The sequence below is a fragment of the Thalassophryne amazonica genome, chromosome 21 (assembly GCF_902500255.1).
Source record: "Thalassophryne amazonica chromosome 21, fThaAma1.1, whole genome shotgun sequence".
In the NCBI taxonomy this organism is placed as follows: Eukaryota; Metazoa; Chordata; class Actinopteri; order Batrachoidiformes; family Batrachoididae; genus Thalassophryne; species Thalassophryne amazonica.
In genome coordinates, this window is record NC_047123.1 from 9,583,027 (window position 1) to 9,655,115 (window position 72,089).

General features: G+C 39.6%; 1 protein-coding gene across 1 annotated transcript; it reads right to left on the reverse strand.

Moving 5' to 3' along the window:
* Positions 1-20,254: 20,254 nt before the first annotated feature.
* On the reverse strand, positions 20,255-52,953 carry tfap2d (transcription factor AP-2 delta (activating enhancer binding protein 2 delta)). Its single transcript, XM_034162255.1, has 7 exons — positions 52,449-52,953; positions 50,057-50,117; positions 37,748-37,913; positions 30,453-30,571; positions 30,084-30,225; positions 24,630-24,743; positions 20,255-20,543 (listed from the first exon to the last, which is right to left on the reverse strand). Exons 1-7 carry the CDS (start codon positions 52,932-52,934, stop codon positions 20,327-20,329), a joined length of 1,305 nt encoding a protein of 434 aa, XP_034018146.1. The 5' UTR covers positions 52,935-52,953; the 3' UTR covers positions 20,255-20,326.
* Between the last annotated feature and the right edge of the window lie 19,136 nt (positions 52,954-72,089).

The following is a 72,089-nucleotide window of genomic DNA, read 5'->3' on the forward strand; positions in this document are numbered from 1 at the left end:
TCCTTGTGGGAGGAGTCGTCCAGCCCCTCGTCGGAATTCCTTTGTCTGAGAAGTTGCTGAGAGACTGGCGCTTTGTTTGATCAAAATTTTTTCTAAACCTGTGAGACACATCGAAGTGGACACGGTTCGAAAAATTAAGCTGGTCTTCAGTGAAAATTTTAACGGCTGATGAGAAATTTTGAGGTGATTCTGTCGCTTTAAGGACTTTTCACGGTGCAAGATGTCGTGCAGCGCTCTCAGGCAGCGTCATCAGCCTGTTTCAAGCTTAAAACCTCCACATTTCAGGCTCTATTGATCCAGGACATCGTGAGAGAACAGAGAAGTTTCAGAAGAAGTCGGTTTCAGCATTTTATCCGGATATTCCACTGTTAAAGGAGATTTTTTTAATGAAAGACGTGCGGGCGGATTGCAGCGTCGGCTCGCAGCCGCCGCAACGCTCCGTCACAGGAAAAACACCTCTGTTGGAAGCCTTAAGGACAAGTTGGAACATCTCCAGCTGATAAACAATTTCTCATATACTCACTCCACTGAAAGCCATCAAAAGCCAACTGGATTTTAACAAATGGTTATCAACACGGAGGTGTTTTTCCTGTGCTGCCGCGTCGGCTGCGTCCCGACGCGCGGACCCGTCCGCACGTCTTTCATTAAAAAAATCTCCTTTAACAGTGGAATATCCGGATAAAATGCTGAAACCGACTTCTTCTGAAACTTCTCTGTTCTCTCACAACGTCCTGGATCAATAGAGCCTGAAATGTGGAGGTTTTAAGCTTGAAACAGGCTGATGACGGCGCCTGAGAGCGCTGCGCGACGTCTCGCTCCGTGGGAAGTCCTTAAAGCGACAGAATCACCTCAAAATCTCTCATCAGCCATTAAAATTTTCACCGAAAACCAGCTTAATTTTTCGAACCGTGTCCACTTCGATGTGCCTCACAGGTTTAGAAAAAATTTTGATCAAACAAAGCGCCAGTCTCTCAGCAACTTCTCAGACAAAGGAATTCCGACGAGGGGCTGGACGACTCCTCCCACAAGGAGTGCTCACAGGCGAATGACGTCACCGACAGGCGTGGAAAAACTCACGCATGCGCACGAGGGTTCAAGCATGTCTGACGTAAAAACATATGAATGAAATCCATATAGTTTTTGAAAAAAATAAAAAGGACCTATACTTTACGGACAGCCCTCGTGTATATATATATATATATAAATTTATATATATATATATATATATATATATATATATATATATATATATATATATATATATATATATATATATATATATATATATATATATATATATATATATATATCTGCAGCCGCCTCTGGATCACTGCCATATTGCTGTGCTGCACATTACACACACAGATATATATAATTTTTTTCTTTTTAAAAGGGAAATTAAATAATACATTTATTTTTTATAAGAAATAAAAAGTAAACACTGACATTTTTTGTTGAAATGAGAATATATGCACATTTTGAATTTTATTTTTCATTCATTTATCGATACTACTAAGAAATTCTACCAATTAAACGCCTCACAGACAAGATGATTAATTGCTATGTGATTAACAGATTTCTCTCTGTTAATTGATGTCTTTGATGGCTCAGGAGCAGCTGCTCCACCTCTTCACAAAATCTCCACAAAATAAATAATATTTGTGGTTTTTAAACGCCCTCAAATTATTACTGTGTGGTTGTGATAAAGGAAACACCCCATTCTAGCAAAACCTGCACATGAAAAAGGCTCGTTTCAGATTTTTGAAACCGATGTCATGTTGAAAGCTTAGACTCCGCCTTTCTGTGTGAGCCACGCCCACTGAGCTGTCTGCATATTCACAGAATGTCAGATGACTGCAGGGACTTGTGGGAATGTACATTACAACCACTGACACAGAAAGTGAGCATAAAGTCTTCCTCAAATCCAACATATATTTATGTCAACATATAATGAAAACATATTCAGAAGTAGTCAAATTACTGGTCGTCCCAGAAACTCAAATAGTTATTATTATTAATAATAATTATGATAATGATATTATTATTTTTATTTATTTATTTATTGTGAAGTACTTTGTTGTACTAAAGAGCTATATAAATAAAACTATTATTATTACTATTATTATTATTAGGAATAATAATAATAATAATGATCATAATAATAAAAGCTATTAGAAGTGAATATTAAAAACATAATAATGCAATAAACAAAATAATATTGACTCATGCATGTAATGTCATGACAAAAGCACCAGCCCGATGGGCCTCAGGCCCTATAAAGACTGGGAAGATATACATACATATATATATATATATATATATATATATGTGTGTGTGTGTGTGTGTGTGTGTGTGTTGGTGTGTTGTACAATAATGTTCATGTTAACAATTTTGCTTTGGCGAGAGGATATCTAAATATGTGTAAGCTGCTCCCCCTAGTGTCCACTCAGCACATACGCATGCATCATGGTACCAACACAGTAAACCTGCTTGACATCTTGTTGCTGCAAACTCAGTTTGGTCCATAATTCAGGTAAAAGGTAATTCAGTGGCTTTGTATATATTGCAGTAAGAAACAGCAATACGGCCTGAAAAAAAATCTCTGAAACACATTCAACTGATTAAGTTGGATAAACCAAATGAAATGGCTAAAAGTTTAACAGTTAATTTTATCTTAAACTTACATTTATTATTTAAGTTAATTTCATTGAAATAAATTAGCATTTGGTTGACAACTTATATTTCTGAAATATCCTTAATTTGTTTGGTAAATTTCATTCAGTATATTTGGAAATAATTACTTATACTGATCATTTTTACTTAGATTTACCAAGATCATCAAGTATGTTTAAATTATTTCACAGCGTTTTACTTTACTCAATATTTGTAGTTTAAAAATATTTCACCAAAAAAAAAGAAAAAAAAAAAGAAAAAAAATTGAGGAGAGCACAATTAAGGTTTTTAGAGTGTAGAAAACCATCACGTTTGTACTCCTTAAAGGTTCATGTCACTGAGGCCTGACTTATAGTCAGACTTGGGGAAGGTTGACGTAACCATCCCCCAACTTGCCCAAAGGCAACTGGGCAAGTTTGAGAAGTTTTCTTACATTTGACATCTGTTGTGGTGATGCACAGACCCAAAATTCCAGTGGTACAAATAGTCAAGGACCTGATTGTACCAATCTGCCTCCTGCTGGACATGACTGTGATTTCTGCAGATAATAATATAATCATCACATGCATGATGGAAATTAGGAGGAGGTGTATTTGAATTTACAAACAAACACACAAACAAACAAACAAAAAAACACCTGCGTATGGTAAAGTTACGCTATAGAGGAAGCAGTGTTTAAACAAATCAGTAATCACACCTTTGACAACTTTTTTGTTAACGAGTAATCTAACACATTAATCTTTCCAAATCAGTAATCAGATTAAAGTTACTTCTCCAACTCACTGTGCATTAGTATTATTTTTGTATTTTCATACAGTATACACCTCTGACAACTTTTTTCAGTCACAAGTAATCTAACACATTAATCTTTCCAAATCAGTAATCAGATTAAAGTTACTTCTCCAACTCACTGTGCATTAGTATTATTTTTGTATTTTCATACAGTATACACCTCTGACAACTTTTTTCAGTCACAAGTAATCTAACACATTAATCTTTCCAAATCAGTAATCAGATTAAAGTTACTTCTCCAACTCACTGTGCATTAGTGTTATTTTTGTATTTTCATACAGTATACACCTCTGACAACTTTTTTCAGTCACAAGTAATCTAACACATTAATCTTTCCAAATCAGTAATCAGATTAAAGTTACTTCTCCAACTCACTGTGCATTAGTGTTATTTTTGTATTTTCATACAGTATACACCTCTGACAACTTTTTTCAGTCACAAGTAATCTAACACATTAATCTTTCCAAATCAGTAATCAGATTAAAGTTACTTCTCCAACTCACTGTGCATTAGTATTATTTTTGTATTTTCATACAGTATACACCTCTGACAACTTTTTTCAGTCACAAGTAATCTAACACATTAATCTTTCCAAATCAGTAATCAGATTAAAGTTACTTCTCCAAATCACTGTTCCTTACTATGATTTTTGTATTTTCATACAGTATATACCTCTGGCCACTTTTTTTGTTAACGAGCAATCCAACGCATTATTCTTTCCAAATCAGTAATCAGGTTAAAGTTACTTCTCCAAATCACTGTGCATTACTATTTTTGTATTTTTATACAGTACACATCTCTGACCACTTTTTTTCAGTAACGATAATCTAATGCATCTTTCCAAATCTGTAATCAGATTAAAGTTACTTCTCCAAATCACTGTGATTTAATATGTTTGTATTTTTATACAGTATAAATCTCTGACCACAGCTGCTAAAAGTAACTAATAAAGTAATTAGTAATCTATCTGAGTTCCTTTTCAAATTGCATAATCAGTAAAGTAACTGTTATTTTTTTCAAGGTGTACTCAGTAATTGCATTAGTTTTTAAAAGTAACTGTTGCAACACTGGTTGTTGCATGCAGAACTAGAGCAACATGCTCATAGAGTGCAAACCTCCACCAGCACTAGTTTCCAATTCCACAAATTTTTACCATGGAAAAAATGTTCAAGGCCAAAGTTCTGCTAGAAGTGGCTTTTCATAACCTAAATTAGATGTGATCAGATGTCAGGAGGATGTGTTCATGCACTTGAATCAAAGTTGTTTTTTTTTTTTGTTTTGTTTTTTACTTTTTCAGTTTCTTAATTCTTTTTCATATGGTTTTCACAGAACTTTTTATCTCTGCTGTGCACAATTTGTCATTGATTTTTGGCACTTGTTTCAGATTGGAAGACAAACAAGTACAAAATTGGAACCTCCATCCAATTTTGGTGGTGTAGGTAAATCCATAAGAGAAAAATGAAAGTGATTGAGGCACTTTTGATTCAGATATAATGCAAAATGTACACCAAATGGGCTTTTCAATACTAAATTCAAATGGCCACAAATCCCACAATCTGGATCACATCTGGATCAAACTTTGTCAGGCGATAGTGAGTGTCAGTCTGCACCTCACTTTCAAATATGAGAGTGATCGGGGCACGTTTGAATAAGATATAATGTAAAATATACATTTCAATGTTAAATTTAAATGGTCACAAAATCTGTCTTCTAGATCAGATCCAGATCAAACTCTGTCAGTCGATAAAGGATACCATCCTTCATAATGGTCTGAAATATGAAAGAAGTTAGGTTTTTTTTGACAGAGTTATGAATTTTTGAAAATTCATTCAATGTTAACGATAGGGATTTTTCCAATTTTCCAAGATTTGTCCTGACTTTGACCATTGACCTATGGCCTTAAAAATTGAATCAGTTCTTGCTTATCAGGATATGAATCCTCTGTAAAACTTTCATAATGAAACATGAAAAATTGTGGGCTCCAGGATGTTCAAAAACAGACAAGCAAACAAACAGGGGTGAGAACATAACCTCCACCCACCTTTATTGGTGGAGTTCATTAGAAGATTTCTTGTGTTTAAAATAAAAGTTGTGTATTAAAAGTGATGACGGCATCAGCATTTATCTTTTAGATCACCTCAGAATGCAGGAAAATGCCATACATTTTTTAAAAAATTCTTGGAAGAGGGGGGTCCAGGGGCATATATATGAATTATTATTTTTTTGTTCCCAGCTTGTTGTGGTTCAGATCTGTTGATGTTTGTCCTCCCTTCCAAAAAAAAAAAAAAAAAAAAAATCCACTGAGGATGGCAAACATCATGAATGTTTAAGAAACAAGGCTGTTCTGTGGTATGACCCGCAGCCAAACGCTCTCTGTCTGACACACACATGCACGGTGGGGCATATGACAGATGTCCTGACAGTCTGGACTTCTGCAGGCGATGGTGCTCGTTGTCCTGCAGCGCTTTGACTCATGATGTATCAGCATACATTACGTATATGTCACATCGTCGCCTCCCTGCTTTTCATTTGCAACCATCAAAAATCATTCACACTTGTGTTTATTTTCAGGTTTTTTTTTTTTTTTCAATTTTGGGGGATGCTGGTTGTCAGGCTGGTTCATTTGGTGCAGATTCTGTAAAGGTCATGTCTCTGGGCAGGCTGTGTGCTGATCCTGCACATTTTTAACGTTTTACTTCACATTCATGCTCCTTTCCCTTAAAGCCGCAGTGTGTAGGATTTAGGGGTGTTTATTAGCAAAAATGTAACACAGCATTCGTATCCATCTGTTCGCAAGTGTGTACCATATTTTCTCGAGTAGAAGCTGCACACCTTTATTCTGTATGTGGAATTCACCTTTCAACACAGCATTTTCCTGGGGGTGACTTCAACAATGAGCTGAAACTCAGTAGCACATGTGCACACCACAGCCTGCGTTGTTATTTAACAAGGACGTCTAAACTCCAAAAATAAGCAAGACGGAGAAATAAATGTGCAATGTTTGCACAAAGTAATGGACATGGGTGGATATATGCAGGAAACCCTCAGCATGTTGTGTGGGCTATAAGGACTGTGTTCCGCTGAAAATTTGATGTACACTCCAAAAAAATAAATAAATGAATAGATAAATAAATCAATTTATATATATATATATATATATATATATATATATATATATATATATATATATATATATATATATATAAGTAAATCCTACTCAAAATTGAATTGAGTTTGTCCAATGTTATTTTTGAGTGTAGCGATTAAAAAGTGAAATTACTCTATTGTCACACAGATGGATAAACTGGACCACAATATACAGACAACCACAAACTGGCAAGGTGAAATAAATGATATAATTTACGAAAAGAGTCCAAAAGCTAGTGATCAGTCCAAAAAGTCCAAATTGTACCACAAGTGTCGGCAGAACATATGGTGAGGCATGGCTGGCACCTGTGGTCCATCAACAAATTAGAAAGGAGTGGAAGAATGAGCTGGTCTTTTAAACTCCATTGGAGTAGATGATTGATTGCAGGTGTGAGACAGGTTAGTAACACTACGAAGTCAAAAGACAAACAGAAAATGGTCAAATCTTCACAGTGGTTGCCATCTAGGACCCAGCTCACAGCACAGCACACACCTGATAGAACTAACAATACCATCCATCCATCCATCCATCCATCCATCTTCTACCGCTTAGTCCAATTAAGGGTCGCGGGGGCTGGAGCCTATCCCAGCAGTCATAGAGCGTGAGGCGGGGTACACCCAGGACCAAGCGTTTAAAAATGTTATTCCTGACAGTTCTGACAGGACAGAAATGAACACTTGCCAAAACTTGTTAAGACTAGAAGGAAAACTACACAGCTAAAAAACAAACAGCAGTCAGAATAGAAGTTGCTGTCCTTTAGGTGGTGCTATTTTCCTTTATTACTTTTGTCATCCTCCTGGTTTTCCTGGCAGCAAGTTCTGGAATGATTTTTAATCATGCTAATATGCTGAAACAAATAAAAAAGTAAATAAATACTCAAGAATTGTTTTCTGTGTGGCATGTACTTGCTCATTTGATCAGTGAGGTGCATACACTGTATATCATGGGTGCTGTGGAAACTGGGGGGCGCTATAGGACAAGATCTGTCAAGAGAATGGTGGCGTGAAATACTGAAGGCAAAAGCAAGATTTTGAATGACAAATGTCAAATTTGTAGCAAGTTAGGGTGGGGCTGTTAAAATTCTTGGGGGGGAGGGGGGTCTGCAACCCATCAAGCCTCACGCTAGAGCCATCTATATTGCAATGGTAGCAAAATATTTTAAACAATATGATGATAAGAAGCCCAGCATGTACTACTACTGTACTGTGCAACAACAGCTGTATAAAGATGGCTGCAGCTCCCCTGTTGACCACTAGGTGGCAATAGAAAACCATAAAAATATGGGGATGACACCATAGATACCTCAAGTTCATGTGTGATATTGACACAGAAGATCAAGTTTATTGTTGCATTTGTTCAAATAATTAAATCAGTCAATCAACCAGTCATGAAAATAATAATAATAATCATCATCAGATTGTAATGAATTAATACTGAAATTATTGACAGATTTTTAAAAAAAAAAATGTTTTTTAATCAAATTAATTGCTTTCATTGATGCACAAGTGGTTACTAAGCTTGACAACCTACTACTACAAAAAAGTGATATATACGTAATTACAGAGTGACCATGTCTATTAGAGGGGGAAAAAACATGATAATCCCTTGCTTTGGTTTTGTCTGCAAAATATAAAAGCACATGGCATTAGTAATATAATGTTTTTTTTCTCAAGCTGTCTGTGTCAGGATTTGGAATTCTGCAGAAATATGAGCAGCTAAACACGCAAACACATCACCCCGACTCCATTACGCTGCATTATTAAATTAATCGTAGCTTCCCTCAGCAGTAACAAAGATCTGCAGCCGGTCGTTCCTGTTATCTTTACTGTGACAGCTCTGAGTGCACACGTCAAGTGTGAGTGACTCACTGTAACCTGTGTGTGTGTGTGTGTGTGTGTGTGTGTGTGTGTGTGTGTGTGTGTGTGTGTGTGTGTGTGTGTGTGTGTGTGTGTGTGTGTGTGTGTGTGTGTGTGTGTGTGTGTGTGTGTGTGTGTGTGTGTGTGTGTGTGTGTGTGTGTGACTGAGTGACAGGGACAGTCAGGATGGCAGCTGAGGAGGCAAGTCGTTGGGACTGTACGGACTGAGAGTGAGAAGGTTTTAGGAGCGATGCCGGGGATGATGGAGTGAAGGAGGCTGGAGAGTTTCTGGGTTTCATTGTCATGACGATGGCCCTGTTTCAGCATGAACTCTGTGACCTCGGACTGTTCAGGAGTGACAGTTTTATTTGCTCAGTCTGTTGAGTTTGACGCCGGAAGGCTCATCGCTGCAGTGACTGCGTTGTCAACTCTGGAGCTAAATATATAGCGCTACAACAGATTATAAATTCACATTTATAATAAAATCACCGATTGCCTCAGTGAAAATATATTAGCAATGTTAAGATTTTTTATTTGTGGTGAGTGATCTCAAAAAGAATTGGACAGGAAACGGACTTCAAAGTTTAGATGCTGTATTGAAAGGTGACAACACTGATAACAGAGTCATCTAACCAGCACTGGGGTCTTCGAACAAACCACATGCACCGTTTGAACAAAGAGCCACGATTTCTCCGTGCGCTAACTTTTAATCCTGAGTCAAGGCCGGCCCCCATGTGGGTGGTCCTTAACCTGTCGTGAATCAGCGGTTATATGATTGGATGCAAAGTGAAGTAGGCAAGTACAAGCAGGTGTCGTGCTCACGTTGCGTTCAAGGCGGTATGTAAAAATTTTATGGTGCATTTGTATGTCTGTGTGCCAAGCAACAAATCAGTGTTCCATCATGCCGTTCCCATTGTGTTCCAAATAGATGTGAATACTTTGGTTTTATCAGTTAGACAGCTATAAAAAGCAGTTAGGATAAGATCAGATAATAGTACCAAATACAAGGACATTTTGGATGTGCATCTGCCATTTTGTGGTGTGCATCATGGAACACTGACAGTAAAATGCCTTATTTGCTCTTAACACACTTAACAGGCTATTCTTAGCCAAATAAATACTAACTTACTAAACCAGCCTGAGGAGTAGTTGCGGTAGTAGTATCATGGTACCTAGCTAACCAATATCACTGCTACACAGATAACAAGTTACTGTTTACATGAAGGAAGTAAATTTGTACAGTATTGTCTTCCAAATGGCTGCAAACTAAATTCATTCTATGAGTATTTTTAGAAAGGTGTTCACTTTTGCAAAGCAGAACCTTTATGATTGCTATCGTTTAGGTATGGCTAGCAAAGCCACTAGCCAGTGAAACAAAATTACATGAAGGGTGTGAATTTGTACTATCCAGTGTTGCCTTCCATTTGGCTGTAAACAGTTGTTGTTGTTGTTGTTGTTTAGAACAGTTTATACTTTAGCAGAGCAGCATTTCAATAATAAATTATATGACATGGAATTACAAGCTAATGTAGCTCCTATCGTCAAAGCAAGGCTAGTCAATCACAAATGATTACATGATGTATGTAGTGTACATCTATGGTCCTGTGTTGTCTTTCAATTGAGCATAAACTTGTTTTTGTCAAATTATTATCCTGGTTAGCTAATAGGAAAGCCACCAGTAATATGGCAAAGCTAGCGCAGTTGCTAGCTATTGAAAAATTATTACATACATGGGTGTAGTTATATAATCCAGGATACACCTGTTTGCAAACTATAGTTGATCTGTTTGTTGAACAGTTATTACTTTGGTTGGATGGAGAAATTGTTCTTCTGCCCATCCGTACAGCTGATCCGTCCACATCCTAAAACTTAGGAACTGCAAAACGCTCAAAATCTAAATTTTTATACCTTAATACTTGGAGGTCAAAGATCTGCCATGCAAAAATCTTGTATTTTTGGCATTTATAAATGTCTTTTTTTTTTTTTTACTGAATTTTGGGTTTCAAGTAGGAAATGTACAGAAGCCCTGAAATGTTCACATCATCCACTAGGTGGCGACAAATGCTGCTCAAATGTGTGGCAAGGTCTCAACTGTTGATTCTTTTTTAGAGGTTCACTTTTGGTGAAAATAAGATGGGCTGACAAAAATCAGCTTACAGTTGTGTTTTGTGTTTGTTTTTTGATAGCACATTATGTCACCAAATTAACAAAACTGAACACTGAGTTTAAAGACAAACTCTGACACAGAAGACTCCGTAACATGTGTCCTCTGATGCCTAATGTGGTGATAACCAACATTACATTCTAATAGGATCAATAACGTGTTTGAATAACCCATCAGCTGCTCCGTCACATTATGCACAGCTGGTGTCAAACTACTGATTCTTGTCTGTTTGTCAATTTACAGAAAGTCTGGCAGAGGCGAGGCATCGATTTCATTTTCCAGCTCATTTTGATCAAGCTGCTTATTATTCCGGTGCTGGTCAGGAGGGACGTCTTTCACTGGAATTGCTTGATTATCACACAAGTAAAAAAGTACGTGTGTGTAATGACGTCCTTGTGAGTGTGTGCGTGCACGTGTGTGTCTTTTCTATTGCTTCAATTAATGTTTGTGCTCATTTTTGTTGCTTTTGCTCCCAAGTGAGATAAATTCACAGGACCAGCTTAGAAAGCTGTTTTATTCACACACTTCATCTTTTATAAAGTAACAGATTGTTGTAAGAGCTTTATTGTTTTAAAATGTTCAGTCACTGATTTGAGAGAAACAATAAATAATGATTTAAAAGTTGTTCCCATATGATTTCAACCTACACTTTGAAAAACAAATGTAACAATGTGACTGAACAAAACAACCTGACTGAGTATAGCAACAATATGACGTGGCTGAGCAGAGCAACAACGTGACAGTGAAAAGCAACAATATGACTGAGCATGACAGCAATGTGACAGCGTAAAGAAACAATATTGTCACCTTCCTAAAATAATGAACTAAGTCATATTTCCCAAAACATGACTTAGGCCATTATTTTAGGAAGGTGATGATATGAGTGAGCAAAATAACATGACAGAGCATAGCAACAATGTGACTGAGCAAAGCAACAGTGAGACAGAGAAAAAGAACAATGCAACAGAGTAAAGGAACAACCTGACTAAGCATAGCAACAATGTGACAGAGAAAAAGAACAATGCAACAGAGTAAAGGAACAACCTGACTAAGCATAGCAACAATGTGACTGTGTATAACAACAATGTGACTGAGCATAGCAACAAGATGACTGAGCATAACAACAATGTGACTAAGCATAACAACAATGTGAGTAAGCATAGCAACAATGTGACTGACCATAAGAACAATGTGACTAAGCATAGCAACAATGTGACTGAGTATAACAACAACATGACTGAGCATAACAACCATGTGACTGAGCATAACAACGTGACTGAGCATAACAACCATGTGACTGAGCATAACAACAACGTGACTGAGCATAACAACAACGTGACTGAGCAAAGCAACAACGTGACTGAGCATAACAACAACGTGACTGAGCATAACAACAACGTGACTGAGCATAACAACAATGTGACTGAGCATTACAAAAATGTGACTGAGCATAACAACAATGTGACTGAGCATAACAACAATGTGACTGAGCATAACAACAACGTGACTGAGCATAACAACAACGTGACTGAGCATAACAACAATGTGACTGAGCATAACAACAACGTGACTGAGCATAACAACAATGTGACTGAGCATTACAAAAATATGACTGAGCATAACAACGTGACTGAGCATAACAACAATGTGACTGAGCATAACAACAACGTGACTGAGCATAACAACAACGTGACTGAGCATAACAACAATGTGACTGAGCATAACAACAATGTGACTGAGCAAAGCAACAATGTGACTGAGCATAACAACAATGTGACTGAGCATAACAACAATGTGACTGAGCAAAGCAACAATGTGACTGAGCATAACAACAATGTGACTGAGCATAACAACAATGTGACTGAGCATAACAACAACGTGACTGAACATAACAAAAATGTGACTGAGCATAACAACAACATGACTGAGCATAACAACAATGTGACTGAGCATAACAACAATGTGACTGAGCATGACAACAATGTGACTGAGCAAAGCAACAATGTGACTGAGCATAACAACAACGTGACTGAGCATAACAACAACATGACTGAGCATAACAACAATGTGACTGAGCATAACAACCATGTGACTGAGCATAACAACAATGTGACTGAGCATAACAACAACATGACTGAGCATAACAACAACGTGACTGAGCATAACAACCATGTGACTGAGCATAACAACAATGTGACTGAGCATAACAACAACGTGACTGAGCATAACAACAACGTGACTGAGCATAACAACAACATGACTGAGCATAACAACAACGTGACTGAGCAAAGCAACAATGTGACTGAGCATAACAACAATGTGACTGAGCATAACAACCATGTGACTGAGCATAACAACAATGTGACTGAGCATAACAACAACATGACTGAGCATAACAACAACGTGACTGAGCATAACAACAACGTGACTGAGCATAACAACAACATGACTGAGCATAACAACAACATGACTGAGCAAAGCAACAATGTGACTGAGCATAACAACAATGTGACTGAGCATAACAACCATGTGACTGAGCATAACAACAATGTGACTGAGCATAACAACAACATGACTGAGCATAACAACAACGTGACTGAGCATAACAACCATGTGACTGAGCATAACAACAATGTGACTGAGCATAACAACAACGTGACTGAGCATAACAACAACATGACTGAGCATAACAACAACGTGACTGAGCATAACAACAATGTGACTGAGCATAACAACAATGTGACTGAGCATAACAACAACGTGACTGAGCATAACAACAACATGACTGAGCATAACAACAATGTGACTGAGCATAACAACAACGTGACTGAGCATAACAACAACGTGACTGAGCATAACAACAACGTGACTGAGCATAACAACAACATGACTGAGCATAACAACAACGTGACTGAGCATAACAACAATGTGACTGAGCATAACAACAATGTGACTGAGCATAACAACAACGTGACTGAGCATAACAACAACATGACTGAGCATAACAACAATGTGACTGAGCATAACAACCATGTGACTGAGCATAACAACAACATGACTGAGCATAACAACAACATGACTGAGCATAACAACAATGTGACTGAGCATAACAACAACGTGACTGAGCATAACAACAACGTGACTGAGCATAACAACAACGTGACTGAGCATAACAACAACATGACTGAGCATAACAACAACGTGACTGAGCATAACAACAATGTGACTGAGCATAACAACAATGTGACTGAGCATAACAACAACGTGACTGAGCATAACAACAACATGACTGAGCATAACAACAATGTGACTGAGCATAACAACAACGTGACTGAGCATAACAACAACATGACTGAGCATAACAACAACATGACTGAGCATAACAACATGACTGAGCAAAGCAACAATGTGACTGAGCATAACAACAACGTGACTGAGCATAACAACAATGTGACTGAGCATAACAACAATGTGACTGAGCATAACAACAACGTGACTGAGCATAACAACAATGTGACTTGAGAAGTCCCCTTGAGAAGATTCCCTCAGGGAAACTGAGGTTCCAACAGTCCTGTATAGCAGCACAAAGAGTAAGAACATAACAGCAATGTGACTGAGCATAACAGCAATGTGACTGAGCATAACAACAATGTGACTGAGAATGACAACAATGTGACTGAGCAAAGCAACAATGTGACTGAGCAAAGCAACAATGTGACTGAGCATAACAACTGTTGAGTTGTTGAGAACACAACTGTTAACAACTGTTGTTGAGATAAATTAAACATTCCCAAACTTCTCTGTGTTTCATGGATGTTGGGAAATGTCAACCACACTGTGCTGAATTTAGTAAGGCATCACCGTGTGCATGTATGGAAGAACAAGGTGTGGACGGCTGTGTTCAGTCAGGCCCAGTCTTCTAATTTGCAGTCAGTCAGAAAAAATACTGACTTTAAAGAACATTTGAAGTAACAATAATTAATAATTTAACATGTCATTTCCGATCAGGATAATTGTTATCCAAACCCTTAATCCTAACAAATTCATAATCTACTGCAAGAGAATAGAACATATATTTGTGACATTGAGCTACAGTATGATATTTGTGATATTTGGCTCAGCCCAAGCAGCAACAAACGCCTCCCAGCAATCCAGCAAACCAAGACAAGAACATTAACTTTTGTTTCCTTCCACTAAATAAAGTAGTTGAAAAGTGCTGGTTTCCAAAACTAAACTAGAAGTTGTACATTTTCCCAGAAAAAAATCTGAATTTCTTTGAGAATTTTTTGTTTGTTAGTTTTTTGGGAATACGCCTGTGTGTGTGTGTGTGTGTGTGTGTGTGTGTGTGTGTGTGTGTGTGTGTGTGTGTGTGTGTGTGTGTGTGTGTGTGTGTGTGTGTGTGTGTGTGTGTGTGCGTGTGTGTGTTTGGGGGTGGGGCAAGGAACCACACGGCTTTACTCCACACCATGGAAGCCACCATTTCCTGATTCACATGCACAAATCATATTGAAGAGTCTCTGGTGACAAACCTTCCTCATACTCAGGAGACATCTCACACTCAGTGTGCAAACTGCACCGTGGCCTTCAGGAGAGCTGTTTTTGTTTTTGTTGTTTTAACAGGTTGGGTGGACGTTTTGCACGTACCTCAAAAAGAGGACTGGCTGAGACTGTTGCAAGGGAACGTTCATAGCTGCAAGCATGTAGGCCGACATGCCGTTTCTGATCTGCAGAATGATGCACTATATGTTTTTTAGCACAAAGAACACAAAATGAACTGCCAGAACCACCTTTAAATGCATATGAGCATTAAATCACAAAGAGATCACATCATTTTTCTATCTATTCACTCACTGCATTGTGCAGGATACCTCCTTAGGCTTTTCCAAAACCTCGGAAAAATGATCCCCCCATGCCCCAAAAAAGGGCATCTGAGGACTGATGCATACCTTGTGTACACCATAATATAAAAGTACAAGTAAATATACATATTTATGTGTGCTACCTATATTAAAAATTTAAATCATATTTCTCGTTAAAAATAAGAAGTTATTTACAAAATTATAGTTGAAGGAACTCATCTTTAAAGTTAATAGTAATTTTATTTCACAACTATAAGTTATGCTTGTCAAGAGAAATTGCTATCCTTTTGTCCATCCATCCGTCTGTTAAAACCTTCTGCATCCTAAAACTCAAGAACCACAAAACTTTCAAATCCAAACTTTTAATTTTTATCCATTAAGGTCAAAGCTCTTTCTGCGAAAAAATAAAAATAAAAATCATACATTTCTGACATTTATAAATGCCTTTTTTAAACTGAATGTCGAGTGTCAAGTAGGAAATGTAACAGAAGCCCTGAAATGCTCACATCGCCCACTAGATGGCGAGAAAAGCTGCACAAATGCGCAGCAAGGTCTTGAGAAGATAACTTTTAGTGAAGATGGGATGACAGCCAAAAAAATCAATTTATAGTTGTGCCCTTTACAGTGCAGTTTACTTGCTTAATGACTTATTTTATTTTATTTGAACAGTTTGTCTGTTTATTGTGGACCTACGACAGAGTGGCGTGCTGTCCAGGGTGAGCCCCGCCTCCTGCCCAGTGATGACAAAAAACAGGAGAATCACTTTGTGGCTGATTTCAAAAAATGATTAAAGGTCTAAAAGCCTTTAAGATGCAAGCAATAAAGAACCACAACATGGCAACAGAACAATAAGCAAAATGAAAAAGTGCATGTCTACAATCTTACAGATGCTCTGCAGCTCCCCTCAGATTCCACTGTAAGTAGATTTTTTATTGTTTGGGAATTAAATCAAAACATGGGAGAGAAAGACGTCTGTCATTTGCACATTTCTGAATATCCTGCAAAGACTTCTTTTTGTCCATGACTGTGTTTTGGGGGTAGCACCATCTGTCAAATAAAAGAACAAACCACATGTGCAAATTGGGAATAAACAGGAATTCTCCCGTGCTGCTCCTTTGTTCCACATCAGTTTTTTTCCCTCCATTATTCTTCACCCTAGCCTTCACTTCAACTGATTTATTGTGACAAATCAGCTCAGCTGTCATTCTAAATGCATCCTGTCATATTTTGGGGGTTTTGTGTTATGCAATGAAAGCTGCCCCTGGTAAACACGTGCAATATTACAAAAAATGCAGCTGTTCCTTATTAACTTATTGTATAAATAACATGAAAAAAAAGAAGTTGACTGTACACAGATATGTAGGTGGAGCCTCACAACATGAGAGAGAAGCTAATTTCAACACCATAAACCAATGTGCAGGGGCGGCTCCATATTTAGTTTTTGGGTGGGTGGATGCTGTGATTTCTGAGTGGTGGAGTGACAGAATTTGACAAAAAAAAAAAAAAATGCAAAACACATTTTAAAGTCACCATCAAGTTCTGACTACATACTGTCAGGCCCCAAAGTATCTGGACTACTGTTACTGTAAAAAAAAAAAAAAGATCCAAGTGTCCACAGGTGTTACTAGTTACAAGTACTGACCAAAAAGCCTCCATATGCTGCACATACCCCATGTTTGTTTTTCTGATCTAATATTTCTCTCATCCATAACTCTGAGCTCTCTTCTCTTCTCCAGCCTGCAGTTCTGCAGATTCAAGAATTCCAAGTTGTTGTTGTTTTAATTATTTATTTATTCCCTCACACTGTTGCTTTCAGAATCTTGATTGTACTGATAGTTTAGTTTTGGTTTAATTTAGCTCCAGAATAAAACGTTTAGCAGTTTTAATGTTAGATTTGGTTATTTTTCATATGGGAGCATTCTGCACACGATTAGTTCAAGGACCATCTGAAATTTAGATTTGATTAGATAGAGCTTTATTAATCCCTTGAGAAGATTCCCTCAGGGAAACTGAGGTTCCAGCAGCCCTGTATAGCAGCACAAAGAGTAAGAAGCACACAGAGTATCAAATGTGAAAGTGAAAAACAATTTTCCAAATATAAATACCTGAAATACCGCTCTCTTATGGTTTACTGGCTACTGCTGTTCCCTTCGCGTCCTCTGTCTTCCTGTTACTACTCCACTGATCACTGGAAAATCAAATTTCCAATTACTTCTAGTTTCTAAATTTTAAACCTTATCTATAGCTTTGATCTGTGCTGTATCACATGACTCTGTGTGAGTGTGTGTGTGTGTGTGTGTGTGTGTGTGTGTGTGTGTGTGTGTGTGTGTGTGTGTGTGTGTGTGTGTGTGTCACATCTTACAGACAGAGTAAATACCAGAACACGTAGCAACTGTCTTTATTGAACACCATCATTTCAGAAGGTCGGGATTTAACATATATATAGTTGAAAGCCTACAAGAAAAGTAATTTAAATATTTATATATACGAGTATCTTTACAAATGTTCATGAGCGAGTCCAAGAGCTTGTGTTGCCTAAACCGGCGATCTGGGGGGAGTGTACAAAGTTAGACATGCACAGGGAGGAGTTATGATGGCCTTTGTCAAAACGGCTGAGTGGGACCCTTCACACACACACACACACACACACACACGCACACACACGCACACACACACACACACACACACAGTGCAGCTCGCCCCAGGCATATTGAGAAACAGCCTGTGCTTTATTTATTTGGCTCTGCCACACGGTAAACTCACGGGTTGCGATGGTTCTGATTGTACGTCTTCAAAATGTAAAAGTCTGCTTGTTCTTGTGGAGGCGCTCTCACAGGAACGGGGGCGTTTCTTCAAACAGGTGCGCGCGCGCGTGTGTGTGTGCACGTCAGGGCGTGCATTCACTTGAAATGTGAAAATTATTGCAAAACTGGGGTTTGTGTGGCTGAAAATAAAGAACTGTTGTCAACTAGAGAGGCACTCGGCGAGCGTGCCCACCTCTGCCAAGGTCAAACAATCCCAAAAAATGAACAACATAATTATCAGTCGCAGTACGTAACTAGTTACATGTAATGGTGTAACGTATTTAAATTACAAATTTGGTGTAACATATTTAAATTACAAATTAAGTGTATTCTGTTATAGTTAGAAAAATATGTAATTAAATTAGTTACTCATTAAAATATTGTTGATTACAAACAGGGACAACCTTTGAAAAATCTAATGTATAAATTATTCATTAGGCTGGAATGTCACATTTCTGAATAATGTGGGTCACCAAAAGCTGTGAGATAAATTTGTTTTTGATATATATGTATATTTTTTTACTTAAGCCAACAAATTTGGAGGAGGTTATATTTGTACCCATTTGTTTGTTTGTCTGTTTGTAACCTACTACAACTCAAACGTCTCCTCCAATGTTGCCCCAACAGTCCATTGTGTTTGATTTTGACATTTTTATTAAATTAGCGCATAAATTTTCATTTCCCTGTGAGTTTAAAGAGCAAAGTTTTACAAATTTTAACATGGAGAAGGTGCACTTTTCTCCTCACTTTAATGGCATTAACAAATTACAAGTTGAAGAAAGACCAATGTTGCCCCAACGGTCCATTGTGTTTTGATTTTGGTGTTTTTATTAAATATATATAATAGTGCAGAAATTACATTTCCCTGTGAGTTTAAAGAACAAAATTTTAGACATTTTAACATGGAGAAGTTGCCTCTTTTTTTTCTATTTTTAATGGCAATAACAAATTACAACTTAGTGAAAAATGCCAGTGTTGCCCCAATGATTGTGTTTGATTTTGATATTTTTATTAAATTAATGTAATAGTGCAGAAATTTAATTTGTGAGTATAAAGAGCAAAATTTTAGATATCTGATGGATGACTTTTTATTTACTTTTTGTAATTTTAATAACATAAACAAATGAAACTGCACAATCTCAACAGCGTTACTGTAAATTGATGTTTTGAGTTGAATATACGTAGCTTGTTGTTACGTGTCAACGTGTACTTTGTGAGAAGTTTAATGTCCCTGTCCTTAAAAAAAAAAAAAAAAGACGACTGTTAGCATGTTTGGTTCCTGTTTTCGGGTGAGTCACAGGTGTCTCCCTGTCGTGACACAGATGGTCTCAAACACACGGACACTCCCCGGTTGTGTCAGTGGCATGACACGTGGCAGCACATGCTTGTTCTGGAAAATACAAAGAACCCCCTTTTAAGGAGATTTTCCTCAAATATACCCGATTTTTTTCACAAAATCAAGGAGATTTTGGGTCCTAAGAACACCCCGTGTTTTGGCAAACCGAGGGTGTTCACACACTTTAAATGACAAACCCCTTGCTGCTTGCAAAAAAGTACATGATGTATATACCCAACTCTATGTATTTCCGGAAGTTTGGGATCCATAGTAGAGACATTCAGCAGGACGCTGTCCCGGAATATTGGTTGAAAATTAAACACGGTTTTTATTATTTTGCGGTGCTAATTCTAGAAAATTACCCCTTTATTCTGTTTTCACTGACACGTCAAACCCCTACAAAAAGCATTCATGAAAGTCAGAACGTGGATGCGTAGCCGCGGTGGTGGCCACTGACACAAGCGGATGACGTACACAGAATGTGACGCTTTCACGAAGCCATCAGCACGTCTTTGTTCCGGACAATTTGAACATCAGAGAAATAAGTAACAATACAAGTTAGACGTCCCAAAAAAGACGTGTTAATGTACGGGAATTAACATCTCCTGTGTGCGCGCGCGCACACACACACACACGCACACGCACACACACTCATAAATGCAGCGCTTCAAGGCACAGGAATGGGAGGGCGGGGCTACTCAGTCTTTTCCGTTTTCCCGTCTTTGCTCAGGGGCTCGACTGTTTTCCGGAGCTGCGTCTTGTCTGAGCTGTTGTTGATCTGTTGCTCGTTGGGTCCGCTCGATTTGCCGCTTGAGTTTTTGTCCAAGTAGTTGAGCATCTCGCTGAGGACCGTCTGGAAGGTGCTGAGAGCTGCGCAGACTGCCGGCGTTCCAAAGCCGTGAGTGATCAAACTGTCAGGATGGAAACAGAAAGAATGAAAGTCATCAGAAAGCTAAATCCACAGTTGATCTTACCAATCAATTACAAATATATTGCTGATCAATATGAACTTTAGATCATCTCTCAAGCCCTATTGGTTGTGGAGCAAGAAATGCGTTTTGTCCACCATGTTGTTGTTGATCTTGACTTTTGTCCGATCCTGTCCAAATGTTAATCATCTTGAGTAATATTCCCACCAAGTTTGATGAGAATCTGTCCAGCTGTTCTTGTGATCTTGTTCACAGACGGACCGACACACAGGACCGATTACACCACCCCACTTCACCTCTTCACTAGTGCACACGGTAACCAGCTGGACAACGCGCTTTAACTTCGGCAAGTCAAAATTCCTGATCTGGCAGGTCCTTTCATTTTTGTTGTTTACACTGAAAAAAGAGAATATTTGAACCAACTTAAAAAAGTGCTACAATTTGTAAAAACCTGAATGAATTAAGTTGTTTGAACTTAAGTTTGTAAGTTAGAGTTGATTTAACTTTCAGACTTAAGTTCAAACAATTTAATTCATTCAGGTTTTTTACAAATTGTAGCACTTTTTTAAGTTGGTTCAAACATTCTTTTTTCAGTGTAATCCGCTCTCTAAAACCTTTCCCCCCTTTATTATAGAGACACTCTTCCTTAAACCCTTTATGACATATGTAAACTAAAGGCTTATGACCCTTAAACATATTATAAAGATGTCATTTAATTAGCAACATAAAGAAAAGTTTGTAAAGTTTCAAGCAAATGTGTTCCCATCGAGTTCAGACATTAAGACCTGGTCTCATTTTCATGGATGAGCATCACGGGAAGGTCACAGGTTGAATCCTTTTCCTCAACTTGGAAAACCTCTGATGACCCATATGCCTGTGGAGGTGTGTCCACGGAAGCGATAAATTCTGTGCTGTGATTTTGTTTTAAGCGTGGCTACATTCTCAACATATTTGAATATGAATTTTTAGTCCTTTTTGGACCAGCGTCCATCGGACTAATTCCATCAAGATTTACACAAGGTGCACAGTGTGTACAGCCCAGTCTCACACTTTTTTTTCATGCCCCTATCACGAAATTTTACTATTTAGAACCCTACCCCTTCTCCTAACTCTAACCATAATGTAAGTATCTCCCTTCCCCAAACCTCCCCATGTCACCTGAAAATAATGTCCTGAAATAATTTCATGCCCTGTCATGGAAAGTGTCCTATTTTCATGACAGTATCATGAAACATAGATTCATTTACTTTTCGTAATACCATCACGAACTACCATGAGTTGGTTTGCAGTGAGCGGTGCGCCATCTGATGACTTTCTCAAAACCCATTCACAGATATGTCCAGCAGTTTGGTATTCACAGTCCTTGGGTGACTGTCTGGTCATGGTAAGTTGGACATTCTGATTGAATCACTGTTTGCCCCCCTGTGCCCCCCACAAGTGTGAACCATTTCATGTGACTACATACAAATGATGCTACTAATGCTACTTTCTGTACATTTAATCAGAATTGTTCTTTCTTTGCCCAAAGGACTTGAACGTCTCTACCCTATTTTTTCCACTGGGATGTTTGACGTGTTTTGCGACCTCGTATTTTTGTGGAACCAGTCACACTGTCATACGTGGGAAGTTTTCCGGAAGCACCGCAGTTGCACTAAAGTTAGACTACAGATGTGCCGACAGTGCCTATGGATATTAGTCATCACACCACGTGCTAGACCCTATTCAAGATTAATCGTGATCTTTACATTTTGCGGAATGCACTGCTGTGAAAGTGAGAATGGAGTTTGACAAAGAAAGTTGAAATTATTGAATAAACTGACATATAAACATATAAGTAAGTGCTAATTTGGAGTTTTCCATATGAAAAATAAACAAGTAGTTAGAAATAGGGTGACAGGGATAAAAGCTCCTCAAACTGGTAGAACATCCTAAGACAATGACCACAAAGCCGAGCTGTTCAAGGTCCAAGATGACAACATTACGCAGATGTCTACATACAAGAAAAAGAAGATGCTGACACAAACACGATGGCTCCTTATATCCACAAAGAAGCAGAAATAGATCTTTGTGCTTGCCAAGAATTCAGTAGATGATGGTTCCTGATTGTCAACGTCAGTGACACAGATGTTCTTGTCATAGCTATCTGTGTATTTCAAGGCCTTCAAGGGATGGCCTTTGGCTAAGGACAAAACCTGTGGTGGATTCATGCACACGGGTTGTCTCTAGGACTTGAAAAAAAAATTGAGGACTTTTCTTCTTATGTGCTTTCAGCAGTTTCAATAGTATGCCAGGTTTCATCAAACTCAACCAGTACCCACCAACCATGGATGATAATCCGGAGATCCCGAAAATGTTTGTGGTGACAATTCCTTGTGCAGCACAGCTGTGTGTGTTGATACCAGGATGCTGGGCGTCCTTTCTCAAAAACAGAAGTGTTATGTAACTGTTCCTCCAACTCAAACTTTGGGACTTCAGCATACAAATCATGCTGCCTACCAGGCAGGTTGCAGATATCAGTCAACACGGTGCCACCCAGGAACACAGAGTCCTACACACTAAAAATGTGAAAAGACTAGTGAGCCGTGGCTGGTTAACGCTGGCACTTATTGCAGAAAGTTCCCAACAACAGCCGTCCAAGAGTTGGTGCCGGTGAGAATGCTGATGAAGGTGCAGATGCTTTTGGCTTTACTTGCACTGCACTTGGAGCTGCACATGTGAGGATTAGGCAAAGTGCAAAAGAATTTGGTTATTAACCATTTGATGTTAGTCCGTGTCCCCCTGTCCACCGCCCTTTGAACAGCGAGACAGAGGCTTTGCACTCTGCTTGCAGGGGACGACCCCGTATGGAGGCGACACCTAGTTGTTTTTTCTGGCTGAGCGTGAAGGTAAGACTCTTGATTTATCCGTCGATGTTACGCTCCTATCCTCACCTATGGTCATGAACTTTGGGTAATGACCTGAAAGAATAAGGTCATGGTTACAAGCAGCGGAAAGGATATTCCTACATCACATATCTTGGCTTGACTTCATGGACAGGGTAAGAAGCTCAAATAGCCGGAATGGACTTGGAGTAGACCTGCTACTTCTTGGCATCAAAAGGAGCCAGCTGAGGTGGCTTGGGCAGTTGGAGAGGACCACTACCCAGTCCACAAAAATATTATTGAAGAAATCAACTCAACCAAGTTTAGCCTGTTAGCTTTAGCATGTTCCGTAACTCTCGAGATGGGGCATGTTCTGGTTTCATTCATCCCAGCATCTTGCCCATGCTCCACTTCTTTATCCATTTTTGGTTGGCAGGAACTTAAGTGGAGTAAGTACTACCAACACTCTGACACTCAGAACTGCAGTTTTTGAGCTTCAAAGTAGCTCTTCAGAAAACCGATGGGTGATACCACGGAGAGTTTGTCCAGTATATATAAAGTCTACCTACGCTTGGACCTTTGTTTTTCTCCAGATACCTGCCTTCACTAAATACCTCTGTCCAACAACCTCACGGCTCCAAAAGCTCTTCCTGAGTCCATCTCAAAGGCAGAGGACCCAGAGACATGAAGGTCACTGCTGAGATTAGTGAATGTCTCCACAAGTTCTATATTTTCACGGCATACAGACACACTTCTGATGGCCAACTCCAGGAAGTCAGTGAAACCTGGATCCAAGGCAATCACAAACCCAAATACTCTAACCTGGGACAATGGCCGCTACCTAGGAACATTTGAGGAACCCATGGATACTTTTTTAAACAGTGATGCAGAAGGAGTACTTGTGTCACCATGTGTAAGATTGTTTCAGTTGTTTTGGCATTTCCATGTTTTTGCAGAATATCATGTCCTGTTGTGTCGACCTGGCGGAGGTTCAGTATATCTTTCTAGATTTTGTGCAAAAAAAATGGTGCCATAGATGACATTTCTGCAAACAAGCTGTTCTTCACACCGCCAGCTGCATCTTTCTAAAAATTGGAAAATTGACAGAATGAAAACGGAGCCCACGAGACCTCTATAAAAACCCTGTCTATGTCCAAGAGTCTGGAATGTGTGATGATTCTGTTGTTCATTTTGCTCCTGCACTTACCTGAAGTGTGTGAGGTGTCTCTGGATGTCCAGGTCCAAGATGGGGGTTGGTCTGGAGGAGCCCAAAGGGGAGCGATCTTGGCTCAACAAGTCCTGGAACTCCTTGCATATTTGCCTGACAGACATAAGGAGGGTTTGAGGGTTGACCATCTGTCTCTGTCATGTGTCATGATTGCTGTAATTTGCCCCGCCCTGTCCCCACAACCACCACGTTTTCCCATTTTGCACCCCCCCCCCCCCCCCCCACACACACACACACTTATCTCATAGCTGCATGTAGATTCGAGCTATGTTTAATCCAAAAAGCAATACATATCCACAGTGATGCCAAAAATTCTGCTGATGTTGCAACTCTGTCATTAGTTGCTGGTGAAGTCAGAAGCTGCAACGTAAAATATTCACATTGTGAGCTATTCGAGGTTTGGCATAACATATGACATCTACAGTGGTGTTTTGCACACACACCAGTTGCAATAGATTTTTTTTTTAATTTTGTATATATTTGACAGTCTGAGCTGCTCCAGACAGCAGAAAATGGAATATGCAAAGTCACTACTGATAACATGTTTTTCCTGAACAGGCTTCACAATAAAATCATTTTAACATCAGCGCTAGAGGCTGCACAGCAAAGAGCCTTATTGTGAAAGTTGGCATTCTGATTGTTAGCAGAACAGGACTAAGATAACATTCATCAAAAGGTCTCATAACAAGAGATTTAAACATCACCCATGTGTTTTTCTGATTCAAAGTCTTCCTCTTTAACCTGGCCTGTTTTTTTTTTTGTTTGTTTGTTTGTTTTGTTTTGTTTTTTTGTAGTTGTTTGTTTTTGGACCGTGGATGTGGTGTAGATCCAAGTGGGATTTGGCATGTTTTATTCTGAATGCCCTTCCTGACGTGACTTCAGTTTTACATGGAGAAACCTGCTCACTGCTCCCAATGTTCCCCAAAGGTCTCCCAGAGAAGCACTGATGAGGACTGACTCTACTTCAGTTCTGAGCTGTGACAGGATCAGGTCTGCACAGAGCAGCAACCGTGGCAAATTATCATTTTTTAAAAGATGACAGCATGACCCAAAATAGAAGGTTCACTGGACTTCACTTGCCGCTGTCAGAACCTCAAACTTCTGAGTCAAATATACTGTCATTTTTACAGAATTACTGACCAGAATTTCCCATCCAGCCCACTGACTGACTCCCCTGATCCTCTCCTTGTCCTACTAGTCACAGGAGATATGTAAACTTGCAAAATATGTTGGGAAAGTGTAGGAACACGGACCCACAACAGGGGGCGCAAATGAACGGACAATGGAATAGGTCAAATAACAACACTTTACTATTGCGAACGTGCACAACAAACACAACAAATTACAACAATGGACAAAGTTCAATTCACAAAGGTGTCGTGTGGGCAGGCTCGAAGATAGGAGACGCCTCTCCAAAGTAGAACCGGAACCACACGGTTTCCTCCGCCACAGGACCCCGGGAATACTGGAGCCGCCAAGTTCCGAACTCCCAGGTGGCCACTGCCTCCGCGTGTCGGACCTGGTACTGCTGGCGAGGAACAAGAACACAATTAAACGTGGGCGCGTTTGCACCCAGCAACCTGTACGGCAGGGAAGCTACCTCCACCTCTCGTTGGAGAAAAAAGTCTGCAATCACTCACAAAAATCACAAAGGTTACTGTCAAGCAGTCAGCTGAGATTATTACCTTCCAGGTAGAACGATATCTCGGCGATGAGGTGGAGATGCCGTCCTGCTGATATACCCCAGTGATAATTGCCGTCAGCTGTCTCAGGTGATGGGTGACAGCTGTTACCGAGGCTGCTCCTGTGGGGCGGCGGCGCCCTCTGGTGCCTGGAGCCCGCACTCCAGGCAGGGCGCCCTCTGGTGGTGGTGGGCCAGCAGTACCTCCTCTTCAGCGGCCCACACAACAAAATGTCAATTGCACAAACATTTAAAATGTGACACGTCATGCCCATTCAAGCTGGGAGGTGTAAACTGATATTTTTATATCTGAATTCTTAAAATACTTTTTTATTTTATTGAGTGTGTCATAAATCACAACTCAGAAATGTGTCACACAGACCCTTTCCCCTGTGGCTTCTTCCAAAAGTTACAGGATCACATTGCACTCTGTGGCACACCAGTAGTGGGCAGAGTTGCCAGGTCTGCAGTTTTCCCACAGAACTGAGATACGTTTGAAGTGATGCAGCGGGTTGAGTTTTTGTGTCTACTGATTAGGAGTTATAGTGCATTTTAAAGGCACTGTTTGTGGTTTTCTGGGTGTGTAGTTTGAGTTCTGGTATTGGGCTGGTATTCTTAGAGACCTGGCAACCCTGGTGTGGGACAGGTTACAGTGTATAGTTTAGTGACTGGTTGCTGAAGTGGTTCACTCACCACTAGCTAACTGGAGTTGTGATAGCAAATTCTATCTATCCAAATCAGTTTCTCAGGAGATTTTAAGGAAATCTGTTGGACTGTTTTTTTTTTTCAGTTATCTTGTCCAGATGCACAGACGCATGTCAGTGAAAATGCTAACGCTAGTATGTCATGGGGCTGCGACAGGAAATTTGTACAGTTCGGCACAAGATTCGCAGCTGTTCACTTTCACGAATGAGCTGCACCAACCAGATTTATTGTGCTTACCTCTTTTTATTTATTTATTTATTTTTCTGAGGACAGAAGTGGAAATAAGTTAAATGCTCCTGGTTGGTGCAGAACCGCCGCACATATGCGTGAGCATGCTGGATGACTCATGTCCGGCCACAGATGACCTGCACACACTGGATTTTGGTGGGGTTTTTTTTTCATTTTTTTTTTATTATCCCGAGGACAGCAGTGGAATAAGTTTAATGCTGTTGGCCGGCAGCCACCCACCATGCACGCATGGACAGCATGGTGGACGTCACCTGTGTGGGGAATGAGGACTACACCAGCACTATTTTTTTATTGTAATTTTATTTATTTTCCAGAGGATCATAGAGCCTGCACACACATCGCACAATGCTTCAAGTGGATCACAGTGTTTGGCCAGTGGAGGACCGTACAATCATTTGTGGGAGGAGAGGACAGTCACTAGCAGGGACAATAATACTGACATGTACCAGCTCCTGGACATCATTCTGCAAGTCCATGAGCGACCTTCCACATGTTTCATTTTATTATGTATTTTATTATTATTCTCAGTGCTTTTTCTACCTAAAGTCGTGGGAATTTTCACAGCCAGAGTTTTCACATAGTAACAATGTAATAGTCCACATCCGTCCTGAGTACTCTGTGCACAAACATGTCATCATTTCAGCCACGCCAGTGATGCTCAACATCCGTGAGAGTGCCGCATGGTATTCACCCACAAATCCTTGGGTCTGCAAAGGCAGTGCCAGTGCCGCGCACCATGTCAGTGTCTCTCATGCGGTATGTGTGCGGATTGCTCGAGATTTGTCACCGTATTTTCACCACCACTCAAGACAGAATTCAGTGGACAGTCACAAACCATGTGTGTACATGTCGGTAGCAACAGTTCAGTGAGAGTTCACATGAAAAAGTTATTGACTTTTTGCGTAAATTTGTGTCTCCGCCTCCTCTCCACCAATCGCAGCCCAGTGAGATATTACCCTAACGCCTCTTCGCAGACGCACAGGGCAATAAATATGCAACGTTTACCCAAATACAGAAAGTTAAATAGAACTGTGTGACATATTTTGTAATTTAATGTCGAAGCTTTAATAATCATGACATTGTTAGAATAATATAGGCTTTGAGTATGTAAAATTTCAGAATTTTTTTTTCATTGTTTACTCTTCTGAAGGACTCCCATGCTGTATCTGTACCCCCCCCCCCCACACACACTTTTTTGTGCACCCACCACGAAATGAGTGACATTTTCATGACGTGTTATTTTTTATTATTTTACTATTTCTAATACTCCCCCACCCCCCCCCCCCGGCACTCCCCCCATGTCACCCAGCATTTCGCAGCCCCGTCACAAAAAGCCATTTTTGTAACAGTATCACAAACCATATACTCAACAAAAATATAAACGCAACACTTTTGGTTTTGCTCCCATTTTGTATGAGATGAACTCAAAGATCTAAAACTTTTTCCACATACACAATATCACCATTTCTCTCAAATATTGTTCACAAACCAGTCTAAATCTGTGATAGTGAGCACTTCTACTTTGCTGAGATAATCCATCCCACCTCACAGGTGTGCCATATCAAGATGCTGATTAGACACCATGATTAGTGCACAAGTGTGCCTTAGACTGTCCACAATAAAAGGCCACTCTGAAAGATGCAGTTTTATCACACAGCACAATGCCACAGATGTCGCAAGATTTGAGGGAACATGCAGTTGGCATGCTGACAGCAGGAATGTCAACCAGAGCTGTTGCTCGTGTATTGAATGTTCATTTCTCTACCATAAGCCGTCTCCAAAGGCGTTTCAGAGAATTTGGCAGTACATCCAACCAGCCTCACAACCGCAGACCACGTGTAACCACACCAGCCCAGGACCTCCACATCCAGCATGTTCACCTCCAAGATCGTCTGAGACCAGCCACTCGGACAGTTGCTGGAACAATCGGTTTGCATAACCAAAGAATTTCTGCACAAACTGTCAGAAACCGTCTCAGGGAAGCTCATCTGCATGCTCGCCGTCCTCATCGGAGTCTCGACCTGACTCCAGTTCGTCGTCGTAACCGATTTGAGTGGGCAAATGCTCACATTCGCTGCCGTTTGGCACGTTGGTGAGGTGTTCTCTTCACGGATGATGCGAAGGAGATGGGTTGCACTGCATGAGGCAAATGGTGGTCACACCAGATACTGACTGGTATCCCCCCCCCAATAAAACAAAACTGCACCTTTCAGAGTGGCCTTTTATTGTGGGCAGTCTAAGGCACACCTGTGCACTAATCATGGTGTCTAATCAGCATCTTGATATGGCACACCTGTGAGGTGGGATGGATTATCTCAGCAAAGGAGAAGTGCTCACTATCACAGATTTCGACTGGTTTGTGAACAATATTTGAGGGAAATGGTGATATTGTGTATGTGGAAAAAGTTTTAGATCTTTGAGTTCATCTCATACAAAATGGGAGCAAAACCAAAAGTGTTGCTTTTATATTTTTGTTGAGTGTATATTAATTTACTTTTTGTAATGCCATCATGAACTGCCATGAGATTGGGTTGACTTTCCCCTGATCTACACCGCTGTTTGTCACACCACAGCAATGCCTTCCTGTTGCCATGGCTACACAACAGCCCATTGGGCTCCTGACCCATCAATTAAACCTTTTCCTAGTGTACCATGAAATTACAGAGGAGGACTTTTAAAATTTAAAGCACTCCAGAAGTGATGTCATTCCAATTTAAAGATGCTATGCTTTAGGTTATCTTGTGCTTTTGAACTTTTCGTTGTGGGGACATAAAGTGTTTGTGCGTTTGTATTCTCACTTTGTGGCCAGAACCATTTTCTTGCGTGCGCTGCTTTCTTTCGGCTCACTGTGCTGCCTCGCCAAATGTTCACCCACTGCTTTGCTGGGAAACTCTGTCTCACAGGTGTAGCCAAAATCCCTCGCCAGGTGGAGCGCCTCGCCTGCACACACACACACACACACACACACACACACACACACACACACACACACACACACACACACACACACACACACACACACACACACACACACATACACACGCACGAGCACAGACTGTTGAGCTCAACAGTAAAAGATCAGATCTGAAAACCCAACATGAAACAGATGCATCACAAAGGGAAGCTAAATTATTCTCGAAGACTGTTTGGGAAAAAAAGGTTTTTACCTTCAACGAGAGAGGTCAGGAGTGTGACGTTGGCGGCTTTTCTCCGTCCTGCTGGCAGGTTGAGGCCAAGACGGTCTAGTTTCTCACGAAGGCACCGGCCTCCGTTCTTAGACTTCGCTCTGCAAGGAAAAAATAAACCATCAAATTCATTGACGATCCCAAGAAAATTGTCCAGCAATGCCGTGTGGAAAATGTGGACGTAAAGATAGAGACGTATTTAGTTTGATGTGACAAAGACAAAATATTCAAAGAGAAACAGATCAAAGGCATCATGTTATGTGTGGAATTGTTCTATATTAAATTAATACTCTTAAATGGATTCATGTTCCTGTCATTATTTCTTTGTGTTTGGAAAACAGTGACAAAAATGTCCTCTAATGTCTCCTGTTTTAAGCAAAATAAAATGGAAATATATACTTACTTCAGACCTGTCATATAGTGAGGTTCATAAGTATTTGGACATCAGCACATTTTATTTATTTGTCATTTTGTCTGTGTACAACCACAATGGATTCAAAGTGAAACCATCAGGCTGTGCTTATAGTGCAGACTGCCAGCTTTGAAAGAAGGCGTTTAACAAAAATGTCACATTAGCCATTTTTACGCACAGTTCCAATAATTTAAAATGCCATAAGAGATTGGACAGTCTAAATATAAGGGTTAAATAATCACTTTTACAGCCTGGTTTTCCTTAGACAGGAGATGAACACATGAACATTTCCAAGTCACTGAATATGTCTTGGAAATCATTTACATCGATGATTAAGAAATACAAACAGTATGGTACTGTGTGGTAAATGCAGTTCTCAAAACCTGAGTGATCATGCAAGAAAAAGACATGAGGGAAGCCACCAAGACCCCCATGTCAAACTCTGATGGAGTTACAGACTTTGGCTGTGATTAGAAGCACTGTACTTTTGTGCAGCTTCTTGGTGGAGCGGAACATAGAAGAATTTCAGCTACAGTTTGCCAGAAGGCACACATGGTGCTTAAGCCTAGATTAGTTTTCTTGTCCAAAACTCCTCTGTGCCACATATGAAGCTGTATAACTGGTGATGCAGTAGGCCAGATTTTCACTGTGCACATTCTCTCCAATTGCAGCCACAGAAGCCTATAACCCCTTCAAAATTGTCATGGGTGTGTTGGTGGCTTCCCTCACTAGTCTGCCTTCTCCAGACAGATTAACCTTACACTGCTGTACTGTCTGCACTTCTTAATAACTGATTTAAATGAAGTCCAATTCAGTGACTTGGAAGTGTTCATCAGTCCACTGCCTGACTTGTATAAAAAAACAAAATGGGTGCAAAAGTACCCATACTTGTAATTATTCAATCATTATATTTAGAATGCATTAGTTTTAACTCATGGCCTTTGAAAATTCAGGGACTGTGTATAAGAATGACTGGAATTCCTAAATGATTATTGCGATATTTTTGGTTAAAGCCTTTGAATTACAGATAAGAGTCAGCACTACAAGAACATCTTAATTATTTAATTTCAGTTCCATTGTGATGGTTTACAAAAATGACATAAATAAATGAATAATAATAAAACAAATTTTAAAAATGAAAAAAAAAAACAAGTCACTGTCCAAAGACTTATGGACTGACAATAAGGGTTTCATTTAAAAACTACATTTTTTGGTACACTTTTTGTGTTTAAGAACGATCATTTCATTGTTTTGAGCCCAGTCTTTGTTTCAGTCCTGCTGGTTTGATTTATTTTCACATTATTCTACAGTGCTGATGGCTAAACATGTGAGACCAGCCTCTCTCTTTCTCTTTTGCTCATCCCTTCCTCATCAATAATACAGAACTGGCAACTCTTGCTTTCCTCTGCTGTCTCTGATCCTGCCATGCTTTGGCCGGGTCTGGCCTCCCTGTGGCTCTCCGGGCACGGCGGCGGCGCAGCCTCGCCACTCCTTTGCCTACAACACTCTTTGTGAACACGGCTGCATACCGTCTGTTTCATCTGAGGGCTACGACAACTCTGGCCATGCTCGCTAACGTGCACCACATACAGTTTTCACATGAATTATTTTCACTCTTAACATGAATATGACTTTTGCTTGAGGACTGAAGACAATTGGTGGACAAAATAACAGGGACACCCGCTAATCCGGTATAACAATAAATCCTACCGCTACAAACAAGCAGCGGAGGCCTTGGTGGCAGCGTTGGCGGGTAACTCGTTACATATAATAGAATAAAAAACTTAAATTACGAATTAAATGTAATTTAATGAGAAACATATGTAATTCAATTACAGTTACTAGTTAAACCATTGGTGGTTATAAAGGGATCTGCTTATCCTAGACCCGGATAAGCGGCAGAAAATGAATGAATTACAAAGGGATTACATGTGGATATAAATTTAAAAATCTAATGTGTAAAATATTCATTAGGTCTGTGTTGCTTTGGTGTGCTGGAATGGCCTATTTCTGAACAATGTGGGTCACCAAAAGCCACAGAGACAAATTTGATTGGTCCATATCTTGAATTTGCACCAACACATCCTGTCTCCCGAGCAATCGCTGTCTCAGAAATGCCAATTTATCAATTTTATCACAAGATTTAGTGACTCTGACCTTCTGTAGTGGCTGAAAAGCCTCTCTAGTGATGAGTGACAAACCTCATTCCACACAAACTGGTCCGTTTTGTAAGGATGGGATTGTTTGGAATATTCTTTCATTGGGGACAGAAAAGAGAGGGACACTGAGACATGCAGGGGAGGAGCAGATGTTCTCTGCAGGTGTAACCATGTGATCTTAATACAAGTTATATTGAAGAACTTTTAGTAAACTTTGACAGTACTTGTGCTGCAGCTCCAAGCTAATGTCCTGTCACATCCATCAGTCATCACAACAATTAAAAAAAGCATCTTCTCCACTTTTGTTCATCAATTTTCAAAGATTTCACTTTCTCAGCCCCTATATTTACTATATCTAAGCCGGACCTCCAATAAAGTTGCAGGCTATCAGCATTGACCACCCAAAAATACACCCCAGGAAAATGTTACATTTAATCTGTTTGTGTAATATCTCAAATAAAAGCATATTTTTTAATTGTATCACATGCACAAAAATAAATAAATAATCATCTGTGAGCTGGATGTGCCATGGACCTGAAACTACTGGTTTTGCAGACCTTATCCAGCCCTCGGGCTGCCAGTTTGTGACCTCTATACTAAATGATAAAAAAGTTGACATTCTTTCAGACAAATTAAATAATTTTCATTTCTTTGATGGAAATAAAACCCATATCAGAAAACATTGGGACATGTGGAAAATGCAAATTTAAAATAAAGTAATGATTCTTACATGTACTTTGAATTTCACATCATTACAGGCAGTATGAACACAAGATATTTCATGTTTGTTCTGGTCAGCTTCATTTAATTTGTTAATAAATATCCATCCCCGCTTTTAAAACCTGCAACACCTTCTGAAAAAATAAATAGATAAATAAAAATGATGCACTAAAGCATTTACCAATTTGTATGTTGCCATTCTTTCTGACAACACTTTAAGGATGTTTTGGAATTAAGGATATCAAGTGATGAAGCATTTCAGGTGTTATTTTGTCCCCATTCTTCCTGCAAACACGTCTTAATATGTACAACAGTACGGGGTTGTTGTTGTTGTTGTTGTTGTTGCATTTCTCACTTCATAATTCTCCACACATGCTGATCTTTTGGGAACAGATCAAAACTACAGGCAGGGCTGTCCAGTAGCCGTACCTTTCTTCTTCTGCAACCATGCCTTTGTAACAGGTGCAGAATGTGGTTTTGTATTGTATTATTGAAAAATGCATGGATGTTCCTGGAAAAGATGTTGTCTTGAAGGCAGCATATGTTGTTCAAAAATGTCAGTGTAAGTTTCTGCATTAATGCTGCCATCACAGACATGTAAATTACCTTTGCTGAGGGTACTGACACAACCCCATACCATGACAGACCCTGGCTGCTTTCAGACTTGTTCTTGATGACAGTCTTTTTGTCTTTGGTCCAGACCATACAATGTCCATTTCATTCAAAAAAGATCTAGAATTTTGATTCATCTGACCACAATACACATTTTCACTGTGTGGTGGTCCAACTCAGACGTCTCTTAGTCCAGAAACATCAATGCCAATTTGGGAAAAGGTTAACATAAGGCTTCTTTTTTTAAAGTGAACATGTAACCATCTGAGGTCCATGGACTAGCTAACAACTCCAAATCAATTTTTACCTCCGCCAAGGAGGTTATGTTTTCGGTCGAGTTTGTTTGTTTGTTTGTTTGTCTGTTTGTTTGTCAGCAGGATAACTCAAAAAGTTTTGAACGTATTTTGATGAAATTTTGTGGATTGGTTGGAAATTAAAAGAGGAATAAGTGATTAAATTTTAGTGGTGATCCGGATCACGATCCGGATCCAGGAATTTTTTAAAGGATTCTTCACCATTGCGGGATAGGGGGAATTTTGACATTCTAGTTTCTAACTACACAAAAACAAGGCCGAAAGGCTTGAAAAAAATTAGGGTGTAACATAGTCAAATGTTCTTCCAAAATTCTATCGGATTCCGGATCTGGTGATCCAGAATATGCAAAAATATAGGGAAAATAGAAAATGTGTCAGTGTGAGGTGACAAATGAAGCTAGAGATGCACAACTAACACCAAATTGTAGCTGAATCTGTACTGATTCAGTAAGGTGTCATCAGATTTGATGTAGCTTCAAATGTTATGGAGTTAGATCCAGAAGAAAACCGCCATTACCGAAAAATCGTTTTTATACAATAACTTTTGAACTAATAAAGACATAAAAGTGATTCCAAGTTCTAGTGGTATGTTTTCATGGTCAAGGATGTCAAATATAAAGGAAAGAAAAGTGTATGTATCATAGTTTTGAATAGAACACTGGGCCAAGGAGGGAATCTCTTTAGGGTCAGTGACCCTATGGCCTTGTTAGTAAACGATGTCAAATACAACACACTGCAAAGAGGAAATCCCTCATGACAAACTATACAGGGCTGGGGAGCACAATGAATTTATTAGATGAAGGACTATCATTTGGCATTATTATATTTTAGTGGCAATGAATATCACTATCCAGATTACTTCACTTAGCAAAAGCAAAGTGATGAGTCAGCAGTGGTTAAGTTCTGGTTCAGTGCACATCACTGAACAAAGTACACAAGGTGCAAAACCCACTCCCAGGTGTTGATGAATCACGCCTAGGATCCAGAAAACCCAGAGGCTGACATCAGCACTTTACTGTCGCATATATTCTGCTTCGGTGCACTTCACTGAATATATAGAAGGTGCACTTCATTATGTAGCACATGCAACACTTAAAAAATAGTTCTATTTCAGAATTTACTGTTATTTACATAGAGAAGTGTTTCATAAATGTTAAAAAAAATTCATATATTTGCAGTTTAGTTGAATAATAAATTGAATTTTGTCTATTTGTTTTTGTCTATAAGCACATGCAATATCAATATCAGTGCTCAGATGACAGTAGCTTCTGGGAAAGGTGCAAGTTGCAATAAACTGTGATGCCAAGCGTTAAGGATACATGCTATCCAGTCACAGCAGATGAAACTTTTTTACTACTGAGCAAACATCATTGTTAGACTTTTTTAGGTTCAATGATTCCACGGCGTGTAGATGTTATTGCGTCAGTGACCCCATGGCCTTGGCGGAGGTTTGCACTCTATGAGTGCTTCTAGTTTTCTCTTTTTGTATATACATTTCTGAACCCATGAGGAATAAGTGGCACTTGTGACAGTAACTCCATACTGCAGTGCTTAACAAACATTTTCCAACGTAATCCAGCGCCCATGTGGTTATATCAGCTATTGATGAATATCTAAACTGTTTTTGATGTAGTGCCATCTGAGGGCTCACACATCGCAAGTGCTTGGCTTTGACTTGTGCCTTTGTCTTTACACACTGAAATTCATCAGGATTGCTTGAATCATTTAATGATATTATAGACTGTAGAGGGAGAAATGTGCAAATCCTTTCCAATTTTTCTTTGAGAAACATTGTTTTTTTTAACATTTCATTATTTTCTGATGCATTTGTCTAGAGATTGTGTGGCTATCTTCTTTTCCTCAAAGACTCAGCCTTGTATAAATACAGCTTTTTATACCAAATCATGATTACAATTATGTTCTGACATCACCTGATTCAAATAATAACTTTTTTGCCTCATTACTATAGTCATCTACTGTATTGTGCCAACTTTTTTCTGATTGGAGGCTGTAAAAATCCATCAGCTTACTCAGTAATTATGAAACATGAGCTGAATTGAAATAGCTCATCTTGATGTGAGCGACCTCTTCATCTTCACCTGAACAAAGTCCTTTTCATAGACTCTGTTGTATGGCTGGGGTGCCTGGCTGCCTTTTGTTTCTGTCTTCTGTTCTCTGTCTTTTGTTTTTCCTTCCAGGTGGCATGCGTTCAGGACTGAGTGGCTGTGTGGCTGAGTTATCAGGACCTCACCCTGATCACCTGAAGCTTGTCATGTGCAGCTGTGGTGCATCTTTATGGATTGGGGCATGGTTGCATTTAAGTCTGGAGTACACAGTGTGTATTTGCCAGAGACTCGACCTTGTGACCAGACGGGTGAGATCGTCGTCTAGAGAGCCATCTCATCATCATGGATGCAGAGACCGTACCAGGTTTGATGCCATGGTCTGTGAAAGAGGAGGGGGTGAGGTCTCACGCTCGTCAGCACACTTCCTGAGGTACTTTAGGTTTTGTGACTAACATGAGTACCATCAGTAAATGTGGTGTCCCTCACACCTTATTATATTGAGCTGTTATGTTGGTCGTTTAATCAGCTTCCACTGCAGTGGAGAATTGAACTGGGTGTTCCATGCCTGCAGGGTGGGAAGCTGATTGGTGATTAAGCCAGGAAGTGTTTGCTGTTTATGTACACCTTTGAGTGGTCTCTCTGTGTGTGGAGTGGTGGACTCACATGATGGTTTCTTCTTTCACAGACTTGGTTGGTCGCGGCCACCTGGGGGGTGTCGGCGGGGTCCTTGGGTCCAAACTGTTCTGGCTCCGGACCGTTTGTGCTGCTGGGAGCGCACCGTCTTTCCACCTCGCCAGACCGCGCACTTATTTGTTTGTAATTTAGCACTCACTGTTATGTTATTAAATTCTGTTATCCTTTGTACTGTGCTCTGCTTATTTTATACTGGGTCTTACTTCAAACGCTGGTCGGTTCTCCGCCCGCGTCCGACACATAACAGACTCATAGTTTTGTGCACGTGTCATAAAGTTTCTGGGTTCGCTTTTGTCCTGACCTGCGCAGTATTCCGCCCAATAGGGAGGCGTTGAGGCACTCTGGTGGGGACAGTCTTCTTTTCACCTCAGCAATGGTGACTTTGTACTTGGACGTGGAGCTGAGTAGAGACAGTCTGCCCGGTACTGAACAGAACAGATCTGTGGGATTCACCACACACGTCCCACCTGCACACAAACAACACATCTGTCACAACGTGACGCACAAACTGAACTTTTCTATACTTCTTAACAACATAACCTTCATGATGAAGTCTTCTCCAACAGCTGCACTGTGTGTCAGGTTAGAAAAGCTACCAATCCATTGGTGGAAACAGCTTGTGTAAATATTTTCTTGCATTATGCAAACAACACATTCTGACCAAATTATCGTCGCATACCCGCTGGTTCATCCCCGACAGTCAAATCAAATAAATTTTATTTATATAGCGACAAATCACAACAAACAGTCGCCCCAAGGCGCTTTATATTGTAAGGAAAAAGCCATACAATAATTACAGAAAAACCCCAACGGTCAAAACGACCCCCTATGAGCAAGCACTTGGCGACAGTGGGAAGGAAAACTCCCTTTTAACAGGAAGAAACCTCCAGCAGAACCAGGCTCAGGGAGGGGCAGTCTTCTGCTGGGACTGGTTGGGGCTGAGGGAGAGAACCAGGAAAAAGACATGCTGTGGAGCGGAGCAGAGATCAATCACTAATGATTAAATGCAGAGTGGTGCATACAGAGCAAAAAGAGGTGAATAAAAAGAAACACTGGGTGCATCATGGGAAACCCCCCAGGAGTCTAAGTCTATAGCAGCATAACTAAGGGATGGTCCAGGGTCACTGACTGTCAGGGACAGTCAGTATTTCAGCACAGCTTTAATTTAAAGAGCAGGTATTTCAAAGTTTTCTCGGATCACAGACTCTGTACACATCCACAAACATCTGCATTGTTTGACCTTTGACCTGAAAAGGAAGTGGTCCCTTAAAGAAAAATAAATCTGGAATATCAGCCGTCACCACATCAGAATGTCAAAACAAATGTTGATTCATTAAACACACACACACACACACACACACACACACACACACACACACACACACACACACACACACACACACACACACACACACACACACACACACACACAAAACCCTCCTGTAAAGCAGGATTTGCTAGTGTTTAATATGTTAATAATAATAATAATAATCCTCATTGCTTGGATGTGGATTCTGACCTGCTAAAAAGACACTTCATGAAACAGACAAAGTCAACATACTGGAAACATTTTGTCTTTCACATTTTCAGCACCACATAGAACAAATACCAATTTTAATATACTTTATAATGAAATAAATTTAAAAATGATAAACAAATGAACTATTTAGACTATTAAAAGTCCTACCTGCTAACGTCATCAAGCCAACTTGTACATTTTGCTCATAAAGAGAATTAATGCGAACAAAATGTGTCTGTCTGTTTGTGAACAGCCTGGAACCCACAATTTTTCTTATACTGTTATGATTTTTTTTTAACAGAGGACTCATATCCTGATAGGCAAGAACTGATTCAATTTTAAAGGTCATAAGTTAAGGTCAAACTCTGGAAAAATATTGGAAAAATTCCTATCCTTTAACATTCAAAAATTCATAACTCTGTTAAAAAAGGTTGAATTTCTTTCATATTTGTGAGTGTTATGTAGGGCGGTATAAATTTGATCTTGATCTGATCCAGAATTACAGATTTTGTGTCCATTTAAATTTAACATTGAAAGCTCCATTTAATGTATATTTTACATTATATCTTAGTCAAACATGACCCAATCACTCTCATATTTCAAAGTGAAGTGCAGACTGACACTCACTATCACATGATAAAATTTGATCTGGATCTGAGCCATATTCCAGATTTAGCAGCTATGTGATTTTAACATTGAAAAGCCCATGTGGTGTATATTTTTTTATATTTTAGCTGGTGAAAAGACACTTCTAACAGGATTTTGACATTGAAAATTTTTTCCAAGGTAAAAAATTTGTGGAATCAGAAACTAGTGTTGGCGGAGGTTTGCGCTCCAGTTGTACTGTGATTTTTTTTTTTTTACCTGGAAGTCACATTTGTGCCTTTTCAGAGAAAGTTTGAATCATGAAACTTTGTCAGTGAAAAATGGTAAATTTGTTTCCTGCTGAACAGCAGATGAGCCTTCTCTGCCTCTACCTACAGTACTTTTTGTACTTTAGTGCTTCGAGGGCGGCTTTAGCTGTGCACAAAACATCACACAGTGTCTGAGTAGTTCTTATTAGAAGATGTTCGCACATCAGGATGTGATACAGGGAATAAATGCCAAACATCTTGCTGTGAGCAAACAGGAAGAAAAAAACGATTGTGGTTGTGATTACAATAACTTGTGATATTTTTGTTAATATGTTATTAATATTGCTTTGATTTTAGGTTTGATTTGGTTGGTTATGTGGTATAATAGGTACCTATGATGTATGCTTTTATGTATTATGTAAAAACTAAAGCAATACCTGTGGATAAATCCACTCAAATCTAGTCAACACCACCCCCACCCCAAAAAACAAACAAACAAACAAAAAAAAAAACCTTAAAACATACAACCCCTGGTAAAAATTATGGAATCACCCGCCTCGGAGGATGTTCATTCAGTTGTTTAATTTTGTAGAAAAAAGCAGATCACAGACATGACACAAAACTAAAGTCATTTCAAATGGCAACTTTCTGGCTTTAAGAAACACTATAAGAAATCAAGAAAAAAAGATTGTGGCAGTCAGTAACGGTTACTTTTTTAGACCAAGCAGAGGAAAAAAATATGGAATCACTCAATTCTGAGGAAAAAATTATGGAATCACCCTGTAAATTTTTCATCCCCAAAACTAACACCTGCATCATATCAGATCTGCTCGTTAGTCTGCATCTAAAAAGGACTGATCACACCTTGGAGAGCTGTTGCACCAAGTGGACTGACATGAATCATGGCTCCAACACGAGAGATGTCAATTGAAACAAAGGAGAGGATTATCAAACTCTTAAAAGAGAGTAAATCATCACGCAATGTTGCAAAAGATGTTGGTTCTTCACAGTCAGCTGTGTCTAAACTCTGGACCAAATACAAACAACATGGGAAGGTTGTTAAAGGCAAACATACTGGTAGACCAAGGAAGACATCAAAGCGTCAAGACAGAAAACTTAAAGCAATATGTCTCAAAAATCGAAAAATGTACAACAAAACAAATGAGGAACGAATGGGAGGAAACTGGAGTCAACGTCTGTGACCGAACTGTAAGAAACCGCCTAAAGGAAATGGGATTTACATACAGAAAAGCTAAACGAAAGGCATCATTAACACCTAAACATAAAAAAACAAGGTTACAATGGGCTAAGGAAAAGCAATTGTGGACTGTGGATGACTGGATGAAAATCATATTCAGTGATGAATCTCAAATCTGCATTGGGCAAGGTGATGATGCTGGAACTTTTGTTTGGTGCCTTTCCAATGAGATTTATAAAGATGACTGCCTGAAGAGAACATGTAAATTTCCACAGTCATTGATGATATGGGGCTGCATGTCAGGTAAAGGCACTGGGGAGATGGCTGTCATTACATCATCAATAAATGCACAAGTTTATGTTGATATTTTGGACAATTGAAAGGATGTTTGGGGATGATGAAATCCTTTTTCAAGATGATAATGCATCTTACCATAGAGCAAAAACTGCAAAATCATTCCTTGCAAAAAGACACATAGGGTCAATGTCATGGCATAGGGTCAATGTCAATGAGCAGATCTGATTTGATGCAGGTGTTAATTTGGGGGACGAAAATTTACAGGGTGATTCCATAATTTTTTTCCTCAGAATTGAGTGATTCCATATTTTTTTCCTCTGCTTGGTCTAAAAAAGTAACTGTTACTGACTGCCACAATCTTTTTTTCTTGATTTCTTACAGTGTTTCTTAAAGCCAGAAAGTTGCCATTTGAAATGACTTTAGTTTTGTGTCATGTCTGTGATCTGCTTTTTTTCTACAAAATTAAACAACTGAATGAACATCCTCTGAGGCCGGTGATTCCATAATTTTTGCCAGGGGTTGTATATTGTAGTCAATTTATTAAATTTAATTAAATTGAGCAATCATATAAAATCTGTCAAATAACAATAGCTAATTAGTTTCATAGGTTTCTTTTGTCAGAGTAAAGGCTTTCTGAGCAGCTCTCCCACTCAGCCTTTTCTCACTCTCTCACACATGGACTGAAGCACATGGATCCTTGAGCACTTCCTCACCATTATAATGCACTCAGCCACTTTATTCTACACTGCTGTACTATCATTGTTATTGTTGCAATTAACATGACAATAACAATAATTATTATTACAGCACCTTTACTGCTTTTTATTGCTTTTTAATTTTGTTTCTGTGTGCAACCACAATGGATTCAAAATTAATTCATGTTCCTGTCATTATTTTTGTCTTTGGAAAACCATGAAAAAAAATTTCTCTAATGTCTCCTCTTTTAAGCAAAATAAAATGAAAATATATTTACTTACTTCAGACATGTCATATAGTGAGGTCCATAAGTATTTGGGCAGCAGTGTATTTTTTTTTCTTTGTAATTTTGTCTCTGTGTACAACCACAATGGATTCAAAGTGAAACCATCAGGATGTGCTTATAGTGCAGACCGACAGCTTTGAAAGAAGAGGTTTAACAAAACAGTCACATTAGTCATTTTTACACACAGTCCCAATAATTTAAAATGCCATAAAATGTTTTTATCATTTGTATTCTATTTTTATTATTTGCAGGGTGATGTGCAAGTAAGAATTTCATTAGTTAAATTGTGTTTTTGTGTATATGACAATAAACTTCTATTAAGTTCTCTTCTGTTCTAGTATTTTTTGAAATCTAAACTGATGAATAAAATGTACATTAATTTAATCAGAGCAAAAATAAAATAAAATATTTGGATATAATCTGTTGAATCATTAGTTTTTCCTTTGCACGGTTATTGGAAAAATACTGAGAATCATGTTCCAAGGTTCTTCTAGATGATTTCTATTTAATCTTGTTATAATTCATCATTTAAAAATGCTGTCATTGTGTTGCAGCATTGGATTTTTCTTCTTTTAAAGTCAGAGTTTGTATATAATATGTTATATCATTTATTGGTGATAGCTTGGGATTTTGTGCGATGTCAAGGCAGTGACATTGCACAAAATGTTAGCATGTGCTGAGTACCGCCATTATGCGCAGTGGGATTTATAATGTGCTAAAAAAGTAATGTACTTGTGTTGGCTGAGGACCTCAGCATGAAGAGTGCCTTAAAGTGGTGATTCATTATGGATTTAATTGTTCAGATGTCTTGAAAACCCATGAGCATCACATAACGTGATTGTAGCCAATGTTAGCAAGAAAACCTAGGGTCACATCGCGTGATGATAATGATAATCACATAGTGTGATACTAATGGGCTAACATTAGCATAAAAACTCACTAGCATCACATAACACAATGCTAATGGGCATCATATAACGTGATGTTAACAGGCAAATGTTAGCATGAAAATGCACTAGGGTCGCATAATGGGACATTAGTGATCATCACATAATATGATGGTAATGGGCTAACTTTAGCATGAATACTCATGAGCATCACATAACACAATGCTAATGGACATCATATAACGTGATGTTAACAGGCTAAGGTTAGCATGAAAACACACTAGGGTTGCATAATGGGACATTAGTGATCATCACATAACATGATGTTAATGGGCTAACTTTAGCATGAATACTCATGAGCATCACATAACACAATGCTAATGGGCATCACATAATGTGATGCTAACAGGCTTACATTAGTACAAAACTAGCTAGGGTCACATATTATTATATATATTAGCATATATACATTAGCATCACGTTATGATTATCACATAACGTGATGCTAATGGGCTAATACTCATGAGTATCGCATAACAATGCTAATGGGTATTTTTTTGAATGAATGAATAAATGATTTTATTTGACACACAGACTCAACAATAACAAAAAACTGTTAACTGTTAAAAATCTGTTTAAAAAACTGTTAAAAAAAACTTTAAAAAACTGTTAAAAACTACCTGTTTTCATGTTAATGAGTTTTGATTAACATGAAAACTCATTAGCATCACATAAGACAACACACTAACAAACTAACTTACACACAGGTTTTGAGCTTACACAGTTATGATAGACATTAATATTTGTTTGATTTCATCAAATCAAATCAATTTCATTTATATAGCGCCAAATCACAACAAACAGTTGCCCCAAGGCGCTTCGTATTGCAAGGCAAAGCCATACAATAATTACAGAAAAACCCCAACTGTCAAAACGACCCCCTGTGAGCAAGCACTTGGCGACAGTGGGAAGGAAAAACTCCCTTTTAACAGGAAGAAACCTCCAGCAGAACCAGGCTCAGGGAGGGGCAGTCTTCTGCTGGGACTGGTTGGGGCTGAGGGAGAGAACCAGGAAAAAGACATGCTGTGGAGGGGAGCAGAGATCAATCACTAATGATTAAATGCAGAGTGGTGCATACAGAGCAAAAAGAGAAAGAAACACTCAGTGCATCATGGGAACCCCCCAGCAGTCTAAGTCTATAGCAGCCAATGAAGAGAGGCCAATATGGGTGAGATATGCTCTCTCCTTCTAGTCCCTGTCAGTACTCTAGCTGCAGCATTTTGAATTAAATGAAGGCTTTTCAGGGAACTTTTAGGACAACCTGATAATAATGAATTACAATAGTCCAGCCTAGAGGAAATAAATGCATGAATTAGTTTTTCAGCATCACTCTGAGACAAGACCTTTCTAATTTTAGAGATACTGCGCAAATGCAAAAAAGCAGTCCTACATATTTGTTTAATATGCGCATTGAATGACATATCCTGATCAAAAATGACTCCAAGATTTCTCACAGTATTACTAGAGGTCAGGGTATTGCCATCCAGAGTAGCAGGAAATTAGAAGTCATCCATGTCTTTATGTCTGTAAGACAATCCTGCAGTTTAGCTAATTGGTGTGTGTCCTCTGGCTTCATGGATAGATAAAGCTGGGTATCATCTGCGTAACAATGAAAATTTAAGCAATGCTGTCTAATAATACTGCCTAAGGGAAGCATGTATAAAGTGAATAAAATTGGTCCTAGCACAGAACCTTGTAGAACGCCATAATTAACCTTAGTCTGTGAAGAAGATTCCCCATTTACATGAACAAATTGTAATCTATTAGATAAATATGATTCAAACCACCGCAGCGCAGTGCCTTTAATACCTATGGCATGCTCTAATCTCTGTAATAAAATTTTATGGTCAACAGTATCAAAAGCAGCACTGAGGTCTAACAGAACAAGCACAGAGATGAGTCCACTGTCTGAGGCCATAAGAAGATCATTTGTAACCTTCACTAATGCTGTTTCTGTACTATGATGAATTCTAAAACCTGACTGAAACTCTTCAAATAGACCATTCCTCTGCAGATGATCAATTAGCTGTTTTACAACTACCCTTTGAAGAAAGCCTGTGGTACACAGCCAACTAATAAAGACAGACTGATCATATTTAAGATTCAAGTATTAATTAATGGTAGGCCTTCCTTGAGCAGCCTGGTAGGAATGGGGTCTAATAGACATGTTAATGGTTTGGAGGAAGTAACTAATGAAAATAACTTCATTTCACTAATCACTAATTTCATGATTTTATTGTTTTATTTTACACTTGATTTTGTAATTTTATGTTTGATTTTGTGATTTTAACACTTGATTTTATTTTGTTTGATTTTAGTGATTTTACACTTACGAGTAATTTTATAATTTTATGTTTGCTTTTAAAATCTTATGTTTGTGTGATTTTATGTGGTTGTTGCTTCATGAAGTGTAAACGGTATCTATAATGTGCGCCTTTAACTACTATGTGAATATTTTTGCACTAATAAATTAATTATAAATGATTATGTTTGCACCACCTCTACATTTGCCTCTAACCTTCTCATAGATTAAATCTGAGCCTGTTTTGATGTTGCTGGATCAGTTTTTAATTGCACAGTGTTCATGTGGCGTTCGGCCTACTGGGATGCAGCAGCCTTTTGTTTCTGCACACAGCTGAAGCTGCAGACACGAGTCGCTGTCCAGGTGCTGAAATGAAAGGTGGAAGCTGCTGTCCATGGTGCTCAACCGAGCTGACATTTTCTGAAACCACAGGTGTATTTAAAAAAGAAAAAAAAAAAAGATGCACTTTCCTTCTATTTCAGTCATGAAAAATAAAGCTCATTTTAAGTGATAAAGTATTACATTTACATTAGAGGATATGCAAATATATTATTAATTCTGCATCAGCTCAGTATTTGTCTGCACAAATGTCCCACGGCTGCAAAACAAAAACTTCTTTTAACCACCAACTCTATTTTATTTTGTACTTGAGGCTGCTGAGAGTAACTGAGGAGTCTGTGACAATGAAGGTTTTTGCTTCATTAATTGTTTCTAAATCAATATTGCGCGATCCTCCTGGAGTATGTCGACTTAACTTTGATTTGAAGAGCAAGATGTGGCTACTGTATATTTTATGATTCATCTGCCTCATTATTAAATCAAACAACAGGGCGTGCCGCTTTGTTACGACGCCACGCTGCAGGCAGAAGACAACATACAGCCAGTTGTATTCGAGCAATCTCAACCATATTTGCCAGCAAAACCCCTGATTATGCGATCAGGTGTAATTTATATTTTCAGAATCTGCAGAATCCGCTATTCCCAGTCACACAAAGCTTCCTTTTTTGTGCAGCGGAGGAGGAGCACCATGATCAGCAGAGTCACCTTTAATTTGCGCACCTGCTGGTGAAGAAAAGAAAGAAAAGGTTGTTGGATTCTAGTTGGTTGCACTTAGAGACCAGACCAGATGTAACCGGGCTGTAAGTGGTCAGCTGATCCGAATGATAACCGCGCACACCTGTGGAGTCCGGCACGCGTCCTGCGTCTGTGTGACACAAACAGGGCCGACCTGTCTGTCAGATTCACGCACTCCGACAGGGGCGCGCGCGTGTGAAAGCTGCGGGTTCGCATCATATTAATTCCCCTAAAAATGTTTTGATTCAAAGTAGTTTGTATTTTATGTTGCCAAGGGCAATCGAAAAGAGCTATTGCCGGTAGTGCAGTCAGTGAGCGCGCGGGCCCAGAGGCGATAACGGTATTTAAGCAACGGAGAGTAGCCTCGGGCTGCGGCGCGAGCGGCGGGCGGGATCACACGCGGAATCAAGCGCCTTTTACGTGTTTGCCACAAAATTAAAGAAAAATAGACACGGGCCAAATGTCATTCTGCTTATATTTTAACAACAATGTTTATATCTCAGGGAAAGGGAAAAAAAAAGGCCAGCCAATGTCTTGACAGAAAAGAGATGTGCGCGTGTTTGGGCTGCTCGCGTGTGACAGATCGGCTTGATGTGGGAGACTGCCGAAGTGGAAAACGGGAGCGCGGTTTGATTAAAAACACAGACGACGACTCCTAAGTAGGATCCGCGTTTCTTGAGTGATTTTCTTTTGAAAAAGGTTATGTGAATATTCATGCCGCCAAAGCCGCAGTCAGAAAGAACAACATTAATATGATCTCGGCTGAATCCGGGGCCCCGCTCGGCATTAGCATATCAAAGCGTGCGCCCGAGGCGAGAGAAGCTATCGATACGGGAGCGGGAGGTAAAGCAAAGATTATTGGTTGTGATGGTTGGAGCGGCTGAGCTCAGGGCCAAATACGGCACACCATTAACCGAAAGTGATAGCGAAGGGATTCCGCGTCAATCCGGCAGAGGGGCCCCAACTCCTCGGCAGAGCTGATGAAAAATTTAACCCGAGACACAACTTTCCACTCTGCGCGTAAAATATGCGTTTGTGCGCAAATCCGGACTAATCAAGGGGTAGGTGCCAAAAATAACATCCCAGGCGCGTAAAAAATAAAATAAAATACAATAAAGCCACCAGTGAGGACGCAGGCCTGCAGCCAAACACAGGTTAACCGAATCATACAGAATAATTAATGAAATCTTGAGTTTTTAACAAATCCCACAAAATGCTAAATATTACAAGATAAAAATCAAATCTCCAACACCTCTATTATTACTGTTTTACAGCACAATCACAACCTGCCGTCCAAACATAATTTAATTGAAAGCCAATCTGGTGGATCGCCACAAGGCATTTCTATATGAATTACACTTGTCTTGTTTTTGTGAAAATAATGATTATTTTAGAACTTTCTAACTTGTTGGTTCAGTAACTGTGTTATCAGTTAATCCTTTTTTGTTGTCTTGAGGCACTTTCATTATTATTATTATTATTATTATTATTATTATTATTATTATTATTATTATTATTATTATTATTATTATTATTATTATATCATTTTAAAGTGTTATGTTCATGTCTGACTTCAAAAAGGATTTTTTTTTTGTTGATACAATTGGAATATAATTTAGATTCTAAAAATGATATGCATCAATATCTCTACAATATTTAATATTCCTGGAGTAATTTCAATATAAAGAGGTGAACTAACAACATGCGTTGGAGTGACGCTGTTAAATTGTTTATTATGACTACATTTTGTAGCCGTTATTATATTATGAATAGATTTTATACCATATATTGTGAAAAGAGACATGCAGCACAGTTCAAATGTAGCCACTGCAGGTCTGACTTCAAACAGGGTCCTTTGTTGTTGCTGTTGGAAGGTTTTTTTTTTAGGAAGGGGGGGGGGGGGGGCTCAAGGGGGAATTTTCTTTAAGTCTATCGTAATAATTATTTTAGAGAGTTTAATGTTGTTTTAATGCTAATACATTTATTGTACTAATACCTCAGCTTTTAATAATGTAGTCTTGCTTTTATTTATAGATATCAATTTGAATTATTAACGCATGTTGAAATGATGACATAAAAAGATATAATTTATATAAACTTTATATAATTTATATAAACTTTATATATATAAAGTATATTATATATATATATATATATATATATATATATATATATATATATATATATATATATATATATATATATATATAGGGAAGGGGCTCTTTCAATTGACTGTAATAATTATTTTATAGATTTTTAATATACTGATTTTTTTATACTACACCAACCAGTTAATCACTAACCATATATTCCTGCTTTTTATTTTGACATACTGAATTGAATTAAAAACATGTGCTAGACTGCCACCATAAAAGGAGCAAATTATTGTTATTAGTTTATTACAATGCTGTTATATCATTCATATTAATAGTATGTGCAACATTTTGTGAAAAGGAAAATGTGGTGCTGTTAATAAATAAAGCAGTTGGAGATCTGAATTTATAAGGGATGTTTCGTTTGAGATTGCTGTAATACATTTTATTTGTTGTGACAACCATATTATTTTACAGTCTACCAAATAGTTTAGATTTTAACACATTTTGTTTTACAATAACCGTTTTACAACCATATTCTCCTAATTAGATTTTAATGAACAGAAGCAAATTAACATGACAGGTTGGGGTTGATAGAAAAACAACAGTTTGTTATACTTTAGTTATTATCTCAATAAAGATATTTTTGCTTTATGTTTAAATAAATTGCTTTAATAATTTTAGAGTCTTCTAAGTTGCTGGTTTACATGCTTAATACAAAAAAAAATATTGCATAATAAATTAAGAAAAAATTTTGGTAGTATTATTATAATAATTATTATTATTACTATTCTTTGTTATTAGTGTCAGTCTGCACTTTCTTTTTGGGGGGTGGGGGTGTGGTGAGACATATTGGAAAATGGATCAATGTACCAAATTTCGGTTTCATGCAAACTTACAATATTGCAAAAGTATTGGCTTCTGTGACTGTGTGTGTGTGTGTGTGTGTGTGTGTGTGTGTGTGTGTGTGTGTGTGTGTGTGTGTGTGTGTGCGTGTGTGCGTGCGTGTGTGTGTGCGTGCGTGCGTGTGTGTGTGTTTTTTTATTTATTTTTTATTATTATTTTATTTTTGCTGCTCCACTCATCCTGCGCGTGCTGACGTGTATTTGAGTGACAGCGGGTTTTGGCGGTGGAAACAAGAAGCGGCGCGCTCGCGCTGGCAGCACGCGCTCAGTGTGTCAGTGTTTAAACGTGGGCCCGCTCCCGCTGTAACAAGTTGACAGCAGACAAGAAAGGAGTGTGTTCCGCCTGTTTGTCTGTGTGCTCCGCGTGTCTTGTCGTGTCGAGCCGTGAGCGTGTGCACGGCCTCCGGTAGAACAACAGAGAATAAACGGGGGCCCTTACCTCTCCGGATGACGCCCCCTTGGCCGTTCAGGACGAGCCCACACTGCGCCTCCACGGAGCCCTGCGGAGACACGAGCAGGGAGATGAAATCACGTCAGCCACATTTTACGCAGCTGGAGCAGCTGTCAGGCTGCAGCCGCCACGTTTTGTCTCTTCCTGCGTGGGAGTTGGGATTATAATGAAATGGGGGCGTTTATGCGTTTTATCATTTGGCCCCAAAAGAAGGCGAACAATGAAAAGCACAAGCAAAATGAAAAACAAAACAGACAACGACGTCATGATGAGCTTTATGACGATAACGAACCCCTTCAAAGCTTTTATGGTGTGCGTTTTTACGCAGCGCCCAAAGTACTCTGTGCGCACTAATTCGGCTTTTTGTTGGAATCAGCGAAAGAAAGAGTGCAGCCCACTCAGAGGAAAGATCCTCCACGACCTGTTGGGGTCACGTCACGGCGCTCAAAGTATACGGAAAACTGTTAAAGACACCAGTTTGGGTGCAGATCCGACTCGCGTGCTTTTGCAATGTTATATCAAGAAAGGAGAACACGCGCTTTTTATTCAGAAAACACTTAATCCCCCGTGCGAGCCTCGAGGCCAGCAGCCCTGATTAAAATAAACTGGGACCCCCCCCCCCCAAAAAAAAAGCTTGTTGTAGCTCTTTCTTAACCAGCTCCGGCTCTGTTTCTTTTCTTCTCTTCCGAAGCTAAAGTGATTATAAAATCAATATACAAAACGTAGAGGTCTTGCATGAATTAGCTTAGTGACGGGAGAAAGGTGTGGCAGCTGCTTTTGTTCGCCATGAAAATCTCTTTAACGCGCTACAAAGTTGCGACCGTGCTGCACGAGACCGCGCGCGCATCTGTTCCGTTCTATACATCCGCCTCGCGCAGCGGCCCCACGTTCACGAGACGCTTTTTTCTTCTTCCCACTAAAGAGCCAAAATACCCCGCTTTTTAAAATTCAAATTATTATGAAATATGGTTGGAAATATGAGTCACCGTATAATACAATAAAATAAGATGCAATTAGGTAATTTTACACGTTTTTAGAAGCTTTATGTTTATGTAATAATGTAAAATTACTGCATTTTACATCAGAAAGGAAGGCAAAAAAAAAAGGGATCCACGATAATGGTTGTCTGTTTATTTTAAATATAATGGATAATTCAGGAAAGTTCCATTTTAACTTTTTGTATACAATGAAATTGTTCTTTACAAAATATGCTTATTTGTATTGTTTTTTTTAAGAGATTTTATTTTTTCAAAGCGTCATTTCTTTGTTTTATATATTTGACATATATTATGTTATGTACAAAATATCTTATATATGCCACCAGTGTGCTTGCACCAGGGGTTGGTAACATTCGACCTTGTGTGAAGCACCTTGAGGCAACTTTGTTGTGATTTGGTGCTATATAAATGAAATAAATTGAAATTATATGCACATATAAACGACTCTATTTTATATAACAAATATATAAAATATTATGTATAATTTTATAGACAATAATCTATATATCATTGTATGTATATACATATGTAAATATTTTGAAGTATCATTTATTTTCGATGTTATGTATTTCTGTTTCTATATATATGTGTGTGTGTGTGTGTGTGTGTGTGTGTTTACATATATGCAAATATATGACACATTATTTCTTATACAATTTCATGTATATTATATACAATTTAATATATATTTTTAAAGTTACATAGATGTGAATAGCGTCAAAATAGCGTTATCGAATTTAATTTTGATAAATAGTTAACTAGTCTGGTATTATTCGTCGGTGTGTTTAACTGGAGTGTTTTTTTTTAGCTCAGATTTGCTGCATAAGTAACGAACTTGATTGACGTTAAGTCGCTAATTGGATAAACTACGGTGCTTTATGGCGCTTGAGCCGGCCATTGTGCCCTGAAACCCGATCCGTTAATCCGCCCTTTACCGGAGAAAAGAGAAACCAGCGGCTTTTCTTCGCCTCAGCAGACAGCCGGACACACACGCGCACGCCCAAGAACCGTGCGAATTCGTTTTCATCTCAACCATTTCTTTACATCGAAAGGAATTATGTAAAATACGGGTCACGTGTGTTTTCTGGAGGAGAGCTTTGACAAAGGAATTGTATAGACTGCCAGTCAATTAACCTTTAGAAAGGGGCGCGCGGCGCCGTGCACGCGCCACATGTTGTTGGGGTTTCTGTCAAAATAAAATCGAGATGATATCCAAAATAATTTAGTCCAAAAGTGGGACAGAGACACAAAGCCACACAACACACAGACAAAAAAAAAAGAGAGGAGGAGATGTGTCCGATGCTTTGTGAGGGGAGCAACGTTTGGAGGGGCACACTGAGGAGGAGGAGGAGGAGGAAGGAGGTGCTGTGGGCCGCCGGTACCTGCAGGTCGTCTGTCGCCGGGGGCGGGAGGCCCAGGCCGGCGGCGGGCAGCAGCCTCTGGTCCGGATGGTGCATCCCGACGCCGTAGGCCTGGGAGCCGTGTGACGTCATCAGCGACAGGTCATGGCGGCGGTAAGCGTCGAGGCAGCCCAGCTCGCGCCGCTGCTGCTCGTCCAGGCACGACGACTTGAGGGCCGAGCGCGCGTTGTGCAGGTTGATGAAGTCGGCCGGTTCGCCGTGGTGGATCTGCTGGTAGTACTGACCCGAGTGCAGCGAGTTCAGCCCGTAGGCCTCCGGGGCCACGGCCGGGTGCGAGTGCTGGAACTCGTAGTGGAACGACTGGTGGTGCAGGGGCGTGTACTGGTGGTTGGCCGAGAAGTACGGCGACGCGAACTCCGTCCCCGCCGGAGCCGGGTAGGTGAGCGGGGAGGAGGAGGAGTAGGCGACCGAGGAGTTGGCCACAGACTCCAGGCAGCCGAGCTGCATGAGCCGGTAGCTGTTTGATCCGTCGTGACGTATCTGGAAGATAATAAAGAGACGGGGAAATATATGAGCCGTGTCGTTTACTATTCTCCCTCTGCCGCCCAAACACACCGCTCACACACACTCAAAGACTTTTTTCCCACACGTTAAAACCACCTGAAGGAAATGTCATCTCCACGCGCCGGGAGGGGAGCGAGCCGCGTCCCGTGTTTTTCCCCCCTTTGGCACACCTGTCACTCTCCTCCGGCGCGCTAAAAATGCGCGCTGTTAGATTTTATTATCAGCCAGAGCTGCTGGCAAATTTACTGTCCCGGCTCTGTCGCTGCTCGGTGAAGCAGCGGAGAGAAAACGTTCTATAATCACAGTCACACACACGCACGAGCCCCCAGAAAGAAAAGCAGCTCCCTTTTTCCCCCACCAGCAGCGCGCGCTTCTTTTGCAATTCTTTAAATTCTTGCGCTAAGAGGCTCCGTGTCTACACAAGCTTCGTCAAGCACAGCCTGCTAGTCTCACTTTTGGATTTCACAAATTAAATAAGCGAATAAAATAAACGAGTCTCACCTCCGCGTCGTGGACAAGTCCGGGGAAGGTCGCTGACATTGTGCTTTCTCCAAAGTAACCCGTTTTTGGTTCTCTCCCCCTCTCTGGCTCGATGGAACAGCAATAATAAAAAATCGGTAAAATCCTCAAAAAAGCGAGAGCAATGGAAAAGTCCTTCCCAGCTCGCGCGCCCTCGTTTAACGGCAGAAAGCTGGCGGAACGAGCGCGTCTCCCCTCTGCACGGACGGGGCTGGCGCACGGATTTTGTACTTGCAGGGTATTTCTCGGCTGATGTCGTAGGTCCCTTGGTAATATAGAAGTTTTGAAAATTAAGCATCAGCACTGAGGAATGGGAGGACAATAGACGGAGCGGAGCATCCCAGGAGACACGGAATAAATATTGTATCTTCGCCTTAATAAGGAACCGAGCTCTTCTTTCAACATTTTCGCCGCTTTTTCTGGACATTTTCCTTTTTGACCCGTTTGCATTTTCACCGGCTCTCATGCTTCGATTTCGTCGTGCTTTCGTTTTTCTTTTCTTTTCATAAATTTACAGGTCGTTTTCTTTTCGACGTGCGGGTTTTCAACGGAAACGTACGTTTGTTTTTCTGACATTAGAAAAGTAATTTGGATAATTATCCTACGGAATAAAAAATATAGATATTTTGCATCTTTTTTTAACACAACCTCGGAGGATTTCGTTTGGACGATTTCGTTGCTTTCTGGCTCAAGGGTGAATTTTCATTTTCATTATTCTTATTTTTAGACAGTTTTAGAGAAATTTATTCCTATTAATTAAACACTTACATAGTAATGAATTATTCGAAATTGTGATTATTTTACAATCACACATAATAGATAAAACACATAGAAATGATGTGCATTTGTGTAACCTGATTTATTTTGATGCAGTAATAGCAATTTATGTACTTATTTCAATTTTATATCAGACGGCAGCAATTAAATCCATTTGTTATCACTTTCCTCATCGTTTGGACATTTTAAAATGTATTTATTCGGGGATTTTGTTTTTTATGAGGGGGAAGGTGGGGGTTACCTGGAGCTTTTGTGAAACACCGAAGGAAGCACGAGATCATCAAACCCTTTTCTCTCTTCCGAACGCAGTATTCAGTGTGTTACCAGGGGCGCGTGTGCACATCGGCGTGGAATAATGGCGTATTATTATTAATTATTATTATTATTATTGTACAGTGGGAGAAAGTGTTGTGTGTTTTTATTGTTTTATATTATTTATTTTTTGTTATCTTTTCGTTAGTCGGTCAGGCTCGCGAGCTTTGTCCCCGTGTTGTAACTCACCTGAGCGCGCGCCCTCGGGGTGGTCCCGCCCAGCCGAATGAAGCTGTTGCTTTCGCGCGATAAAAAGGTGCATTTATAATGTTTCAAATAAAATATCAAAAGCTAAAATAAAATATAATAATAAAATAAAATATGTCTATTAAACCAGGTGACAATGAATGGTGTTTTAGGCGACCAGTAAAAGATGAAAATGGGAAAATCAGAGTGAAGGAGCAAATTGGGAAGCTCGATTTAAAAAGTCCGGTTTGTATGACGAGTGTGAGTGTACAGCCGGTAGCTGCCTTGCCCTTAGGCTACCCGGGAAGTAAGAGACATACACAAAGAGAAGCAAAGGGGAAAAAGCAGAGAGAGAGAGGGAGAGAGAGAGAGAGAGAGAGAGAGAGAGGGAAAGACAGACAGAGAAATCAATGGGAGTACAGACAAGCCATAATCACATTTTTTTTTTTTGTTTTCTTCCTTTCAACTGTAACAGTAACCAAAGCGACTCTATGATTTTTTTTTTGTCTCTTTTTTCTCTCTCTCTCTTTTTTGTGTGCAGACTGTGACCGCGTGACGCCCGGATTGACTCCGCAATTTAATTAAGCAGCTATTTTCCTTCCCATCTGTTACTGCGTCTGTCCATATCGCAATAATAATAATAATAATAATAAAATCGTAATAATAATAATAACGTTTTTCAATCGATACAATTTATCAGATAAAAGTTTTGCTCGATTAGTTTTTATTCATTTTTCTTCTCTGTTGCGTTATTCTGCTCCATCGCTAAAAACAGCCCCAAACAATTCGAAATATATAATTGGTTTGTTTATTTATCAATTTCATTATTCGATGTTTGCACACACAGACTTGCGGTTTTATGGCTAAAAAAGTCAAACATGCGGCTCCGGGACCGGTTTAAATAACCCGCTTTTTAAAAGTTCTCAAGGCCTTTTATATTTTAATTAACCGCACGAGTCGTTACTTTGCCTCGAGGCTGGACGTGAAACCTCCGCGCGAGGAGGCCGGATGTGGTACGTCACAGAGCAAAAAAAAGAAAGAAAAAAAAAAGGAGAGAGACAGAGACACGTCAATAAGGGCACGCGAAATGTTCTCACATAGGTCTTATTGAGCATAACTTTATTTATTTATTTATCTATTATGTGCACACAGACCAAAGTAATCAGCACAGCACTGAGGTTAGAATTTCAGCTTTGTTTATAAAGTTTTTTTTTTTTTTTTTTTTTTTTTTTGGCGAAGGGTGGTGGTGGTGGTGGTGGGGGGGGTGTGTGCAGGTTTGATCAAACCATACAGGGAAAATCATGTTGTCACGGGCCTGCAGAGCTGGAATCGGAGTTTAATCTGTTTCCTCTCTCATCATCATCAAGACCGGATCAAAAGATCAACATTTGACTCCGGTTATATTTCTCCTGCACGTTTGACAGGTTTGACAGAAACACTGGTCAGAGTGCAATTCTGAAAAAGTTCAATTATATATATATATATATATATATATATGTGTGTGTGTGTGTGTGTGTGTGTGTGTGTGTGTGTGTGTGTGTGTGTGTGTGTGTGTGTGTGTGTGTGTGTGTGTGTGTGTGTGTGTGTGTGTCAGAAATCCTGAGGCACCAGTTGCGCGGTACAGTCCTAATCATGGAGCTTAGTGCTGAGGAGTGGCCCCGCTGCACCAGATGCGCACTGATCTCCGGACAGGAGCCAGTCCATCTGCCGCCTGAGCAGGCAGGGAAAAGGCCCGAAACCGAGCACAGTACAGCCCAGAGGCGAGAATTTAGATCGGGGACAAGACTTCTGGATGGACCCGCTGCTCCTGCACAGCAGGAAGCACCGCCTCACATTTGCAGGGTGCGCCAAAATGACACGGACGTGCACCAGTGCCCGGTGTAATAACCACGTTATAACTCAAACACGTTAAATGTCAGGTTTGAAAGTCATGACAGAGCGTTTGGCGACCCTGTGACGGGTCAAGTTCACAGTGAGGCTATTTATGGGTTTGCCATTACAAAATAACACTATGATGACGTAATAAGACAATGCAATATTAACTAATTTGTTAGATTTTCAGGCGTTTCTCTGGCTTTAGATCTGGTAGCTGCAATAAGCAGAGTTAAATGTTCATAAGTGCATAGTTAACTACTAATAAATGCACAATTCATTTTGTTTTAATCTAAATAAAGCAACAAAGCAGCTCAGTGAAGGAAAGTTCAACAAATCTGTCAAAGTGGCCAAGAAGACCAACAAGAAGTCCAACTGGAGAAGAGTAGACCTTTGGAGACATTGTATAGGTTGTATAGGTGCACTGTAAACCCAAATGTTCAAATTAATTAAAAAGATCAAGTAGTGCAAACTCAAGGTTTTAAGAAAACGTTCTACTTACTTAAATATTTCAAGTTTGTGTAACATGGACTTGCTTTTTGAGTAAATTAAATTCAGAATTTTTGATTGACTTGGACTAATTCTACGAGGTATCTTATAAAACTAACCGGCAGTTTTATAAAAAAAAAAACTATATGGATTTGATTGACATGCGATTACACCAATCATGCTTGAACCCTCGTGCGCATGCGTGAGTTTTTTCACGCGTGTCGGTGACGTCATTTCCCTGTGGGCAGGCCTTGAGTGAGATGTGGTCCCGCCCTCTCGGCTGAATTCCTTTGTTTCACATGCTGCTCCAGACGGCGCTCGTTGCTTTATCAAAAATTTTTCTGGACCTGTGAGGAATATCCGAGTGGACACTATTCAAGAAATTAAGCTGGTTTTCGGTGAAAAGTTTAACGGCTGATGAGAGATTATGGGGTGTTTCTGTCGGTGTAAGGACTTCCCACGGAGCGGGACGTCGCGCAGCGCTTCCAAACGCCGTCGTCGGTCTGTTTCGACCTGAAAACATCCTAATTTAAGGCTTAATTCACCAAGGACGTCGTGAGAGACCAGAGCAGATTCAGAAGAGGCCGGCATGAGGACTTTGTGCGGACATTCCACTGTTTAAGGACATTTTTTAATGAAAGACGTGCGCGCAAATTCGCTGAGTCGTTTCCGTGACGACTCTGTGAATCTGTGTGCACCGCGACAGAAAAAACACCTCCGTGTTGAAAACCATTTGTAAAATTCAGGCGGCTTTTGATGGCTTTCAACAAGTGAGTAACTGAGAAATTGTTTAACAGCTTGGGCATGTTCCAACTTTCCCGTTAAGGTTTCTAACGGAGGTGTTTTTCCTGTCGCGACCCCCCGCGGTCGGGTCCGGCCCGACATGCGACTCTGCCCGCACGTTCTTTCATTACAAAATGTCCGTTAACAATGGAATGTCCGAATAAACTCCTCATGCCGACTTCTTCTGAAAGTTCTCTGTTCTCTGACGACTTACTGCGTCAACAGAGCCTGAAATGTGGAAGTTTTCAACTTGAAACGGCGAGACGCTGCCGCCTCGAAGCGCAGATCGCCGTCAGGCGCCGTGGACCGTCCTTAAAGCGACAGTTACAGACCAAAATCTCTCATCAGCCGTTAAAATTTTTACCGAAAACCAGCTGAATTTATCGAATGGTGTCCACTCAGTTGTGCCTTACAGTTTTGAAAAAATTTTGATCAAACAAAGCAGCAGTCTGAGCCATTCCTAAACAATGAAAAAATCGACGAGAGGGTGGGCGATTCCTCACTCAAAGACTGCCCACAGGCGAATGACGTAACCGACAGGCGTGAAAAAACTCTCGCATGCCCACGAGGGTTCAAGCATGTCTGATGTAATCACACGTGATTCAAATCCATATGGTTTTTGAAAAAAATAATAAGGTCGGATACTTTTATAATAGACCTCGTATATTAAGTAAGCAAACCTCAAAGCACAACTTCAGCAGAACCTAAAACAATTAAGTAATTATATATGAAAAAATTAAGTTCGCTGAATAAACAGTTTAGCAGGGGTGGTGGCCAAGAGGTTAGCGTGCTTGGTTTGGGTGCAGAAGGTTCCAGTTCAAACCCACCCCTGCCACTTTTCTCCATATCAGGAAGGGCATCCGGTGTAAAACTTGTGCCAATTCAGCATGCAAGATCCACCTCAGATCTGAGAACAATTGACTTTTAAGTTTATGAACTCAAACATTTGGTGGCAATTGATTGCCTCAGTATTTTTGAATTCTGTTAACTTGTTCAGGTTTACAGTAGTTATTGATGTGTAATTTGTGGGCACCATGGGCAGGAGAGCTTGAAAATAACTCCAACAACATTTCCCACAACTTTAATATTGTATAGTGTACATTTTTGTATATATTAATAATTGTACGTTATTTGTTGCAAGTAATCGCCAACATCGCAATGAAGTTGCAGAGGCTGTAGAATTATCACTGGGTTGTAGAATTATCACTGGGTTTTGGAAATGTTCAAAAAACATCGACAAGCTATTTTAGACTGTTGGTGTCTGTCACTGTCTGTCAGTAGTAAAGGCAGACAATAAACAAACAAACAAACAAAGTTAGACAAAACTGACAACAACATCATGATCACTTGCTTTGCGTATGAACAACTTTTGCATTATTTTTGTTCCATGCGAGAGAACTGCAAGACTGATGCAGTACTGATAAAAAAAATACACATTTCCTCAGATATCAGCAGCTATGTTATTTTTTGCTAATGTTATTTCATGGATTATCATTATTTTAGGGGTGGATGCCCTGTTAATGCTTATTCTTTTTTTTTCTTTTTCTTTTTTGCATTTGAGGCACTGAGATGATGAATGTAGTTTTTAAAAAACTGACTTGCTTTCAACTTGCTTTCAATTAACTGCTGGTTTTGGCACTTCCACGTTGGCTTCATTAATCAGCACCAGAGGTCATCACTTCTCTCCCAAGAAATGACCTCTGTCTGTGTGTGTTGCTTTAACTGGAAAGGAGCTGCTGTTTGCCACACCCACATTAGGAAGTGGGACTCCGCCTCTTTCTCCAGCAGAACTTGTGGCTGTGTGACACAAAGAGCAGCCAGCTCAGTCAACTCATACAACAAGCAGGAATCCACACGTGCCTGTGTGACCAAAGTCTAAAACCAGCAATAGCAGACTTAAATGTTGCTTATAGCAGAAGAAATTCTACACATTGTTGTCAAATTATGGTACTTTGGGAATGTTGAATGTCGTACTTTAACCATATGCAAACTTTAAAGGCAAATTAAAAACAGATTTTTCACAATATGATTCTTTAAGAGAATGTCAGACTTACACTGTTATAAAAAAGGATCTTGAAAAAGTTCTGGAACAAGTTGGACAGTTTTGAGTTTCATCAGCTTGCCTGGTGAAATTCTTACTGAAACATAATGTTAAACTTTAAGATTCAGGTGAAAAGTGAGCACTTATTTCTAAAATGTAACCTGGTCTGACTTTTCCAAAATTATAAGACAAGTTTACATTTTTACAACCCAGAGGCTCTACAAAACTTTGACAGCTGCCCCATATGAGAAAAATCTCATTTAAATAAATACATTTATAAATAAACTGCTGTAAGATGACATATTTTGGTGTCAATATAACAACTATCATTCAAGTTCCAAATTAATTAAATCCTTAAAATTGTGGAACTATTACTAGAATTAAGCATTTTCTGATAACTTAGAGCATGAATTTTTGATGATTTATTTAAGATTAAAGATTAAAATTAAAGCCATGAAAGTGGCAGTTTTTATGTTTTTTTTTTAGTATTATGACATCATGTCATGTTATCATCATGATGTCACTTATACCAGCCAATTATGATGAGAGGACTAGTTCTGCTAATGATAGAGAAAACCTGGGAAATGTGTTTTTCGGGCAGTTAATGTATCTATAATTGCAAATGATTCACTAATTAACAGAAGCTTTACATCATCTCTGTTAGTCTATTTGCTTTGAGGAGCATCCTAGAAAAATATGTTTTTCAAACTATATTTTTGACAAACTTGACTTTTGACCTATCTGCTCCAACAGTTAAAAATGTGGAAACACTCAAAGATATATTTCTACCACGTTTGGTAAAAGTCAATATATCTATGTCTTTAGTTGTACATCACCAGATCAAAATACAAAAAACAAGTTTACAGAAAAAAAAAAGATCTTTAATCTGAAAGTGAAAGCAAATTTCAAAATCATGATATTTATTGAATATAATATAAAAATATAAAATTTGATGATTGTTGTTGAATGATTGTTCTAGTCACAGACTCTCTCTCCTCAACAAAAATATAAACGCAACACTTTTCATTTTGCTCCCATTTTGTATGAGATGAACTCAAAGATCTAAAACTTTTTCCACATACACAATATCACCATTTCCCTCAAATATTGTTCACAAACCAGTCTAAATCTGTGATAGTGAGCACTTCTCCTTTGCTGAGATAATCCATCCCACCTCACAGGTGTGCCATATCAAGATGCTGATTAGACACCATGATTAGTGCACAGGTGTGCCTTAGACTGTCCACAATAAAAGGCCACTCTGAAAGGTGCAGTTTTATCACACAGCACAATGCCACAGATGTTGCAAGATTTGAGGGAGCGTGCAATTGGCATGCTGACAGCAGGAATGTCAACCAGAGCTGTTGCTCGTGTATTGAATGTTCATTTCTCTACCATAAGCCGTCTCCAAAGGCGTTTCAGAGAATTTGGCAGTACATCCAACCAGCCTCACAACCGCAGACCACGTGTAACCACACCAGCCCAGGACCTCCACATCCAGCATGTTCACCTCCAAGATCGTCTGAGACCAGCCACTCGGACAGCTGCTGAAACAATCGGTTTGCATAACCAAAGAATTTCTGCACAAACTGTCAGAAACCGTCTCAGGGAAGCTCATCTGCATGCTCGTCGTCCTCATCGGGGTCTCGACCTGACTCCAGTTCATCGTCGTAACCGACTTGAGTGGGCAAATGCTCACATTCACTGGCGTTTGGCACGTTGGAGAGGTGTTGTCTTTACGGATGATGCGAAGGAGATGTGTTGCACTGCATGAGGCAAATGGTGGTCACACCAGATACTGACTGGTATCCCCCCCAATAAAACAAAACTGCACCTTTCAGAGTGGCCTTTTATTGTGGGCAGTCTAAGGCACACCTGTGCACTAATCATGGTGTCTAATCAGCATCTTGATATGGCACACCTGTGAGGTGGGATGAATTATCTCAGCAAAGGAGAAGTGCTCACTATCACAGATTTAGACTGGTTTGTGAACAATATTTGAGGGAAATGGTGATATTGTGTATGTGGAAAAAGTTTTAGAGCTTTGAGTTCATCTCATACAAAATGGGAGCAAAACCAAAAGTGTTGCGTTTATATTTTTGTTGAGTATATATATATATATATCTCTGCCGTTGCACAACTGTGGCCCTGATGCCAGCAAACAGCTGTCACTCAAAATGATCACACTCCTAATTATTCAGAACTTTATGCCTTTAAAAAAAAGAACCTTAAACTGATGGGTTATGACTCCTAATACAGCAGTCGTGAACAGGGAACCTAGCTAATATGACTGGAAACATATTTATTTCTGCTGTAAAGTTCAGGAAGATAACATAGTCTTCTGAGGAAAGGGACTCCCTTTTGGAGCCAGCCTCAAGTGGTCATTCAAGGACAGGGTCGCGCGTGGAGCTGCACCTTTGTGACATAATAAAGACAGAACACAACAAACGGCACACATGTTTGCCCTCCTTCACTAACCAAAAAAGTAATTAAGAAAATGTGTCTGACCTACATAAGGAAGGCCCACAGGTTAATATACTAATGAGGATGCGCTAATTGCGGGGATTTGCTGGTCGGTTTGCGGAGGGGAGGGGGCGGGGCGTCGCCTGCGAGTATCCACAGCAAATTCATTTGTGTGCGCGCTTCGCGTGAGGTGAGGAGGGGAACAGGTGGTGAGAGATAAATGAGCACAGAGACAGCGTGTTCTGCTCCCAAAATGAAAATCGGGTTCGAAAAGACGAAAACGTCAATCAATCAATCAATCAATCAACTTTTTTCTTATATAGCGCCAAATCACAACAAACAGTTGCCCCAAGGCGCTCCACATTGCAAGGCAAGGCCATACAATAATTATGAAAAAAAAAAAAAAAAATGTGAACATGTGAAACATGTGATGTGAGCTTTGAACGATTTAAAAATGAGTTTGACGTCATAATATCCAAATGCAAAAAAGGGGAAAAAAAAACAGAAAAAACTGGTCTTTAATCTGAAAGTGAAAACACATCTCGAAATCACGATATTTATTTAATAAAAATATACAATTAATAATGCAAGTTAGTTTGATATACACACCATGATATAAACAATGACATTTATAATCATGTTGTTTTTCTTTAAAGAAGTCAGGATGGATTTCTAAGTCACTGAAATCCCTCAGACAACTGTTAAATTATTAAAGGGCTCATATGGTGCAAAATAAAATTTTAGTTTACTTATTACAGGTCAGGGTGGCACAGTGGTGTAGTGGTTAGTGCTGTTGCCTCAAGCAAGATGGTCATGGGATCCCTTCTCACTTGGTCCTTTGTGCATGTTTGCATGCTCTCCTCAGTGTTTGCTTGGGTTCTCTTCAGGTGCTCCATCTAAAGTGAATTGCAGGTTAGGTGATTTGATAACTCCAATGACTCCAATGAATGTGTTTGTGTATCTATATGTGGCCCTGCAATAGACTAGCGGCCTGTCCCGCCTTTCAGCCTACGACTGCTGGGATAGGCTCCAGCCAAACCTCAATCAGGAATTGTCATAAATAAACACACACACAAAAGCTTTTACATAAGCAACTGGTGGTATGGGAGGAGTTCAGAGTAACCATGGAGAAGTACTTTCGTTCGGCACCAGAGTGCTTCTGGAGAACCATGAAGCACCTGTTGGAGTGGACCATTTTACACACAAATGTAAACCCAAAACATCAACATAAAATTGTTTAACAATTTACCTCGGTCACACCCCGCGCGTCCATTGATGAGAGAGGGTGAGAGGAAAACGGGGAACCATCCAAGCTGTACACAGTAAGGATGCAACTGTTTTGACCTCAACTGAAGAGGTAATCGGGCACTGGAAGGAACACTTGGAGGAATTCCTGCATCAGACTGGAGTGCCCTCTGTGGTGAAGACAGAGCTGGAAGCTGATGGGGGGATCCTCATAAATTTCCCTGATGGAAGTCACCGAGGTAGTCAAACAGCTGACGGATGAGATCTGTCCAGAAATGCTGAAGGCTCTCAGTGTGGAGGGACTGTCTTGGAAGAGACGCCTCTTCAACACTGTGTAGAGGTCTGGGACAGTGCCTAAGGAGTGGCAAACTGGGGTGGTGGTCCCCATATTTAAAAACAGGGACCAGAGAGTGTGTGCCAATTACAGAGGCATCACACTACTCAGCCTCCCTGGTAAAGTCTACCCCAGGGTGATGGAAAGGAGGGTTCAGCCTCTGATTGAAGAGGAACATTGCTGGCTCCTGCCTAGCCATGGAACAACTGACCAGCTCTTCACTGTCACAAGGATCCTGGAGTGCACAGAGTGGAGTGGAATGATCCTGGGAGTATCCCCATCCAGTCTACATGTGTTTTGTGGAACTCCTGCATCAGACTGGAGCACCCTCCATAATAGAGGCAGAGCTGGAAGTGAGAGCTGTGTTCGGGTGCGAGGCAATAAGTCAGACTCGTTTCCGGTGGGTTTTGGCCGCAGCCAGGGCTGTGCCTTGTCACCAATCCTGTTTGTACTATTCATGGACAGGATATCGAGGCATAGTCGATGGGAGGAGGGTCTTCAGTTTGGTGGGCTCAGGGTCTCATCACTGTTTTTTGCAGATGATGTGGTCCTGTTGGCATCATCGGCTTGTGACCTCCAGCACTCACAGTGTTGGTTCGCAGCTAAGTTTGGAGCGGCTAGGATGAGGGTCAGCACCTCTAAATCTGAGGCCATGGTTCTCAGCAGGAAACCGATGGATTGCCTACTCTGGGTAGTAAATGAGGTCTTGCCCCAAGTGAAGGAGTTCAAGTACGTCGGGGTCTTGTTCATGAGTGAAGGAACAATGCATCGGAAGATCAGCCGGAGAATCGGTGCAGCAGGGGCGGTGTTCCATCTACTGTACTGTTGTGACGAAAAGGGAGCTAAGCCAAAAGGCGGAGCTCTCGATCTACTGGACAATCTTCGTTCCTATACTCTCAGCTTTGGTCATGAGGGTTGGGTCATGACCGAAAAGAACCAGATTGCAGGTACAAGCATCTGAAATAAGTTTCCGTAGGAGGGTGTGTCTCCCTTAAAGATAGGATGAGAAGCTTGGCCATTCACGAGGAGCTTGGAGTAGAGCCGCTGCTCCTTTGCATTGAAAGGTGCCAGCTGAGGTGGTTTGGGCATCTGGTAAGGATGCCTCATGGGTGCCTACCTAGGGAGGTGTTCCACACATGTCCAGCTGGGAGGAGACCCCTGGGAAGACCCAGGATGAGGTGGAGAGATTATATCTCCACACTGACCTGGGAATGCCTCGGGATCCCCCAGTCAGAGGTGGCTAATGTGGACCAGGAAAGAGGTTTGGAGTCCCCTACTGGAGTTGTTGCACCTGCGACCCTATCTCAGATATGCAGTTGAGATGAGATAGGAGATGGTGGTCTAATACTTTGACAGCTGTATGATACTATCACTTCAATGTGGAACAAAATCGCTGAGGAATATTTTCAGCCTTTTGCTAAATCCATGCCATGAAGACTTGAGGCAGTTCTGAAGGCAAAAGGGGTCCAACATGGAACCTATTCAAGTGGCCAGTATTTGTGTATTATCTCCATGAAGGAAAATGTAAAAAATATGATCCTTTTAAGGAATGCACAACACATTGTCATAAATCTGACTAGAGCAGACCATCCTTAAAATCTGGCTGACAATGAATGAAGGGAATAAAGAGGGACAGCTTGTACCTTCTTCAGAAGGTACAAGCTGCAAGTGGCTGCAATTGGTGAGACTTGCATACAGTTTGCATGGTAGTGGCACGCAAGATGTTGGCAAACTGACTGCAATTTGCACACACGTTCTTTGCAAGTTGCATGGAAGTTGCTTGCTAATGGGGATGCAACATGCAAGTCGTATGTTACTTCATTTTTTGGCTCTAGTTCATGAGAATTTGTATGTGGATAGATATTGTTATGATATTTGAAAGTGTACATTTTTATTACTTCCACAGATGTTGGGATGACACCCAAACCCAACCCACACAAAACCACACTATTTCAAGCATATACTCTCTGCTACTGTGCAATGAAAGTACAAGTATGTGCACTTAAAGATCCTGCACTCATTTATACAGTGAAATACAAAAAGCAAAATTAGTGCATTAATTCACTGGTGTTTTATCCAGAGGGCACAAATCAACTGCAACATTTCGAAACATTTCTTTCACAACAGATGGTGACTAATGAGACAGTTTTATTTCCATTATATGCCAAAGAATTTGAAGCAGTATTTTGAACTCACCATCACTAATTTGCAGTACTGACAAGAAGTTTTATTTTCACCCCCAAACACACATTCTATCTGTTCTTAAATTAAGATTTTACTTTGCCTTTCTGTTGTGTAATTTTGTCACATGTTCTGACACAGTAGGCATCATGTTTTCCTGTAGTTTTTAGCTTGTTAGCTGATGCTCATGTAAAGGCGGTTGTTAGCTTGTTAGCTGATGCTCATGTAAAAGCGGTTGTTAGACTGTTAGCTGATGCTCATGTGAAGGCGGTTGTTAGACTGTTAGCTGATGCTCATGTGAAGGCGGTTGTTAGACTGTTAGCTGATGCTCATGTGAAGGCCGTTGTTAGACTGTTAGCTGATGCTCATGTGAAGGCCGTTGTTAGCTTATGCTCATGTGAAGGTGGTTGTTAGCTTGTTAGCTTATGCTCAAGTGAAGGCGGGTGTTAGCTTATGCTCATGTGAAGGCTATTGTTAGCTTGTTAGCTGATGCTCAAGTGAAGGATGTTGTTAGCTTGTTAGCTGATTTTCAAGTAAAGGCGGTTGTTAGCTTGTTAGCTGATGCTCATGTAAAGGCGGTTGTTAGACTGTTAGCTGATGCTCATGTGAAGGCCGTTGTTAGCTTATGCTCATGTGAAGGTGGTTGTTAGCTTGTTAGCTTATGCTCAAGTGAAGGCGGGTGTTAGCTTATGCTCATGTGAAGGCTATTGTTAGCTTGTTAGCTGATGCTCAACTGAAGGATGTTGTTAGCTTGTAGCTGATTTTCAAGTAAAGGCGGTTGTTAGCTTGTTAGCTGATGCTCATGTGAAGGCCGTCCTTAGCTTGGTGAGCTGATGCTCATGTAAAGGCGGTTGTTAGCTTGTTATCTGATGTTCATGTGAAGGCCGTTGTTAGCTTATGCTCATGTGAAGGTGGTTGTTAGCTTGTTAGCTTATGCTCAAGTGAAGGCGGTTGTTAGCTTATGCTCATGTGAAGGCCGTTGTTAGCTTGCCTGATGTTCACATGCTGTAAAATTTGAATTTCAATAACCCATCTAGTATGCACAACCCAGCCTCACTGCAGTTTGTGGCGGCATTACGAAAAGTATGCACTAGATGGATTATTTCTCACCAGCAGTGGCAGACACGTCTATGTGATATTAGGTGGGAAAAACAATGTTGCTTTTCTGGTTGTTCACCACAAAATAATCATTTCATTCTCATATGAGCTCCTTTAATCTGACAAATTACAAGACGACAATATCTGTTATTATTATTGCGTTACTTCTGCAACCCAACCAACGCTAGCACAGGGAAAAATGATTTTTTTTCAAACTGGATCCGAAGCAACAATGTTAAAACTCTTAAACATGTCTTTAATTTTTGTCCATAAAGATTCCTGTAATGTTAGGGAAAAATGATTAAAACTGAGAAAAAAAAGGGCAATCACTACAACATTAAAACAATGAGTAAAAATATATCAGGATCTCATCCAACATTTAATTATTTTTTCTCTATACAAAATAATAAATATACATTAAAAATCAAAAATCACAACTCTTTTATTATTATTATTATTTGCATAATCCTGCTGACAGAAGACGATTGAAAATACAGCCTACTAGTGTAATAGAACCAAAACGGTTTAGTTTTATTGTTACAATAACAGTTTAACTTTTTTTAATGGATCAGGCCACAGCCCCACCCCAAATACACACATTTTTAAAGCTGTTTATGCGCCTCTGAACGACACGTCCTGGTGTCCTGATGAGTTTCAAGGTCGTTTCCGGAGGTATTTTATATTTATATGTCTCTGATAATCTAATTAGTCCTGGAGTGGTTTGATTAAGGTCAGACAACCGACAAAATAAAAGACCAATCTGCTGCCAACGGACACTCACTCAGCAACATATTGGAATATTTAATCCTCAATTACAACAGCAACCCCGAGGAACAACTTTGTTGTTTTTTTATTCAGAAAGCTTCGCTTTTCTTGGATTTCTATACACGTGTTGTTGTTTTTTTTTTCTTTCTTTCTTTCTTTCTTTCAAAGATTTTTTCATTTTTCATTTTTAAACATTTAAGCTTTTGTGGGCTGTGAAAACGTGCTCGTCTTTTCATTTCGGCCCGATCAGTTAAGGTGAAGAGTCACATTTTAACCGATGCCTTAAAATTGATCCGCAAAACTTAAACTTCAGCAGCTGTCGGATGAACGTCGTGTGCGTGTGCGCGCGCACACCGATCGATGTTAATTAACTTCTTGTGTGTATATATATATATATATATAGATATATATATAATATATTTTTTTTTTAACGGAATCTAAAAGTCTTTGGCCTCTTTTCTGTCACGTCCGGCAAAGCGCACAAAGAAACTTATCCGCTCCAACCTTTCATCATACTTTTATTAAAAAATAATATATAATAAATTAAACTTTAAGCATAATCCATCCAGTCCAGATTCAACAGACTGATATGTGATGTGTATACTTTAAATTCTCGGCCTCATCTTCACGGTGACTTTGTGTTGTTTGAGCAGGAAAAACGTCGAAAGAAGGAAGGTTTTGGGAGCATAATTTAGTATCTCCTCAAGTCACATTCCTCCTTTGATCCATCGCAAAAAGATTCATGCTACCACAAACAAGTATAAAATCAACTAAAATATTGGAACCATGGGATAATACAGACTTTACATCAGTGAGGAAGAAGATCAAACTTAATATGAGCTTTAGTTCCAAAGGTCCCGCAGAACCTCAGGACCACGACTATGGAAATGCTGGAGGACTTCAGAAAGAAACGTGACGTCACCTGACATCACAGTCATTAAAAAGGCTGCGACAGTGGAGGACGTCCTCAGTCCACGATTGACATTAAAAAGAGAAATAAAGGACAAAGTTCAAGTCATTTTAAAATACAGATTTTAAAGTCAGAAATCTGTAGGTGTTACAATCTGACATCAAAACCAGTCTCAGAATTCATAAAAAGACAAAAGTTCAAATTCTAAAATAAAAGTGGTTTCAAAGTTGTTTTAACCCAGAATTCTGAATTTCAAGGAAGATAAAACTTAAAATTGTTGATATTCAAAACTCGATCTTAACTATAGATTATCAGACAATTCTGAATTCAGATTCCCAGAGAGAACTGTAAAAGTTCCCACATTGTTTGCAGATGAATTTACTCTGGATGAGTTGGTGTTTCTGTATGGCTGAAAGATTCAAGAAATGTCAGTTTGTCTCAACTCAAATTCAGATTCCAGAGCTAAAGTCAAAATTCTGAGTTCAAATCAATTTATATTCTGAATTCTGACTACAAACAGATTTATGACATCTCATTGAATTTTGACATTGAAACTGTAATTCTGCATTTTGTGTGAGAATCTGACGCCGATTAAGATCAGTCAGAATTCTTCAAGAATTCTGACTTTGAGCTCAGAATTCTGACTTTATCATGGAATTCTGAGACCGAAGTTCAAATCTGAATTCGATTCTAAGTTTGTTTCAAAATTCTGAGTAAGCTTCAGACTTCTGAATGTTTAAATTCTCAAAAGTTGATCAACCTCAGAATTTTGACCTGAAACGACTTGATTTGAGGTTTCTAACCTTTCTTGGAATTTTGATGTTCGTACTTTGAGTCAAAAGTAATGTTGTCAATTTCTGATATATTTTATTTTTCCAAACTTAGTAGCCAGAAGTGGAAACACCTGGAATCAAACCCTGTTTTTTTTTTTTTTAAGTTCAATGCCTAACCCACACAATCACCTGCTCTGTTAATAAACAATTAACAACAAATAAATTAAAAAGTCATTATGCTTGTTGAGTTTCCCCAGCATGTAATTATAACAATTATAACAGTAGTTAAATGAAATGTACTTTACACACGGGGAAAACAGTCTCACTTCATCATGTGTTCGAATCTCTCTGATTTCAGTGTCACATTTAATGTGTGAAGTTTTTCTTCACACATTAAACGACTCCCCAGATTTCCAGTATATGTGTATTGCCAACTGCGCCAGTAGCACGGCCCAAGCAGAGGGTCGCCCCTTTACAGAGTTGGGATAAAGTCACCATCAAGTCACTCTAAAGTCAAGAATCTTCAAGACCCAAGTCAAGTCTCAAGTCATAATGACCACCAGTTGTTTGTAAGATGACTGGGACTTGCAGATTGATGATTGAGAATGACTTGACAGTGACTTTGTTCCACCTTGAGTCTGGTCTGCTGAGGTTTCTTCCTCAAATCATCACAGGGAGTGTTTTATATATATTATAATCTATATATATATATATATATAGATATATATAGGAAGGGGCTTTCAATTGACTGTAATAATTATTTATAGATTTTTAATATACTGATTTTTTATACTACACCAACCAGTTAATCACTAACCATATATTCCTGCTTTTTATTTGACATACTGAATTGAATTAAAAACATGTGCTAGATTGCCACCATAAAAGGAGCAAATTATTGTTATTAGTTTATTACAATGCTGTTATATCATTCATATAATAGTATGTGCAACATTTTGTGAAAAGGAAAATGTGGTGCTGTTAATAAATAAAGTTGAGATCTGAATTTATAAGGGATGTTTCGTTTGAGATTGCTGTAATACATTTTATTTGTTGTGACAACCATATTATTTACAGTCTACCAAATAGTTTAGATTTTAACACATTTGTTTACAATAACCGTTTTACAACCATATTCTCTAATTAGATTTTAATGAACAGAAGCAAATTAACATGACAGGTTGGGGTTGATAGAAAACAACAGTTTGTTATACTTAGTTATTATCTCAATAAAGATATTTTGCTTTATGTTTAAATAAATTGCTTTAATTTTAGAGTCTTCTAAGTTGCTGGTTTACATGCTTAATACACAAAAAATATTGCATAATAATTAAGAAAAAATTTGGTAGTATTATTAATATATTATTATTACTATTCTTTGTTATTAGTGTCAGTCTGCACTTCTTTTGGGGTGGGGTGTGGTGAGACATATGGAAAATGATCAATGTACCAAATTCGGTTTCATGCAAACTTACAATATTGCAAAAGTATTGGCTTCTGTGACTGTGTGTGTGTGTGTGTGTGTGTGTGGTGTGTGTGTGTGTGTGTGTGTGTGGTGTGCGTGTGCGTGTGTGTGTGCGTGCGTGCGTGTGTGTGTGTTTTTTATTTATTTTTTATTATTTTTATTTTGCTGCTCCACTCATCCTGCGCGTGCTGACGTGTATTGAGTGACAGCGGGTTTTGGCGGTGGAAACAAGAAGCGGCGCGCTCGCGCTGGCAGCACGCGCTCAGTGTGTCAGTGTTTAAACGTGGGCCCGCTCCCGCGTAACAAGTTGACAGCAGACAAAAGGAGTGTGTTCCGCCTGTTTGTCTGTGTGCTCCGCGTGTCTTGTCGTGTCGAGCCGTGAGCGTGTGCACGGCCTCCGGTAGAACAACAGAGAATAAACGGGGGCCCTTACCTCTCCGGATGACGCCCCCTTGGCCGTTCAGGACGAGCCCACACTGCGCCTCCACGGAGCCCTGCGGAGACACGAGCAGGGAGATGAAATCACGTCAGCCACATTTACGCAGCTGGAGCAGCTGTCAGGCTGCAGCCGCCACGTTTTGTCTCTTCCTGCGTGGGAGTTGGGATTATAATGAAATGGGGGCGTTTATGCGTTTTATCATTTGGCCCCAAAAGAAGGCGAACAATGAAAAGCACAAGCAAAATGAAAAACAAAACAGACAACGACGTCATGATGAGCTTTATGACGATAACGAACCCCTTCAAAGCTTTTATGGTGTGCGTTTTTACGCAGCGCCCAAAGTACTCTGTGCGCACTAATTCGGCTTTTTGTTGGAATCAGCGAAAGAAAGAGTGCAGCCCACTCAGAGGAAAGATCCTCCACGACCTGTTGGGGTCACGTCACGG

Excerpts from the sequence above, each read along its gene's own strand:
- tfap2d (XM_034162255.1), bottom strand. The coding sequence starts at position 52,934 with ATGCAGCTCGGCTGCCTGGAGTCTGTGGCCAACTCCTCGGTCGCCTAC. Across the intron at positions 30,572-37,747 it reads TTGGGCGGAATACTGCGCAG|AGCGAAGTCTAAGAACGGAG; the intron begins GTCAGGACAAAA and ends TTTTCCTTGCAG. Across the intron at positions 30,226-30,452 it reads CCTGACCTCTCTCGTTGAAG|GCGAGGCGCTCCACCTGGCG; the intron begins GTAAAAACCTTT and ends GTGTGTGTGCAG.